This window comes from Diaphorina citri, unplaced genomic scaffold (assembly GCF_000475195.1).
Source record: "Diaphorina citri unplaced genomic scaffold, Diaci psyllid genome assembly version 1.1 scaffold142, whole genome shotgun sequence".
NCBI classification, from domain to species: Eukaryota; Metazoa; Arthropoda; class Insecta; order Hemiptera; family Psyllidae; genus Diaphorina; species Diaphorina citri.
In genome coordinates this window covers 225,380-297,468 of record NW_007377579.1, presented here as the reverse complement: position 1 = coordinate 297,468, position 72,089 = coordinate 225,380, and the positions used below count along the sequence as shown (strand labels likewise).

The following is a 72,089-nucleotide window of genomic DNA, read 5'->3' as shown; positions in this document are numbered from 1 at the left end:
ATAAATCAGTGTCTTTATAATCTGCTTTCTCTCGTGATCAGTGACGAAGCCAACATTTTGCAAAAGGTGGCTCTATTACTTTCTATTTTTTCCTGCTCTTTTCCTTTTGAAAAAAATATTCGAACTTTTCAAAAAATATTTCAACGCATCTAAGTTATTATTTTAATTTAGGAGGTTGTCAGAAATAACAGCTAACATACTAGGTGTCTGTGACAAGAACATGAAATTTTGAAAGAACGTTTAGCCAACACCTTAGAACAGTCTAGAAAGCGTTTCGCTCTTATTTAAAGTCATCAGCTAGACATAGTTATCAGGTGATTCAGGTGCTGGCCAACGACGTACGAGTTTTGTACTTCCATGATTGAAAATTTTAGAAAAAGTTGGGGCGCTACAATATAGGTATCTCATAATATTTTAGTGGATATTTATAAATTTATTGCATACCTACTTTTTTCATTTTATTATTATTATTATTATTATTATTATTATTATTATTATTATTATTATTATTATTATTATTATTATTATTATTATTATTATTATTATTATTATTATTATTATTATTATTATTATTATTATTATTATTATTATTATTATTATTATTATTATTATTATTATTATTATTATTATTATTATTATTATTATTATTATTATTATTATTATTATTATTATTATTATTATTATTATTATTATTATTATTATTATTATTATTATTATTATTATTATTATTATTATTGCGTGGGACACAGGCCTCTATGAGAGCTACTCCCCTTTATTATTATTATTATTATTATTATTATTATTATTATTATTATTATTGCGTGGGACACAGACCTCTATGAGAGCTACTCCCCTGATTAGAATAAACATTAGTACGAGAACTGTGATTGTATTCATTGTAAGTTTACAACCAAGAAAATGTATAATATACTTCTGCTGACAATGCTAGGTGAAAAGACTGCGATCAGAAATTAGACAATGCTCGAAATATTTCAGGAAACAAAGAGGATAGTTTTTTATTTATTTATTTATTTAGAAACCGAAGGAAGAGAAAGAGAGAGAGAAAGGTAATATCTACATATATACTGTGTTGAACTGACTAAATCCTCAATTTCAGGATGAGGGATTACCAAGGAGACAGAATTTGAGACATTTTGCATTTTTATTAGTGGATGTGCCAAATTGACCAAATTTCCATTACAACTTGAGAATACGTATCTCATTGAAATATTGTAGCTACTGATATTGTAGAGACATATTCTATATGCTTAGTAGTGTTGATAAGGGTTACTATTTAGGAGGAAAAATAAATAAACACCAGTAATCTGATATGCAGCCTACATGAAATATGCATTGATAATATGCAGGTTACGCGGGGTTACAGAATGCAGTTGCTACTAGGGATAACAGAGAAAGGACAAAATCAGCTAAAATCTAAAACCTGCTTATGTAACAGGTATCACATTGCTGTCTGCTGAAACTGACTGTTATTTATAAATTATAATCGTTTTGAATATTATAAAATCGAGAAATCTATTCTTAGTCACAAATCAACTGCAATTCTAGAATTGGTAATTAGTCATTGAATATTATAATGTAAAATATGCATTTTTACTTTTTTCATTTCTCTTTACTTACCAATGTTATGTACAAATAAATCAATAAATTCAAGAGATTTAGTATTCAGTAAGGTGTGGCGTCCATTTCAAAGGCACCAAAAAGGTGACTTTTACTATTAGGTATTATTTTTTTCTTTTAATATTTATTAGTTTCTATTATTACTTTATTTTTTATTTCCTTGGCTTTTAATTCATAATTACATACATACATGCATAGTGTTGAACCAGAGTCTAATTTGGTAAATTGTATATATATTTTTTTTTTTTTTTTGCCCTCCTGACGTGGGACATACTATGGGATTTGGGGCTACTACAAAATAGGTATCGTCTGACAAAAGAGACTGATATAGGAAATGTGGACAGAAGAAGAATTATTAGCTATTAAAATGTGCACCATACCCCGTATGCCCGTATCAGAAAGGGAAACCTTAATAAAATCTGTGTTCTTCCCTCATATAAATTTTATTAGAAGTGATTTCTTTTTCTTTTGATTTGTGATATAACCTGAACCAGAAAGATCCAGAACAGATCACTCTGAGAGAGGAAGATGCTGAGAACACATTGGAGTTGACGCGCCAAAAATCCTTCTAGGCTTCAAATGGCCCTGGGAGTAAGTAAGTAAGTTGTGATATAACCCCAATATTCACCTTATCCAAATAAAAGGCATCAGTTAGTAGTCAGAGTGCCAAGCAACTTTTGGTAGCCCCTCTAGTAAGTCAAACATCTAGTGGACAACTCAAACATCTAGTGGACAACTCAAACATCTAGTGGACAACTCAAACATCTAGTGGACAACTCAAACATCTAGTGGACAACTCAAACATCTAGTGTACAACTCAAACATCTAGTGGACAGCTCAAACATCTAGTGGACAGCTCAAACATCTAGTGGACAGCTCAAACATCGTGGGAATGGCTAAAACTGATTCTGAACTCTGAGTCTGAGGGTAATGGTAATGGTTTGAAAGGGAAGATATGGAGAAGAGGCTGGAGATAATGTAAACAGAGAATTAGAGGTCCTAAACATGACATTCTACCGAAATAAAACAACCTTACCAAGCAACTTTTGGTAGCCCCTCTAGTAAGTCAAACATCTAGTGGACAGCTCAAACATCTAGTGGACAGCTCAAACATCTAGTGGACAGCTTAAATATCTAGTGGACAGCTCAAACATCTAGTGGACAGCTCAAACATCTAGTGGACAGCTCAAATACCTAGTGGACAGAAATCCAATTTTATCTAGTGTAAGAGGCCCTGATAACTTTGGGGGGGCTTAAGCCCCCCAAGCCCCCCCCTATCGCCGCCTATGTCATAGGCGGTTCTTGCCTAAATTTTTGGGGGGGCTTGATTTTGAAGGTACACCTTCAAAATTTTGATTTAGCTTTAAGTAAAAAAATCTGGTGTGAACATCACACGACTTTCCTTATCCTATATGATGCTTGTTTGAGTATTATTTTACCCTAACTTTTACCATATCTCTAAATGTTTAGTCGGTATGGCTGAAAACCGCCAAAAAACGGTCGAAATCTGTCCAAAAGCGGTCAAAATACCAAGCGCAGCAACCATCTCAACCAAACGTTTTTTGTTGCATTTTTGTTGACAACCTTACCTAACACTACCAGCTATAACGTCTACCTGGCGAGATTTGTATGTACGTATAAACTACCTACCTAATTTATAACGTATACTTTTTCCCGAAACTGTAGATGTCGATTTTTAGGTGTGAATTTCGATTTCTGAGCTCTCTTTACGTAGAATGTCATAGAGATAAATGAAGAATTGTATCAAACGGCCATTCGAATTTTCTACTATTCTATTCAAATAAAAGAAGGAAAAATTGCCAAGTTCATCTATCTCTTTTACCAATGTGCTAAGTTTAAATTTCGTTCACACATAATTTTTGTGCACTCAGAAATTCTATGGAAAACTAGCTAAACGTTTTCCGCAAACTGCCGATTGCTAGGTGATGTGCAGAAAGATTTCAAGAAGCAGTAGCAGAAATTTAGGTAGGTATGAAGCAGAAATTCAGCTACTCGTGCTCACAAAGTCTGCTTTCTACATAATACATATTATCATTTTTTCCAAGCTTTATTTATAGTTTTATCGTGGCAGTCTTTTCCACCCAACCACTCGTGTGACGTTTTCGTTCGTAAAACCCCATCACCTGTGCATGACAATCAATATCGATCTATCAGTAGGTCTTACAAGTTCTGACAATCTATCTCTACTCAATATCAAGATACCTCTCCCTACTCCAACCAATTCCATTTGAATTGACTTGGCACAATGTCACGCTAGCTTACAAGATTTTTTGATGAAACCTTCACTGCGCGTTCGTTGACTCTAACATAGGTTATTATGAGTCTTCGAGGCAATCAGCTAATTTTAAGTTTTGTTTTTATACATTGGGTCTCTGAGTAACGTTTCTCTGAGAAGAGAGAAACTACTGAGTCATGGTTCAGGCTGAATACCTAGTCCGATTCCGCAGAACTCAGAGGTTAAGGGCTGTCGAAAGAGGCTAACTCAATTGAGCGACCGCAGTTATCTCATTGGTTGTCGCTTTCTGCCGTCGACCGCCAAAACAGAACAAGGAAACAAGGACCACAGAGGATGATGGTTCATAAGGCAAGGCTCGCCCTCTCTCTCAAAAAAAAGAAAAAAAAAATCTGCCCATTTTACTTCTGTTAAGAATCTTCACTCGACCACTAATCTAAGTTCTCGTCTAATCCACCAAAACATACACATTAAAGGAAGGAAAAGTATTTTTCATCACAATAACAATATTTTGTGAAAGGAATGATGGAATTCAATATTTCATTTATTTTCCACCGACCGGCAAAGAAAATGTCAGGCGGCCGGTGGCCGATATAACCTGAACCAGAAAGATCCAGAACAGATCACTCTGAGAGAGGAAGATGCTGAGAACACATTGGAGTTGACGCGGCAAAAATCCTTCTAGGCTTCAAATAATGGCCCTGGGGCCTGGGAGTAAGTAAGTAAGTAAGTAAGTTGTGATATAACCCCAATATTCACCTTATCCAAATAAAAGGCGTCAGTTAGTAGTCAGAGTGCCAAGCAACTTTTGGTAGCCCCTCTAGTAAGTCAAACATCTAGTGGACAGCTCAAACATCTAGTGGACAGCTCAAACATCTAGTGGACAACTCAAACACGCCGGTGGCCCTAAAAAATGGATTTATCTTATCACCGGGGTCCGAAAATGGTAAAATGTTAAACTACTGATCGGTATTCGAACCAGCACCTCTAGTAACTCAAACATCTAGTGGACAACTCAAACATCTAGTGGACAACTCAAACATCTAGGGATTCTAATGGACCAGTCAAACCGATCTCTCCACTCAAGAACTCATCTGGTTGCATATGAAAGGCCCGTGATCTTTTGATATAATACGAACAAGAAATTCTTCTTTGTGATAGTGAGAGGTTGTGCAATAAACCAAAGAAAAGAAACTTCCGCGTGATGAACACAATTCTTTAAGTCAAGTCGTGTCTATACGGAGCGGATAAACGTCGAAAATCCGATGGATTTCATCTCGTTTTTTCCTTATCCGTGAACTCCAGTGCAAACAGTTACCGCCGAGTCTATGGTCTCATGTTGACATTGATGTTGACTTCAGCGTATCCGTAGATGCCTGTCCCGAAAGCGGGGAGCCTAAAAAAACGTCAAATGTCCATTTCAGCAAGAGACAGTAGACCTGGCGAAAATCGACTTTATTAGGAATTATTAGTGTTAACGATTAGCTAGTGTCACCGGAGCTACCCAGTAACTTGCAAATTAAACAATAGAGAGACTTGACTTCAGCGTATCCGTAGATGCCTGTCCCGAAAGCGGGGAGCCTAAAAAACGCCAAATGTCCATTTCAGCAAGAGACAGTAGACCTGGCGAAAATCGACTTTATTAAAAATTATTATTGTTAACGATTAGCTTGTAAACGAATCGATTGGCCGAAACACACATCATTTCATTCCGAAAATTATTGCTCTTGGCGAACCTACAGAATAACGGATATTGCCCGTAGTAAGATTTTCTTCCATGACAAAAACTTTGAAATTAGATTAAAAGCTGAATTCAAAAAATAATAAAAACGAGCTGTATTTCTAGTGGCCCACAAAACTCCCCAAAGTACTATGTGTGGTTCTGTTCATCCCTAAAGAAAATTCAGCAAAAATATGAGGAACAAAGAACAAGGAAAATCCAACGGAGTCTGCCACAGCCACAAGTCTCCAAGCCACCACACCGTCTCACCTCAGCCTGCCTGAGTACACTAAGACCCGTTCTATGCAGAAAGTGAAACTAAGGTTTAGTGCGGTCATTCAACTTCCAAGTCCTGCTATTAAACCATGGTTTGCCTTTAAACAAAATGGGTTTAGTGCAGAAGGTGAGGGTATACTACATTTACCTCTGTATTATTCAGTATGCTTGTCAGTGACGGAGGGGAGGTGGGGAGTTCGGGATCTTCCATGGATATTTTTTAAATGAGCTAAAATGTACTTGCGTGATAAGGACCAACTTTTTTAACGCCTAGAATACCGTGATAATATTGTTAATCAGACTAATTAAAGTAAAAACTATAGTTTCTTATGCTGAATACCTGCGGCCCGCCAATGTTCAACAAATATCAAAAATGGCCCTCTATACATTTTGAGTTTGACATGCCTGGATATATGCTAGTTGCTAAAATGCTAGATCCTTTTCAATTCAATTTATTTGTACATTTGTACCTATATGACATGTTGGATGTTACACAGCCCACCGTGTCTGCCACAATATATGTAAATAGTGTGAGACGAAGTGAGAGGTAGGAGGCGAAGTGTGAGGTGGGAAATGTGATGTAGGAGACGAAGTGTGAGGTCTGAAATGTATATGACATGTTGGATGTTACACAGCCCACCGTGTCTGCCACAATATATGTAAATAGTGTGAGACGAAGTGAGAGGTAGGAGGCGAAGCCGAAGTGTGAGGTGGGAAATGTGATGTAGGAGACGAAGTGTGAGGTCTGAAATGCGGTGTAGGAGGCGAAGTGTGAGGTGTGAAATATGAGGTAGGAGACGAAGTGAGAGGTGGGAAATATGAGATAGGAGACGAAGTGAGAGGTGGGAAATATGAGATAGGAGACGAAGTGAGAGGTGTGAAATATGAGGTAGGAGACGAAGTTGGAGGTGAGAAATATGAGGTAGGAGACGAAGTGAGAGGTGAGAAATATGAGGTTGGAGACGAGGTGGGAGGTGAGAAATATGAGGTAGGAGATGAAGTGAGAGGTGTGAAATATGAGGTAGGAGACGAAGTGAGAGGTGAGAAATATGAGGTAGAAGACGATATGAGAGGTGTCAAATGTGAGGTAGGAGACGTATAGAATGGTAAAAGACGAGAACAAAGATGTGAGATAATATATGAGGGGTTATGGAGGCCGCAGGACAGATCCATCCAGAATCTCCTGAAAAGAATATGGAGCAGCAACAAGTAGAGCATCCTTCAAAGTCTCCCGGAATGTACTCAATGGAAGAGATTTCAGATCATCAGACAACTTATTGAACAAGCTAATACCTTGTAAGAGAAAAGATCTATTAAACAAGCGGTTGTTACTGATGATGATTTTGTTTCTGATGCGCGTATTGTAGTGATGAACGTCGCAATGTCTTCTCAACTTGGATGACGATTTGTACAAGATAACACAGGAGTCAAGCATGACTTGTGCAAAGAAAGTGAGTATCTTATGCTGTTGAAAGATAGGTTTACAGGATATTCTGCTTCCTAGGTTGAATACAGACCTGACAGCCTTTTTCTGAAGGATGAAGATCTCGTCGCAGCCCGCAGCAAATCCCCAGTACACACAGCCATAACTCAGAATGCTGTGGAAGTATCCGTGATACGACACCAGGGCGGCGCTGGAGCCCACATTTCTTTGTACAGAGCGTATGGCATAGATGGCGGAGCCTAATCTAGGTTTAAGATAATCAATGTGGGATTTCCAGCGCAGCCCAGTATCGATCACAACTCCAAGGAATTTCACTTCCTCAGCACTGGAGATTGATTGGGAGGAGTAGGAAATGTTCTGGATGGAGCCGGCATGCGGTCCAAAGGTGAGAAAGGAGGTCTTTGCCACATTCAAGGTGAGTCCATTAGAGACAAGCCAAGATGTGACAGCAGACATGACTCTCCCCACTCGCTCCGTCACATCCTCAACACCCCTTCCACCAACCAGAATCGTGGTGTCATCAGGATAAAGACCCATTTCTGGACCCAGGACAAGGAACAGCTTATTCAAAATAGATCTAATCAAGCTTTCCTTTTTGTCTTTCTATTGTAAGTTATAAGAATTTTTAATTGTGTTAAGCATACTTAAATGCTTTTCACAAATATCGTTCCCCAACTATTATACCTAGACAAATTTTAAGACTTGACTTGGACTAGAACCACCAATCTCCAGATCCAAAGTCCAACGCGTTAACCACTGCACCACTGAGGTTGGTTTTGTAAGTTACAGCTTTGTAAGTCAAGATTTTTGTTTGAAATAAAATACATCTTCAGATATGATACGACATAATATAATTATATTGTTAAATAGGATATATAACAAAATACTTATGTCATATTCTTTAGAATATTTAACACCGTAATTATTGAATTTAACGAGGTGTATTAAGGGGAACGATATTAGTGACAAGCATTTAACTATGTTTAGCATAATTAAAATTCCTTATTAGATTTAACGACGTATGAAGATGTCTAATTAGATTTCATAGTTCTAAAATACCGATATTCAACATTAATATGTGTACATGATTATAAATTTACTCTCTTTAACTAACTACTTTAAATTGAATGTTTAACAACGTAGGAGTACGAAGGAATTATATGGAAACAGTGCTGGATGGTATAGATATTGCCCTAGGCATTAATTTTCCTCTTTGTTTGTAATTTCTTGTATTTGTGTACCTACAATAAATTGTGGACTGTAAAAAGAGTAGTTCAAATACCCAAATAAAATAAATGTTCGAAAGTGTAATTGTGTAAAAGGTGATGGTTTTAATTTTGGTTTGTTTTAGGTAAGTATCCAATTAACCATTAGATGTAACAGGTATAGTTGCGAGATGAGGGTAAGTGAGTTAGTAGAAGATCATAATCATTTTTTCAATTCAAATACTTATCCGGACGGGGAAAAATTTGGTCAGAATTAGAATAGCGGACAATATCCCTGACAAAAGTAATAAGCTTTTAGGCAATAATATCTAAAAAAATAAGGAAATAGATTCAAAGGAACTTTAACTACCTATGTCTTTTTTATAATGTACAATGACTCGGGGGTAGATAAAAATAAAATAAAAAGTAGTATGTAATAGTAATAAATTGATAAGTACCTATTTTTATTCCTGAATGAAGTGAACAGACGATCTATGATGGTAAATTTGTATTGCAATGTAGCGCCTATGTTTATACACTATGCCAGTAACGTGTACTGCGGAGTAGTATTCAACCAGGCGTTTCATACTCATTCAATTCACGTGTCAGATAAATTGCAAATTGAGAACTTTTGTTTTACAACTTTAGATTGGTTAACTTTTAAATTACCACACTCAACAATTTACTTTCTTAGTGGAGATGTCAACCGCACCAACTCTATTCTGGTTTTGGTGAAATTGCACATCCACCAATATCACCAAATGATTTACTGGTGGAGATGTCATTTGTACCAAAATATTTTTCCGTTGCTGAAGTTAACACATCCACCAATTATTTTACTTATATGTTTATTATTGAACAAATCTACAATTTTATTTATATAGATATGATAAATTATAGGCAAATTCCTCAAAATTTTCCTCGTGTTATCTAATAAGAGACATTGACCTCGGGTAAAATTGAAATATTGCCTAATGAATTTTACCTTTTGACGAATTTTCTTCATGTGTCGGTTTAAGAGCAGTTGTGCCTTTGAAGAAGGTCCTTCCACTTACCAAATCCTGTAACAGAAAGAAACAAAGAGAAATGAAAATTATTGAAGGTCCGCCACTCGCGATCAGACGGTCTGACAGACATAGATCTATGAGACCGCGGTCTGTCAGATGGTCTGACAGACATAGATCTATGAGACTGCGATCTGTCAGACCGTCTGACAGACATAGATCTATGAGACTGCGATCTGTCAGACGGTCTGACAGACATAGATCTATGAGACTGCGGTCTGACAGACATAGATCTACGAGACTGCGATCTGTCAGACCGTCTGACAGACATAGATCTATGAGACTGCGGTCTGTCAGACGGTCTGACAGACATAGATTTATGAGACCGCGGTCTGTCAGATGGTCTGACAGACATAGATCTATGAGACTGCGGTCTGTCAGACGGTCTGACAGACATAGATCTATGAGACTGCGGTCTGTCAGACGGTCTGACAGACATAGATCTATGAGACTGCGGTCTGACAGACATAGAGCGGTCTGTCAGACGGTCTGACAGACATAGATCTATGAGACTGCGGTCTGTCAGACGGTCTGACAGACATAGATCTATGAGACCGCGGTCTGTCAGACGGTCTGACAGACATATATCTATGAGACCGCGGTCTATCAGGCGGTCTGACAGACATATATCTATGAGACCGCGGTCTGTCAGGCGGTCTGAGAGTGAGTGACGGGCGTCACGGGTAGGGTTGCCAACTTTTTTTTCGGCATATACGGTACAAACTAGCAAAGTACCTACATTTCAGCTAATAAATAATAATAAAAAAAAAAATCGGGTTTTCCCCTAATTACCTATCTACTATTCCTATAGGATTATGAATGAGTAGATGTACTACTACCTGATCTCATTGCCCTGCATTTTAGGAGGGTAGGATAACGAAAAAAAAAAACTTATAAATTAACTCAGATTTTATTTTTAAGACAATAATATGTACATTAATAAGCTATACTATCTTAATTAGTTCTATACTGATACCTTAGATATATCTTCCCACATATGTGTTTCCTTTATTTTCCTTCAAAACTATTCATATGAACCAATGAAACTCATCACCTAAAAGCTAAAGATTTTGAATAGCACGGGCATAAGGTGATTAATGTATCCATAGGCTAAGCCTATTTATTATGATACATTACAGGAGATCGAAAGATATACCGGTAGGTTTCGTAAAAGGCATGTAAAGATTTAATTAAGGTGACACTTCTTTTACTCGTTTGCATTCTATGGGTTCAACACACTTGGAGGACCAGTTTTTGTTGTAGACTAATATCAATAGGAAATTGGTTCACTTCTGATACTATAATATGAGCGGGTATTTATACCGTTTAGCCGACGATTTATATCCCACAAATGAATAAGAAAATACTTTGTTTCTGGGTAAGTATAATACGATATATGTCGTAAGCCACTTACATACTATCATTCATACTCAGAATACATAAATTATTATGGATTTATCACATTCCAAACAAAAATGACCAATTGTTGAAATACAATATTATGATAAACAAAATTCAAAAATTACTGCATGATGATTTTTTTTTTTTTTTTCAATTTCAACCTGTTTTAAATTAATTAGATATTATTTAATAATAAATTGAAAACATTTGACCTACTAAGTAATAATATTTTATAAAAATATAAAATAACCCAAAAATTTCATAACAGTCGAAAACGATAACAACAAAAAAGTAAAATAATAGATAATTATTAAAAAAGAACAATTAAAAAAAAAAAAAAAAAAAAACATGTTTAAGGTTAAAATAAAATGGATACAAAAACAGAAAGGTCAATCAATATTATTGGACGTCAACTAATGAATAAACGTATAGGTAATACACATGTTATTTTGATGTGGGTGTAGAATAGAAGATTTATTTAGGGTAGTTTACCTTATAGTATTAATAAAATTCACATGTTGTACAAAGTACGTACCTAGTTCGTATTCCATAAGAGTTTACCTATTCAAATTCAAAGCACATTTTATCGACCATTAATGCATTCATTTTAATTTAATCTCAAAATTAAATTATTATTTTATTTTATATTGTATGTATAACTACACTATACATAACAGTTAAAACACACGTTACTTTGAATGTTTCATAAGTTACATAATACATATGTGCACATAATTATATTTATAGGGTAAGTGTACCATTTATTCGCCCACCTAAAAAACGTACCATTTATTGGCCCACCTGCCCACATTTATTTTTCTAATTTTTGTTTTTATGACTACAATTTTTGAATAGCACTGGTTCGCTAGCAGTTTTTAAGCCCTTTCTTTTGATGAAATTGGATCTTAAAAAAGTTCGTCCAGTTCAGACTTATGTGGCGTATGGTACAGGTGGGCCAATAAATGGTACATTTTTTAGGTGGGCAAATAAATGGTACACTTACCCTATCTTGAAAAATATTTTCGTCGTTTGTTGTATTTTTTCTCTCTTTTACTTTTTTTACGTCTTCTCTGTATAACAAAGTCTCGTAGGGATTCTGAGAAATTTTCGTTCATACAGCTGCCTGAAATATTTGGAGATGAGCGTATTTTACAAATTTTCTGCCAAAAAAAACTTCAACGTTTATTCATTCTACTTTAGAGTGCGTATCACGGTATCACACTAGGAATGTACGCTGGAAATTCCGGGTTCGATCCCCGTGGTAGGTTCAAAGGAATTTAGGGTGTCTCGTAAGATAGTTCTGTCAACGAGATGCGTACCTGTAAACCAGTAGGTAGTGACCAGTTTCGGAAAAGCTAGTAAAAGAGAATTAAAAAATTATAAAATATCGATAACATAAATAGGAGTACCTATCTTGAGGTATGAAATATTAGGAACTTTGTTCAAGGGTTTTCTTCTAAGGTTCTTCAACGTTCCTCTTGGGTTTTCAGCAAAGGTTTTACAACCTTGTCAAAGGTTATTTTTTTCTAAGGTTTTAGACTACGAGTATTTTCGCCCAAGCCTAAAGTGTTTCATTCAAAGGTTCTACAACCTTGTTAAGAAGCCGGTGGCCCTAAAAAATGGATTTATCTTATCACCGGGGTCCGAAAATGGTAAAATGTTAAACTACTGATCGGTATTCGAACCAGCATCTCCTCAGCTACAAGCCGCGAGTCTGTCGTCCTGAAAACTTCCTTATTCGCAACCCCCCTGTTCTAACAGCCTTGAAGCATAATAGTATTCCTATCGCTACAAAGCCAGTAACATTACGAGGACCTAGGTATATTCATACTGACCTAGTCAGAGTTTGTTCACTTGACATTCATATAGGTACAGAATATTCATACATATATACAGAATATATTCATATAGGCACAGAATATTGACTGGATTGGATAATTCTACACGCAGAGTGCGCGATGACACTCTTCTGATGAAATGAAGATATTAGATTTCACATATTATGCTAGTTCAAGGAATTTTAATTGTGTTAATCACAAATGCTTGTCACAAATCTCATTCCCCGCTTAATATACTACACTAAATTTTATGACTTTATTCGGACTCAATCCACCAACCTCCAGATTCAAAGTCTACCGTCATAACCACTGCACCACTGAGTTGGGTTGTATTATATTATGCTAGTTGCTAAAATGCTAGATCCTTTACAATTCAATTTATTTGTACATATTATATACAATTGTATATGACATGTTGGATGTTACACAGCCCACCGTGTCTGCCACAATATATGTAAATAGTGTGAGACGAAGTGAGAGGTGTGAGGTAGGAGACAAAGAGAGGTAGGAGGCGAAGAGAGAGGTGAGAAATATGAGGTAGGAGACGAGGTGGGAGGTGGGAAATATGAGGTAGGAGACGAAGTGAGAGGTGGGAAATATGAGATAGGAGACGAAGTGAGAGGTGAGAAATATGAGGTAGGAGACGAAGTGAGAGGTGGGAAATATGAGGTAGGAGATGAAGTTAGAGGTGAGAAATATGAGGTAGGAGACGAAGTGAGAGGTGGGAAATATGAGGTAGGAGACGAAGTTAGAGGTGAGAAATATGAGGTAGGAGACGAAGTGAGAGGTGAGAAATATGAGGTAGAAGACGATGTACTTTGTTCAAGGGTTTTCTTCTAAGGTTCTTCAACGTTCCTCTTGGGTTTTCAGCAAAGGTTTTACAACCTTGTCAAAGGATATTTTCTAAGGTTTTAGACTACGAGTATTTTCGCCCAAGCCTAAAGTGTTTCATTCAAAGGTTCTACAACCTTGTTAAGAACTTGTCTAAGGGTTTCCCTCTCATATTCTCAATTGAAGACATAGAATGTTAATCTCCTGAGCGTCTAAGGTTGTTAAGAACTTGTCTAAGGGTTTCCCTCTCATATTCTCAATTGAAGACATAGAATGTTAATCTCCTGAGCGTCTAAGGAAAAAAAAACTAAGGTAATTGTACTAGTGAAATAAAATTAAAAGAAAAATTTACTCAAGATGGAAGAAGAGAGAAGAAACGCGGAGGTCATTGGCATCAAATATTCGAGGCGTAGGCTTTCGGAGTAAATATTTCCGTAGATAATTTCTTTATTTTTACTTTCGTCGTAAAAATTGAGCTGGAAGACATTAAGTTCGTCGAATTGTATGACAGGTCTTTGACTGATTTTCAAATATTTCGACAGTAATTTTGTCTGAAGATAATGACCTGATGCTAGTGCGTTAGATAATATCTTATTTAGAATGCTGGGATTATCGTCAAATCCCTATCGACTTGAAATGCTACGATATGATGTAGTTTTTAGTTATTTATATCTGATTTAGAATGCTGGGATTATCGTCAAATCCCTATCGACTTGAAATGCTACGATATGATGTAGTTTTTAGTTATTTATATCTGTGATAATGATAAGTGCCAATACAAAAGTAAATTTCCTAGGCTAAATCATCAAAATTATCAGTGGATTTTGGATCTGGTGATTGGTGGTGCGAGTCCTATCAAGATATAAAATTTTAGCGAGGTGTAATCATTCCCTCTTGAAATAATCTCGAAAGCTTAGAAAAAACATGGAAAATGCTGTTGCTGTGGTCAAATTTTCAAATAATATTTAGTAGGATAAAATTCCATGGATAATCTGAGGTTGAACCCACGCCCTCCTGTTTACGAGGCGACTTGACCACTACACCACCGAGGTGAATCGGTACTTCTCGCCTATAGGGGAAGATTAGTGTCTCTTCTCTCTTCTCATCAATCTAATACATAATTCTACAGGATTTACCAATATACAGCCATGTTATAAGGGTGTAATCATAATAATAACGCAGCTGTTTTTCTGCTAGGAAAAAAACAGGCAATGAAACAGTTACAAGAAATGAAACACTTTGTTTCTTTATGTACATTCTACACCCAGTACACATTACAATGTAATGCAAAACACAGTTCGTGTACAAAGTGAACGCCAATGAAATGAATGAAACAATCATCTCTAAAACTCCAACAAGGAATACTCTAGGGGGAAAAAAACTGTCGTAGGAAATAACATCGATTCGTTAAAATTGTCCTGTAGAAATTTCTGTATAGGTAGGTATGTAATATTCATATTTTCATAATTTAGGCATTTTTAAGTTGAAATTTTGAGTCATTCTGCATTTAGTTAAAGAGATCAATTGTTTTGTTATCACACCCTCCTGTTTACGAGGCGACTTGACCACTACACCACCGAGGTGAATCGGTACTTCTCGCCTATAGGGGAAGATTAGTGTCTCTTCTCTCTTCTCATCAATCTAATACATAATTCTACAGGATTTACCAATATACAGCCATGTTATAAGGGTGTAATCATAATAATAACGCAGCTGTTTTTCTGCTAGGAAAAAAACAGGCAATGAAACAGTTACAAGAAATGAAACACTTTGTTTCTTTATGTACATTCTACACCCAGTACACATTACAATGTAATGCAAAACACAGTTCGTGTACAAAGTGAACGCCAAAAACTGGGATGAAACAATCATCTCTAAAACTCCAACAAGAGGAACGAGTGTGTTAATGTGGAGTTTGTTTTAGTTTTAGTTTAGGTACATTGTTTTAGTTAGCTGTTGAGATGAGTGTTTCTTTTTTTGGGAGTTTTAGAGATGTTTCATCGTTTGTTGGAGCTTGAATGATCAGATTTTTTTATTCCACTTTGTTCGTATGAAAATGCGTTAGGAATATAGTCGAAGGTGTTGGCCATATTTCGATTTGCCAAATTCTAATCTAGTGTGTTCACCATATTTTGATTTGCCAAATTCTGATCACCCACACTTGGAGATAGCAATTTCTATTGAAATTTTCGGACACGTTTGTGAACGAAGCAGATAAATGAACAATAGTGGTCATATCCCAAAATTGGAAATGTGAGATCGATCCAAGGCTGATATGTTAAGCAACCAGGGGTGTGGTGAGTACCGAAATGTGACATGCCCAACGATTTCATATTGATCTAAGCATGTTATTGTTTCCGTCCATGGATAGTTTGTACAATGCCTCATGTTTAGGCATATATTTTTTTTTTTTAAGAAATAAAAAAAAAAGACCAATGTCATTCAATTGTCTAATTTTTTTAAAGATGGTCTATTTTTTTATCCGTTTTGTCCTCATCAGTGGCTCCTCAAAAGTTCCACGAAAATTAACTCTTTGGAAAAGTAGCTAATATTCTTTCCTATTTTTGATTTAGATAGAGTTTGGGCGTTATAAGTGTTATCTATACATAATTATAAATTACAAAAAAGTAAATACCAGAACAAAGTAAATAGGTATTAGAAAGAGAAAAAAATAAAGGGACTTTTTAGTCTCATTCGAGCAGGGTAAAGAAGGTATATTCTAATCTATTCTACTAAGTACGAAATTTTATCACCCTCCTCAAATATGAATTATCGCGACGGGGAAAAAATTCCAATTGAAAGAAGTTCGGAAATATTAAGACTATTAAGAGTACCGAGTACGTGTATGATTTGGGCACTGATAGTAATGAACACTCCCTAGGCCGGGGTCAACGACCTGTAGTGTAAACACAAGTAGATGTTTCAAGGTCAATGACCTCCGGGGTGATTATAATTTGTAGTACATTAAGGACAAGGTTATATTATGATAATTATTATGTGGTGACAAGGCTGAGTTTATTTTCTATGTTTAGTTTAACAGTAGTTGTCAAAATTGACTAGCCATCAGCTTGATCAGATGATCAGTAGTCACAATGGGGCTAAGAAGACATCTACCAACCTAGGGACATACTATGACACAGACAAGATAGTCCGAATAGCTGTTTCATTGCCCTGTTCGGGGGTAATGGACTCGGTTCTATTTCAACACATTTATCAGTGTTGTTCACCCCAAAATTTCATGTGCAGAAGACAAGTTAGAATTTCGATATCACCAAACCACATTCGTATTGTACGATAAGATAATGGAGGAAAACAACCTACACGTTATAATAATCGTTATATTTGTTATAATGAGAATGCTGAATGGATAATCAAATACCTACTTGGAATAATTGAGATCATTTCTTCAGTCGAAAATAGTCTATTTATCTGAAGAAGTTGAATGCTAGCCTATCAAAATGTCTCTTTTAGGACAACATGGAAAAAATGTCTGACATTACAATTTGGAATTTGTAATACTGTACACGTTTACAGATATGAGCTACCAAACAGTATGGATAAGGATATGTAGGTAAATACCTATACCTCATGGAAATTGTTAGTCAAGTAAGTAATCCATTTGGTAGTTGCAAACCGAATTAGGTACCTGTTTGGTAGTATGCACCTGTAAACGTTTTTCGGCATCAGAGTTATATTGCCATTCAAAATTTGCTTTTAGCAGTGTTGTCAAAAGGTGTTGAACTCAATGTGGTAAATGAGAAGAAATCGACAAATAAATGAACTTACATTTTGAATATTTTATTTTCCTCACTCTCCTCAGTTAAAAGTTGCATTGGTAAAAGCCACAGTAGCTATGGAATCCTGGGCACACACACCTTTAACACTGAAATAGGTTGGTATACACACTAATGGCTAATATTTATCATTTTCTTATGGGTCAAGTTATAATAAAATAATTTTCACTAATTAAAATCAACTAATAGGAACAATCTGAATTTTTCATTTTAGTGACAAGTCTACTTTGAACTAATTAAACTAAATACCAATGAATATCTAGGTATTAAGTAAAAAAACTATAGTTATAAAATTAATTAAATAGAAAACGTAAACAATAAAAGAACTATAGTGGTTGTTTAACTATTATAGAAATTAGTCAAATAAATTAGCTAGGAATTTATTCAATGAATTAACCATTGATAACTTGGAGAAAAACGACGTTACAAGGATTGAATTAATTTTAAATTTTATTATACAGTTAGAACTACGAAAACATTTCCCGGTCGTGTTTATATTTATCCGCGAGTGCAATGAACCCGTAGGAAATATTCACGCAACTTTACGAGATTTTTTATTTTATTTTTTCGGCGGATGAAAGTTGATTTTTCCTCGCGAAATTGACACTACATCTTCGGGAAAACTGTCGGAAAATATTTTATTATTTAAAATAAATGATAATTCTAGTTAAAACGGATAATAATAGTGATGATAATGTACAAAAACGCTGTGAGCGGTTCGCTACATCTGATAGATTCAGGGACAGAATTTGGTTTCTAGCACTTTTAACCAATCTCTCCTCTTTCTTCGTATCAGTACCGCTGATGCTCATTTCTCTCGAAATCTTCGAGGAACTCAATGGCCTCAATTTCAGCATCAAAGTTTTCAGCCATTGTAGGTAGGTATATAAACAGTATTAAAAATCAGCTTAGATCAAAGTCTTCAAGTTAAAAAACAGCAAAACGCTTTCTTTCAGAAAATAGAAAAAGAAACTATTTTAAAAAAAAAGCAAAACACAAAACACTTTCTTCCAGAAAATAGAAAATCTGGAGATAGATTCAGGGACAGAATTTGGTTTCTAGCACTTTTAACCAATCTCTCCTCTTTCTTCGTATCAGTACCGCTGATGCTCATTTCTCGCGAAATCTTCGAGGAACTCAATGGCCTCAATAATTTCAGCATCAAAGTTTTCAGCCATTGTAGGTAGGTAATTAAACAGTATTAAAAATCAGCTTAGATCAAAGTCTTCAAATTAAAAAACAGCAAAACGCTTTCTTTCAGAAAATAGAAAAAGAAACTATTTAAAAAAAGCAATAAGCAAAACACTTTCTTTCAGAAAATAGAAAATCTGGAAATTTTGAAAAACTGAACTGAAAAAAAAGATCAAAGTCTTCAAATTAAAAAACAGCAAAACGCTTTCTTTCAGAAAATAGAAAAAGAAACTATTAAAAAAAAAAACAAAACACTTTCTTCCAGAAAATTGAAATTCTGAAATCTGAATATCTGAAAAACTAAAAAAAAAAAAAATCCCAAAAAAAGTAAACAAACACAAAAAATCATGCGTTAGGACATCTTATGAGAGAATTTCCTATCATTAAATTAGTAGGGTGAATTGATGGGAGAAATGTCTTAACGGAGGTTGGTGAAATGCAATTTTCAACTTTAATTCCCCATCAGTGCTTAATGATTCAATTAAGGCTTGATTGAAGTTTGGTGAAATCGGCTATTAAAGTTGGGAATCCATCGATTTCCATCACTCAAAATAATAATAAATCCCAACGGTTTCTGGTTTGATGTCGCGCTGCACCGTTTGCATGCTATCCATTTGGATTGTTGGAACGATCGTCAATGGCTGGTCACAGTCACAAAACAAACTTAAATAGTGTTAAGTCACAAAACAATGTTCCCGTTATCACTCCACTGCTTGACGTCCGCACAACGACCGTCGCGCTTGATACTATTAGAGGAATTAAACTGAATGTAACGTTTCCTCTATCTATCTCTCTACTCACAAGTTCATCAACCGTCCTTTGCTTATTTACACGAATGAGCGAGGTCAATGACCCAAGTAGTTCCGTGGTGAGAGATTCTGTTACATTGGGATGCTGCGAGGATGAACTCTCTGTTGCCTAGTGGAACCGCGCGAACGTACGAGAGCTCAGGTGTTTCTTTATCAGCTGTTGAGATGGGGGTTTCTTTTTAGGATATTGGGAAAATCCTACAATGCTGCAGTGAGCACCAAAGTTGTGACATAATAACACAAAGAAACTGCATTTACATTTACAGTGGAACCGCGCGAACGTACGAGAGCTCAGGTGTTTCTTTATCAGCTGTTGAGATGGGGGTTTCTTTTTAGATAGATTATAGACATGAGTGTTTCTTTTTTTGGGAGTTGTAGAGGTGTTTCATCGTCTATTGGAGCCAGGGCGACGAGGTATTCTCATTAAACGTATAAGAATAAGTAGTTTTTTTTTCTTTTTACTTTCCTTAATCCTATAGGAAGGAAAGTAATGTAGGTATATTTTGGGAGTTTGGGAGTTTACACTTGATTATCTTGAACTTGGTACACTTGATTATCTTGAACTTGGTACACTTGACGTTAAATTGAACACAAATATGACGTTAAATTAGCCGAATTCCTTGTCTGAAAGTCTTTGATGGATAAGAAACTACCGTGAAACTTTTTTGGGAGTTGTAGAGGTGTTTCATCGTCTATTGGAGCCAGGGCGACGAGGTATTCTCATTAAACGTATAAGAATAAGTAGTTTTACCACCGTGAAACCTCCCTTAGAGGACATCTCTGAATAGTGGACCCCCAGCGAACAAAACCTCTGAAGCCGAGAGTGTCAGCTTTTTGGAGGTTTCACTATCCTAGAATATGGTGTCCCATCTTGACCTTTTCCGTAGGGATAACTTAAAATAGGTACTATGTACGTATATAAAGATTCAGTTGACTAAGCTAAGGACATGTTATAAGGATACACTTAACCAACCTAGGGACATACTATGACACAGCAGAGTCTATTGGGACTTTGGGAACGAGTGTTTTACTGTTAATGTGGAGTTTGTTTTAGTTTAGGTACATTGTTTTAGTTAGCTGTTGAGATGAGTGTTTCTTTTTTTGGGAGTTTTAGAGATGTTTCATCGTTTGTTGGAGCTTGAATGATCAGATTTTTTTATTCCACTTTGTTCGTATGAAAATGCGTTAGGAATATAGTCGAAGGTGTTGGCCATATTTCGATTTGCCAAATTCTAATCTAGTGTGTTCACCATATTTTGATTTGCCAAATTCTGATCACCCACACTTGGAGATAGCAATTTCTATTGAAATTTTCGGACACGTTTGTGAACGAAGCAGATAAATGAACAATAGTGGTCATATCCCAAAATTGGAAATGTGAGATCGATCCAAGGCTGATATGTTAAGCAACCAGGGGTGTGGTGAGTACCGAAATGTGACATGCCCAACGATTTCATATTGATCTAAGCATGTTATTGTTTCCGTCCATGGATAGTTTGTACAATGCCTCATGTTTAGGCATATATTTTTTTTTTTTAAGAAATAAAAAAAAAAGACCAATGTCATTCAATTGTCTAATTTTTTTAAAGATGGTCTATTTTTTTATCCGTTTTGTCCTCATCAGTGGCTCCTCAAAAGTTCCACGAAAATTAACTCTTTGGAAAAGTAGCTAATATTCTTTCCTATTTTTGATTTAGATAGAGTTTGGGCGTTATAAGTGTTATCTATACATAATTATAAATTACAAAAAAGTAAATACCAGAACAAAGTAAATAGGTATTAGAAAGAGAAAAAAATAAAGGGACTTTTTAGTCTCATTCGAGCAGGGTAAAGAAGGTATATTCTAATCTATTCTACTAAGTACGAAATTTTATCACCCTCCTCAAATATGAATTATCGCAACGGGGAAAAAATTCCAATTGAAAGAAATTCGGAAATATTAAGAGTACTGAGTACGTGTATGATTTGGGCACTGATAGTAATGAACACTCCCTAGGCTGGGGTCAACGACCTGTAGTGTAAACACAAGTAGATGTTTCAAGGTCAATGACCTCCGCAGTGATTATAATTTGTAGTACATTAAGGACAAGGTTATATTATGATAATTATTATGTGGTGACAAGGCTGAGTCTATGTTCTATGTTTAGTTTAACAGTAGTTGTCAAAATTGACTAGCCATCAGCTTGATCAGATGATCAGTAGTCACAGTGGGGCTTAGAAGACATCTACAAACTTATTTGTAAAATGTTCTCCCCATAATATATAACAAAATATATAAGGCCTTGGTTAGACTGCGGGGGCAAATGGACTTTTCAGTCCTATCCCAGCAGGATAAACAAGGTATATTCTAAGCATTCTGCAAGACATTTATGGGAAAACACCTAACGAAAAAGCTATTGAAGACCGCCCGGATCTTCGAGTTTAGGAACCAGCCTAACTCCTTACACAAAAAGCGTCCTATCCCAGCAGGATAAACAAGGTATATTCTAAGCATTCTGCAAGACATTTATGGGAAAACACCTAACGAAAAAGCTATTGAAGATCGCCCGGATCTTCGAGTTTAGGAACCAGCCTAACTCCATACAGAAAAAGTCCACAATTGCAAAATTCCAAAGCAGTAGGTACAAAATTTCAGAATTGCTGAAATGCTGACCATATTACCATGAAATGCTGACCATATTAGAAAGTAACGAGCAATGTTCTCCATTTGATTTCTTTCAAACCATCTGGCTGATGGCTTCATTTGATGGTTTGACAACCTCTGTGCTGTACCAGGTAATCTGGTTCCCAGGTTACCGCAATTTGCTGGTTCTACTTTTACGGAAGTTATTAGGGAGCTACACTTAAACTGCAAACAGGTATGTGGACTTTGTTTCCTTTTTTTTGTCTGCATTTGTTTACATTGGTTACCTTGACAACCTCCTCTCGGTAGCCAAGCGGCCGGAGCTTTTTTCTGGAGAACTTGGCTTTTTTTATATAATTTAGCGACCTAGTGCCAAATGCTGCCACTATACCTAGTGGCAGCATTATAAGGGAAAAAAATTGTATTAGAAAACAGGACAGGTAAGTATACCGAGGAAAGTATTGTAATGATGTAAGGGGAGCTACACTTAAACTGCAAACAGGTATGTGGACTTTGTTTCCTTTTTTTTTTTTTTTGTCTGCATTTGTTTACATTGGTTACCTTGACAACCTCCTCTCGGTAGCCAAGCGGCCGGAGCTTTTTTTCTGGAGAACTTGGCTTTTTTTTATATAATTTAGCGACCTAGTGCCAAATGCTGCCACTATATCTAGTGACAGCATTATAAGGGAAAAAAATGGTATTAGAAAACAGGACAGGTAGGTATACCGAGGAAAGTATTGTAATGATGTAACGACGTCAAAAATTGTATCTAAGTTCAAATTCTCTTTGATTTGTACAGTACCAAATCGTTGTTTTTGTGATATCAAGAATTTTTGGTGAGCGCATACCTGATCTTTGTATTTCCAATGTAAAAGTTGAAATAATTCCCCTTGGACATACCTACATAGACATACCTGGTAAGTATGTAGGCAAAACATACATTTCATGACAGAAGCCCGTAGACACCCTACTTTAGCCGAAAAACTACCGTTATCCACTTATCCCTCTCCCTGTTTACATATTCTCTCTACTAAAATAAGGTATCTACAATACCTACATAATTGTTAATTTTCTAGTCGTGTATGTAAATTGGGAAACAGTGGAAACCCCTAGCTAGTGATTGTTTAATTATCGCCAAAAGTAACAGTACCTATGCTCAAATTACACCGTAAAATATGTACGTAACCTGCATAACAAATTACCTATGTAAAAAAAAAAACATTAGATAGGTAGGTAGGTAGGTAGGTAGGTACCTATTATGTATGACATGAAATATCCATTTTCCGGACAAAGGGGTGATTCCATCATCCGGTGTAAATTTCGAATTTCGTGAACACAACATTTCAGACATGTTTGTTAAATCAGTTTTAATTGGTTTCTATATCAAAACAGTCCCTAGACGTTATGGTAAATCTAATAGATACCAGGGCAATAACCCAGTGAAGAGAATTAGTTATTCCTTTTACATTTATTGCTATGGAACTTCACAAAGTTACTGAGTCTTCCACCAAGATGCTAATAGATACCTCTTTTCTGTGGCGTCAAAATTTTAAGAAATGTATGTGAAGTGCAAGCTTACTTTCAGGAATGTAAAGTTGCTTTCCGGAAGGCAAAGCTGCTTTCAGGAATGCAAAATTGCTCTCAGCCCTGAAGCAAATATATTGATCAATATGACATCCATTTGTTAGAAGCTCTCCTAAACGATGAATATTTGGCGGAATGACATATTGCCCTAGGCAATAATTTCTCTTATTTATGTACAATGTACGTACTTGATTGATTATCTTGAACATGGTACTTACACTTGATTATCTTGAACTTGGTACACTTGATTGTCTTGAACTTGGTACATTTCATCAACTTGGTATAGGTACTTGATTGATTATCTTGAACTTGGTACACTTGATTATCTTGAACTTGGTACACTTGATTGTCTTGAACTTGGTACATTTCATCAACTTGGTATAGGTACTTGATTGATTATCTTGAACATGGTACTTACACTTGATTATCTTGAACTTGGTACACTTGATTGTCTTGAACTTGGTACATTTCATCAACTTGGTATAGGTACTTGATTGATTATCTTGAACATGGTACTTACACTTGATTATCTTGAACTTGGTACACTTGATTGTCTTGAACTTGGTACATTTCATCAACTTGGTATAGGTACTTGATTGATTATCTTGAACATGGTACTTACACTTGATTATCTTGAACTTGGTACACTTGATTGTCTTGAACTTGGTACATTTCATCAACTTGGTATAGGTACTTGATTGATTATCTTGAACTTGGTACACTTGATTATCTTGAACTTGGTACACTTGATTGTCTTGAACTTGGTACATTTCATCAACTTGGTATAGGTACTTGATTGATTATCTTGAACATGGTACTTACACTTGATTATCTTGAACTTGGTACACTTGATTGTCTTGAACTTGGTACATTTCATCAACTTGGTATAGGTACTTGATTGATTATCTTGAACATGGTACTTACACTTGATTATCTTGAACTTGGTACACTTGATTGTCTTGAACTTGGTACATTTCATCAACTTGGTATAGGTACTTGATTGATTATCTTGAACATGGTACTTACACTTGATTATCTTGAACTTGGTACACTTGATTGTCTTGAACTTGGTACATTTCATCAACTTGGTATAGGTACTTGATTGATTATCTTGAACTTGGTACACTTGATTATCTTGAACTTGGTACACTTGATTGTCTTGAACTTGGTACATTTCATCAACTTGGTATAGGTACTTGATTGATTATCTTGAACATGGTACTTACACTTGATTATCTTGAACTTGGTACACTTGATTGTCTTGAACTTGGTACATTTCATCAACTTGGTATAGGTACTTGATTGATTATCTTGAACATGGTACTTACACTTGATTATCTTGAACTTGGTACACTTGATTGTCTTGAACTTGGTACATTTCATCAACTTGGTATAGGTACTTGATTGATTATCTTGAACATGGTACTTACACTTGATTATCTTGAACTTGGTACACTTGATTGTCTTGAACTTGGTACATTTCATCAACTTGGTATAGGTACTTGATTGATTATCTTGAACTTGGTACACTTGATTATCTTGAACATGGTACACTTGATTATCTTGAACTTGGTACACTTGATTGTCTTGAACTTGGTACATTTCATCAACTTGGTATAGGTACTTGATTGATTATCTTGAACTTGGTACACTTGATTATCTTGAACATGGTACACTTGATTATCTTGAACTTGGTACACTTGATTGTCTTGAACTTGGTACATTTCATCAACTTGGTATAGGTACTTGATTGATTATCTTGAACATGGTACTGAACCGCGCGAACGTACGAGAGCTCAGGTGTTTCTTTATCAGCTGTTGAGATGGGGGTTTCTTTTTAGATAGATTATAGACATGAGTGGTTTTTTTTGGGAGTTGTAGAGGTGTTTCATCGTCTATTGGAGCCAGGGCGACAAGGTATTCTCATTAAACGTATAAGTATAAGTAGTTTTATTTCTTTTTACTTTCCTTATCCTATAGGAAGGAAAGTAATGTAGGTATATTTTGGGAGTTTGGGAGTTGTAGAGATGTTTCATCGTCTATTTCTATTGGGACTTTAGGGATTAGTGTTTTACTGTTAGTGGGAGTGTTTCTTTGTTGGAGTTGTATAGCGTGTTTGCGTTGGTACACTTGACGTTAAATTGAACACAAATATGACGTTAAATTAGCCGAATTCCTTGTCTGAAAGTCTTTGATGGATAAGAAACTACATACCGTGAAACCTCCCTTGGAGGACATCTCTGAATAGTGGACCCCCAGCGAACAAAACCTCTGAAGCCGAGAGTGTCAGCTTTTTGGAGGTTTCACTGTGTTTCATTACACTATCCTAGAATATGGTGTCCCATCTTGACCTTTTCCGTAGGGATAACTTAACACCGTGAAACCTCCCTTAGAGGACATCTCTGAATAGTGGACCCCCAGCGAACAAAACCTCTGAAGCCGAGAGTGTCAGCTTTTTGGAGTTTTCACTGTGTTTCATTACACTATCCTAGAATATGGTGTCCCATCTTGACCTTTTCCGTAGGGATAACTTAACATAGGTACTATGTATAAGGATTCAGTTGACTAAGCTAAGAACATGTTATAAGGATACACTTGGAAATACTCTAGGGGGAAAAAAACTGTCGTAGGAAATAACATCGATTCGTTAAAATTGTCCTGTAGAAATTTCTGTATAGGTAGGTATCTAATATTCATATTTTCATAATTTAGGTATCCTTAAGTTGAAATTTTGAGTCATTCTGCATTTAGTTAAAGAGATCAATTGTTTTGGGAAAATGAGTTTCCATAGAAACAACGCAGGGAAATTTTCAATTCCTGGATTTTTCTTTGAACGTGATGGTTTTTCTTTCTATTACATACCAAGCTTGTTTAAAAGTCGAGTCGGTTGATTTATAGAATTTATACCAAATAGGCATTTATTGATCAGCCAATTCCTTTAGCAACATTCCCCAAAACTAATATTACCGACGGATATATACCTTCCTGCCAAAAAATTTTCGTAAGGCATCTTAGGATTCTTCAAGAAAAATAGCCCTGCATTTTAGGAGGGTAGGATAACGGAAAAAAAACTTATAAATTAACTCAGATTTTATTTACAAGAACATAATAAGCTAGGTTTATTTATAAAAACATCATTCTCATTCTGTGCAATACCTGGCACTGCAATATTTTCCTCAACAATAATTGTGTCAACCACTTCGTCTCCTTCAAGAACCTGCCCAAGTCATTAAACCAAGCAAACTCATCCACCCAACCCTCGTCACGAAACAAAAGGAATACACGGCACAAGCCCATTCATTCTATCCACTAGGCTGAGGCCTCTACCTCTATTCAGACAATCTTACAAAAACAAAAGGGGTAGGTCGTAAAAGGCACGGAAAAGCGGCGCGTTCTAATTAGACTAACACTTCTTTTGCCCAGAAGTTCATCAACCTGGGGATCAACGTACTTGGAGGACCAGGAAAAATCTTTTCCTGGTAATAATGATAGGAAATAGGATCCCCGACCAGCCTCAACGAGCGGTATACACGTTCAGCACGCCGTTTCTCAACCCACAAATCAATAGAAAACCCCTTCTCGGGAGCAATGACCTTACTACATTCATAATAATGCTGTGCTTATACTATGTAATGTTGTACAAAGTCGTCGCATACGATTCAGGACCCTAATGATTCAGCTGTAAATGAGTTTTGTCTTCTTCGTATTTGGCCAGCAAAATTCAATACTATTTCAACATATTGGTCAATAATTTCTAAATTAACAGGACTGTATTTGAGGGCCCTATATTTGAGATCCTTGGACAGAAACCATGGACTCTTTTGGACAAATCAGGCCCCAGGCCTTTATTCCTGGCTTATAGGAGTCAGTTTTTTTCGATCGTAAAATGATTAACGTAGGTAAATTGACTTATTATTTATATTTGAACTCTCCTCTGTCGCTATAATCATCCCAAAAATAAATCCTTAGCCAATCGTCGTCCACTTTAAATTTAAGATTGCACTCGCAAGAAATCTCTACTCCTAAAGCTCAAGAGTCAAGACTCAAGTACGAGTCCTCGAACTTGAAAGTTCATGACTCATAGGTTCAGTCGTCCACTTTAAATTTAAGATTGCACTCGCAAGAAATCTCTACTCCTAAAGCTCAAGAGTCAAGACTCAAGTACGAGTCCTCGAACATGAAAGTTCATGACTCATAGGCTCCAGCGATCCGAATGGGCTGAGAAAGTCGTGTGATGTTCACAACACCAGATTGGTTTTTATGGCGGTAATGACCTATATTACGGGAGAACCAGTGTCATTGACCTACCCAGTACCATGTGCTTCAAGTCTGTACGTTCATGTCCTAATAATAGAACTGAGTGCGAGTCGCACCGTGCACCTTACTGATTCAACCAGCTATGAATCGGAAACAGTTACTTGCGGGAAACTCTCAGGGTCGGGGAAATGAATGAAGAAAATAAATCGGGAAATCGGATTGTTCTTTTTTTTACATGCTTTTACAATTTAACTTGACATTTTTGTACGTTTGAATTGTACGAGTATGTAACGTACCTACCTATGGGCTAAGGGTGGATTTTACCAATATTTTTTCAGCCCTTAGATGGCGCGTTAAGCTGATGGTCTATTAGGTAAGTTCCATTTGATTTGGCTGTTCGGGGATTAAAAGAAGGTTGGTGAAATTCACCATAAATCTTTTAACTAACTTTTGAGTCATTTTTACTCGGCCGATTGACTTGAAACTTGGTATTACAATGTACAATGATTTATAAATATCTCGTTTTGATACGTATTGATTCAATATTATTGAACGTCTAAGGACAGATAGAGGTGGCGTAACCTCGACATATTAGAGGTCTAGGCAGACCACGTGGTTTAAGGATTCGATCTAAGGTCTGATTCATAGAATTCCATTGAACTTGGACTTGGTAGTCAACATTGCGTAATTCGAGGACGTTGACCTTCTAAAAAGAAATTGTGCACAAGAAAATCGCGTTAGCCGGGTCTACAGGCTCATATTGAATAATTCTCGTGATCGGGGTTTGAGCATGGTCGGAGAATGCTCAAACACACTCAAAAGCATGCTTAGAGGTTAAGAATTATTTCGACATGAACTTGTAGACCAGGACCCTAAGAAAATCGCGTTAGCCGGGTCTACAGGCTCATATTGAATAATTCTCGTGATCGGGGTTTGAGCATGGTCGGAGAATGCTCAAACACAGTCAAAAGCATGCATAGAGGTTAAGAATTATTTCGACATGAACTTGTAGACCAGGACCTTGCACGATTTTTTTTTTTTTTTTTTTTTTCACTCTCGGCTTTTAAAGCAAGTGTTTCATCCCACACAAAAATAATCATTATGAATTTATTTGTGTTAAAGCAAAGCCTAACTCAAAGCACAGCCGAGAGCCGAAAAACTTCGACCCCGCTGGGAATCGAACCCCGAACCTCCGGAGAGCAAGCCTTGTGTCATACCCACTCAGCCACGGAGGCTACCATGAAATGAAAAATGATTAGGGGAACATGGAAATCGGGCCGTCTGAGGTCCACTTAACCCAGCAATCTAAACATGGTGTTATTTTTGGTTAGGTGTTAAATAGATGACATTAACCGTCCCAGTCAAGTGACTGAAATGTAACAACAATGTAGGGATGGCAACTATCTATTCATGATATGAAAATAATGTAACAGTAACTTAAAACACCTGCTAGAGGTTAGAAAAGTTTGCGGGAAAACGTGCAACATACTACTGGTGCTCTCTGGTGGCGTTGTCACACAACATTTCAAAACAAGAGTCGTGACATAGACCAGCACTGTGTAAACTAGGAACCTCACATGGAACAGGACTGACCAAAGTAGCCCGCGTGCCCGTGACTATATTTTTAGTGGAGACGCTAAATCCCCCAGCTCAGAAAATCAAATTTCTCTCTCTAAACGTAGGTATACTCGTACCTAGGTACCTCGCTAATGGATTTATTTAAATTCGCAGAATTTTTTCTAATTTATTAGATATTAAATAAATAAATTAATAAAAAACATACTCAGGTAGGTACCTAATAAAAATAAATGAGAATTTTATGAAATAAAAATTGGAAACCCATTTTTCATTTCCTGGAAAAAGAAATTCCAATCAAACGATGTAAAGTAAAAAAAAAAAATGGAAATGGAAATCGCAAGCGCTTCTTAAAAAAGGTCCTAGGAAAAGTTCATTCTATTTTCGGTATTAATATTTTCTAATTTTCTAATAATTTTCCATCAAAAGGAAAACTCCCCTACTCAATTGATCATGAGGGGCGCATGCGCAAATTGCTTCACCTATAGATTTTCTCCGCTGGCATTTTCATTTATTCGAAAAATAAAAAGTTTTCAGCCTTTGCTTTCCCCAGTGAACGAAAAATACGCTACAAAACTAATAAATATTTCCAGCTTATGGGTGAGTATATTTTGTTTTTATTATTTCTTGAATTTGTGTTTAAAAATAAATTTATTTACTTATGTCAGTAATGGTTAAGAGTTAAAAAGTTGGTCAAATAAAGAATTTGTTTTTGAGAAAACTTTGAAACTTTTGTTCAGTTTGTGAATGGTGTTTTTCGATTTATAAAACGTTCTATTAATTTACAATTTATGAATTATAGTTGGTTGCTAAGGCGTTATCTTTTGATGATAGAGAAAACAGACGAAATTCCATTAGCAAATGTCACTCTTTTACCTTTTAATAATTTAAACATGGACTTTTTTCAAAGGAACTAAGTTTATTTAAAGCTTTCCAGGATCGAGATAACAGTTGATAATTTGCCGGGAAAAGATTATAGTTTTTTCCTTCCAAAAATTGAAAGTAATAAATATTGAAGTCATAAATAGGTAATATTTTTTATGAATTTGATGACCACATTTCAACTTTCCATTCCTTATTAACTAGCTACCTTTTGTGGGTTCCTAAATTCCTAAAGGTAGGTACTAAATTAAAGCGAAACAAGGTAATGTAGGGATTTCTAGTTTTAGGAACTATGTATTGGTTTTGAAGCAAAGTGTTTACTTACAGTTTTTTCTCATTACATATTTGATAAGGAGGTACTTAGTATTGTTTTTGATATAATTTTCTTAAGGGCAATATCGTGACTTTGCAAGCATATTTAATTGGGTCAGCCTTGAAAATCGTGTTTTAAATTGAATAGCAGGCTTAATATATAAAACATACATTTCATGACAGAAGCCCGTAGACACCCTACTTTAGCCGAAAAACTACCGTTATCCACTTATCCCTCTCCCTGTTTACAGATTCTATCTACTAAAATAAGGTATCTACAATACCTACATAATTGTTAATTTGCTAGTCGTGTATGTAAATTGGGAAACAGTGGAAACCCCTAGCTAGTGATTGTTTAATTATCGCCAAAAGTAACGGTACCTACCTATGCTCAAATTACACCGTAAAATATGTACGTAACCTGCATAACAAATTACCTATGTAAAAAAAAAACATTAGATAGGTAGGTAGGTAGGTACCTATTATGTATGACATGAAATATCCATTTTCCGGACAAAGGGGTGATTCCATCATCCGGTGTAAATTTCGAATTTCGTGAACACAATATTTCAGACATGTTTGTTAAATCAGTTTTAATTGGTTTCTATATCAAAGCAGTCCCTAGACGTTATGGTAAATCTAATAGATACCAGGGCAATAACCCAGTTAAGAGTAAGTATTAGTTATTTCTTTTACATTTATTTCTATGGAACTTCACAAAGTTACTGAGTCTTACACCAAGATGCTAATAGATACCTCTTTGTTGTTTTTGTGATATCAAGAATTTTTGGTGAGCGCATACCTGATCTTTGTATTTCCAATGTAAAAGTTGAAATAATTCCCCTTGGACACACCTACATAGTAAAATATACCTGGTAAGTATGTGGGTAAAACATACAAAAAAACGGCGGAAAATTTTTTTTTTTTTTTTTTTTTTTTTTTTGAGGCGCAAAATAAAGAAATAAAGATTCCGTCGCATATTTCTCATCTTCTACTTCTAGTATTGAACTAAGATCAAGTTGGGAAAATAGCTAACGGTGTGGCGCATGGCGGCACCAACTCCCAATAGACCACTGGAGTACATATTGTGCTGAGCCTGGTGCTTCTCTGGATGGGTGACCAAGTTGGAAATACGCTGCCCCTAAATGCCCGGTGGTGTAAGCCAGTTCTTAATACGATTAAAATCTGTATTTTTCAGGTTATCTCCAGTTGGTTTACCTACCCGGAGATCGGGAATCGATTCCAGAGAAATCGAGTGTATACGTCGTGTCAACTTTTATATCAATTTGATCGGCTCCATAAAGTCGACCATGAGGACAAGTGACACTTAAGTGGGTACTTAAAACACTTGAGAGAATTGAGCAATAATGACAGTAAGTAATAAAGTAATAATAAATAAACTGAACATAGGTACCTACGAGATTAGGTACTTATTAAATAATAATGAACTCTTGAATGGAAGGGAACCACTATTAGGTGAGGTTAACGCCGGAGGCGTTCTCTACCACCTAACCCTTGGAGTTCCATTATTATGTGGTCAAATTCTCAAATAAATGAGGATAAAATTCCATGGGATCGAACCCATGCCCTATTGTTTACCAGGCGAGCGTCTTGACAACTACACCACCAAAAGGCAGGTTAAAATGTAGGTATGTTTCCCTGAATCCACGAAATTTGTTTCGACGTCCTACAAATCATGTGTTCAGCATTTTTGAGTATTTTTTTTCCAAGTATTTTCAACCAAATGAACCTAGATAGGTGTTTAGGAACGTAATTAGACTTCAGATTTGGATTTTTCACAACTTTTTACGTAGGAATCGACCTTTTATTCATAATTTTTACCCAACTGCAACTGCTCCATTCGGTACTGACGGTCTTGAACTCGACAATATTTTGGTAGAATTGTCGAATACACTAGCTCAAGGGACTTAATCATAAGCACAAGAAATCTGAAGATCCTTCGTTTAAATTAGGTTATTTTGGCATCTCCACTAGGACTTATAAACTACAAAATTTATTTGGAAGAATTGACGCATCCACCATTAATGAAAGTTGGTTACTTTGACATCTCCACTAATTCGGTACTGACGGTCTTGAACTGGACAATATTTTGGTAGAATTGTCGAATACACTAGCTCAAGGGACTTAGTCATAAGCACAAGAAATCTAAAGATCCTTCGTTTACAATTTCACAGGAAATCAATCAGAAACGTGGCGAATACCTGCGGAACAGCAAACTGGAAGATCCAGAATATTCCGAGGGCGACGATAGCTACGTAGAAACTGACTTCTCGTTCGAAGAAAAATACTGGTTCATGAAAAACGGTACTAGAAAGCCTACACCTGCTCAAATCAATCCGCGGACAAATAGAAGAGACTCGAAACTTTGGCCTAAAGAAGATCCTGGGCAGGATAGAATAGTGAATCAACTTATGTACGTCCCTAATAACTACGACAGTAAGAATGTCAAGAAGATCTTGCTGTTCAATGCACTGACTAGTTGGAATGTAAAGTTGGGATCGAGTATGTTTAGTAATTGTCCGGTGAATGCTTGTGCTTTGACGACAAACAAGGCGGAGTCCCCATTCGTAGACCTTATCCTGTACAGAGATTATTTTACACATCCGGGCCATTCCAGATGAAAAAATTCTAAACAGGTAAGGAAGGATTTTTTCTGTAGGTTAGACTTTCTATTTCAAACACAAACTTATCCGACTTTCTTAACCTTGGGTATTATCAGTTTTTAGTTGGTCAGTCGTTGCTTCTTTCGTTAAATAAATCAATATATATTCCGCATCAACATTCCTCCTCACTTTGCCATTGCTGGGACCAAGTGCCATTTCATAGAATTCCACATTCCATGTTCCAGGTATGGGCATTATATTTCCTGGAGTGTCCATATCACACGCAACACGTAGCTCACAACGACGTCTTCAACTGGACGGCCACTTACCGTTCCGACAGCGATATTGTGACGCCCTACGAGAAGTGGGTCTACTACGACGACCGTCACAAGCAAATGCCACTCGACAAGATGAAAAACTACGCGGCTAACAAAACGCACAAGGTGGCCTGGTTCGTTTCCAATTGTGGTGCTAAAAACAACCGCCTTCAATACGCGCATGAGTTGGGGAAATATATTGAGGTGGATATCTATGGTTCCTGTGGAAGTAAAAAGTGTCCGAGAATTTCCAAGTGCTTCAGACTGCTGGATACCAAGTACAAGTTCTATTTGGCCTTTGAGAATTCGAACTGTGTGGATTATATCACGGAGAAGTTGTATATCAATGGCTTATCGTAAGTATTGAGTTTTATGTCTGGGGCACATTTTCAACAAAGTTAAACAGCTAAATCTAAACCATCTGATTTGGATCACTAAAGTTTCAGTAAAGGTATAATAAAAGTCCGATATTACTTTTAGCAGTTTTGGGCTAGTTCTCAGAAAAAATAAAATAAATAAAAACCCCATTCCTATTATTTTCCAGGCACAACGTCCTGCCTATAGTGATGGGGGCTCGTCCAGAAGATTACAAGAAAGCCGCTCCCATGAATTCCTACATACACGTCGACGACTTTCCATCCGCCAAACATCTGGCGGAATATCTGAACAAACTGGACGCCAATGACACCCTATATAACTCCTACTTCCGATGGAAAGGCACAGGGGAGTTTGTCAATACGTTCTTCTGGTGCCGACTCTGTGCTATGCTTCATGATAGCTTTCCTATAAAGTCGTATAGTGATATCAATGAATGGTGGAGGGGAGGAACTTGTACTACGGGATCTTGGAGGAAGAAGCCTTGACGGTTCGACCTGGGGGGACTTTTGAAGACTGTGAGTTGAGTTGTGTTTCTTTTGTTGAATATTATGTATTCGTGTATTGTGTTTGATTTGTCGAGTTATACCGCCCGCACACTATCAATATTTTCCACAATACTGTCAGTTGACGGTTCGACCTGGGGGGACTTTTGAAGACTGTGAGTTGAGTTGTGTTTCTTTTGTTGAATATTATGTATTCGTGTATTGTGTTTAATTTGTTGAGTTATACCGCCCGCACACTATCAATATTTTCCACAATACTGTCAGTAATATTAGTGAAGACAGGCTTTGTAAGTTGTAACACGCTCCGCAGCAGACCAATATCAATATTTTTACATAATATTAACCGCGATCTCAGAAGGTCATTTTATAAGATTTTTTTAGGACTTTATTTTAGGTGGCAGGATTTTCACATAGGTGAGCTCTTCCAACCAACCACTATTATTCTTATTTGGGCTGTAATAATTTTTTAGTTTTAATAATACATCAAATAACACCTACTTACCCAAGTGAATTACATTAGGAGCAAGTTCCCCATCTGATTTTGAAGTGAAGTTACTGATGTTTACCTCTGAGCTATGAGGTCCAAAAATGTATAGTGGAATCACACCTGTAAATACACACAACAATAAATTTTATTAAAAGGTTATAAATTTTAATTTAGAGTGTAAGTATTATGAGGAAATATTATTTTATCTATTCATCTAAGTATGTATGTTGAAAGGAAGAAAAAAATCTTCATAATATTATAGGTACATATTAAAATAAAAAATATTCTATTGGTTGATGGATTTTTTCCTTCAAAAATTGTACCTAGATGTATAAAATTATTCATCAATTTACACAAACTTACAGCCAGCCAATTTAACTTTATCCCACTGAGCTTCACACCCTTTTACAAAGAAGTCTCCCACACAATAAGCTGCAGAAAATGGTCCAGACTTCTTGTTTACTTTCTTGATCTTGTCAAATAGTTCTGTAAACTGCCCATTGATAGAACCACATACCAAACTGAAAAAGTAAAAAAAAAAAGATATTTATTTGTAATGTTTTAATTAAAAAGTCACACTTTGAGATTAAATTTAGTCTTTATGTGTAGTTTTGGACTTCCAATTAAATGACTTGGTGAATCAATAGGTAGCTGGATTCCTTTGGTTTATTGACTTCAAGTTAACCGCGATTCAAAATACGTATCTTTACTACGAAAAAGTATTGTCATTAATATTGACCGTGTGCGGGCAGTATCAAGGTCTGATTTTGCCTTCACTTTTGGTTGGTTTGAATTATGTTCTTCGCAAATCCAGAGGAATTGGCTACCAGGCCATTTTCCTACGCGGCGCGCGGGTACCACTATTTTCCTAAAATATCACTGCTAAGGCAATTTATAGCTTCCACTGCAAGGCAATATTTTATAATCTAGAGGTTTAAATAATTCTAATGCTTTAAATAAAGGAACCGATTGGTGGAATAAAAATTGTTTTCTGTACTTTAATTAATATTGTTGTATTTTTACTGATCCTGTTTGTTTGTTTATCTGACTTGTTAACAACCTTTTGTTTTAAAAAGCACCAAATAAATAATTTCAATTCAATCAAATATGTACAAGATTTTTTTTTTTCTTCTTAATAAAAGTGACGGTGGATTTGGACCTTAGCTAATGAAAATTACCGTTGAAGATTCGGTTACTAAAATTTGCATCCGTTTTTTTTGGTTAAGTATCTAACCTTTGTTAGACACTTATTTCGGTAATTTTTCTTTACTGTTCTTTTTCTCCAATAATATAATTCAGCTGTGAATCTATTTTTTTTTTATTTTAAGCATTTAAAAACTCGAAGGTTAAAGCCTTCAATACTAAGTCCTGTGGATCGAAATTTTAGAAAAACATACTCAAAAGCATATGAATACCTAGTATTTTATTATATTGCAATAAATGTACTTTCAATATTAGTAAATAAATATTTTTAATTAACATTTATTGTTAAAGCATGTTGATTTCATAGGATGTGTATTTTGTGAGGTTTGGTATTGATCACTGGAGGGTCCTAGATTTTGAATAGTTTAATTTACGATGCAATCTCAATGACCATGTTTATGTTATTATGATTTGTTGTTCTAATAAATAAAATTTTGGTTATGATTATTATTGCTTTTCTAAAGTACTTTAAAAAATTCTAAATAATAATAATAAAAAAAAAAATGCCCTTGTTTTTTTTTTGTAAATTCGTATGTGCATAACTTTGAGTATTTATTTCATTTTAAAATACAAGGTTAAAACATAAACACTTTGCACCTTTTACAGAAGCCCTAGGAACAAAGTCTTCCTTGGCCTGGAATTCAATCACTATCATCGTCATCATCTTTGACAAAGTTGAAAGGTTTGAAAGCGTTTCTGAATTTGACCGTCTGTGCCGTTTCTTCTTCCTTACTCACAACGCAGGATTTCCAGGAATCCCGATCAGGCAGATTCAAGATGTCTTCAGACGCTAGTACTTGCCTGAAAAAGATTGAGGGCGGTAAGTATTATGATAGATTGTTTCGTTTAGAATAAAACTATTCTGAAAAGAAAACTTTCTCAGAGGAAAAGCAAAAGTTCAATACCTATGACTTTAGCAGTTGCCAAGGGGTTAGTCTTCTCACAAAAAAAAGGGATTTGTGTAAAACATGCACTCGACGTGCATGTTTTACACAAATATCATTGCCGGTTAATATACATTGCTAAATTCTATGATATGACTTCGACTTGAACCGCCAACCCCCAGACACGAATTCTACGGAGCGGCGCTAACCACAACTCTGAAGTTAGTAAGAAAAACTCACCTTCCAAAATCAAGTGGAAATTTGTTCTGTATAATGATGACCATTCTGCATTCCTCTGACATCTCCAGGAAGAAGAAGGGCGGATTCACTTCTCGATTACCAGAAGGCGTTTCTATCAATTTCTTCTTGAGGACATCCTTCAATGGAACTCCGGGCGGTAAGTCGAGAAACTCTAGGCCTTCAGCCTCACCTGCGTCCTTTAACCAGGAAGAAGAAGGGCGGATTCACTTCTCGATTACCAGAAGGCGTTTCTATCAATTTCTTCTTGAGGACATCCTTCAATGGAACTCCAGGCGGTAAGTCGAGAAACTCTAGGCCTTCAGCCTCACCTGCGTCCTTTACAGAGGGAAAAGGAAATTTAATTGTGTCAAGTCTTCCTTAAATGCTTACCAAAAATGGCGGGCCTTACCCTCTTTGCTTACTCCTTGAGGGTAAGACTCTACAAGCCGTTTAGCACTACGTTCAGCTTCAGCTCAAGAATTGTTGGTTTTATTTTTAGGAAAATGGCCTAATGGTCAATATTCCGGACATTTGTAAACAATCATTCCAGGAAATAAAACTGTTATTTCCTGGAATGCTTGTCTTGCCTTTGACTTATGTCTTCAAAACAAAGCCAATTCCGAAATACTAGGGCTCTAACACATCCTAAACTATCACCATTTTTACTCCCAATATTAAAATGCACAATTCTACACAAAATAAATCATACCTGAAAAACAGGTTTAACGCCCTGGACATCATCAGGTATCGGAATCACATGGATTTGACAGTGGAAGTTTTTAAAACTCCGCTCGAAAAATATCGGGATTTTGTTGATACTCTTGAAATAAGCTCGCAGGGACTTTTTGAACTTCTCAAGCTCAATTTCAGCAGACGGTGGAAGATCTAGAGAGGAGTGATGATGACCTACAGGCAGTATTATCAGGTGGCCTTCTGTTAAACAACCTGGAAAGTAAAATTGAAAAGAATGTTTTGATGGACATAGGAAGTATGGGAACTGTGTTTTTGTCAAAGTATTTATGAAATAAAATTATTTAAGTATTTTAAATGTGGTGTCTTTATTGCTCGGATTTCTGTGTTGGTCTTTTAAAAGGTTCATGGTTAATATACTGTCAGCATTTTTCAAAAGATGATGAGATGGCACCTCAAAATGTTCTTAGAGCGCTTTCCCTTCTATGTAAGTATTTTATCAAATAAAATGTACAGATTTCGGTGAAAGAAGAGCACCACGGATAGGTATGTTTAAATTAAACGGCAGGACTCTTCACCAATAAAAAAATAAACCTAACCACCGAAGTATTTTATCAAATAAAATGTACAAATTTCGGTGAAAGAAGAGCACCACGGATAGGTATGTTTAAATTAAACGGCAGGACTCTTCAACAATAAAAAAATAAACCTAACCACCAAAATTCTTACCTTTAGCAAGCACCACATACATTTCTTCTCCTATGGTCACAACCAGATGTTTCTCAACATTTGTACTTGACAGACAAAACCAACAATCATTCACATCAAACGCTGGTCCTCTCTTCTTTTTCTCATCGAAATTCTTCTTCCTCTTTTGTCCTCTCTGGGGATTTGTATCGTAGAAGAATTGCTGAGCTTTTGACTCCTTCAATGAGGGGACTAGATCGAATTCTAGCAGCTGTCTATTGAATGGACAGTCGAACATGTTAGGTATGATTTGACCATGGTCAATATCGTCTAAGGGGGTAATGTTGTAAGCTGAGATCCATTTGGTCCCGGTAATGCCGGAGAGAGATACAAATCTTGAAACATGTTCTTTGGTACCACCAAAGTAATTTCTGAAACAAAAGTTTTATTTATGTATTAAAAATAATGGATTGACTGAGAATGGTTCACTTTGTAAGTGAGTGCTTTAATTTTACTTAGAGAGTCTCATCAAGACAGGGAAGCTTTCTTTTAGTAGGAAACATTACTATTGGTTTTAATACAAATAGGTAAGTAAATAATTTTGGTTTTACCTGTAAGGACGTCTAGCATAGAAGATATTTTCTTTGCCAGAGAAAATATACTGAGGTCTAATGTGAAGGGATAACCAGGATATTTTGTCTGATCCAGGAGGTAGGTCACCTTTAGGCTGTAACACAAGAAAAGGGATGGATATCTTTTATTTATTTTTCTGACTTTAAATGACAAAGTTCCTTTGAAGGAGCACTACTAACCCACTTCAAAACTACCTCCCAATGATTAAGGTAAAATAGAGTTTTTAAGAAAGAAGAAAATTTTAAAATTAAAGTGTCTTCCTCTGGAAGGAGTTCTAGGGTGAGAGCATCTCTTGTATTTTGGAAACAATCTTGGCTCTAATTGCAAAATTAAAAAAAAAAAGTTGAAACCACAGATTACCTACAAGAAGAGTGTTTTAGCCACTTTGTTACAAAGGCACCTTGACTCAAAAGTAAACACAACTTACCACATTCTCTCTTGTCTCATGATTGACAACCTCAGAAGGCCACTCATACGTCAGCAGCAGATCTACACCTTTGAAGTCAGCATTTTTGACACAAGAGTCTCGAATGAACTGTACATCATCTGGAGTGAACTGTACATGGGAATCACTTTGGTTGGTTTCACCATCAACACCACTGAGGTAGGCAATTTTGAGACCATTGGATTTGAGTATACCACGATTACCTTTGGAATCAAAATCAATTTTATGGGTGTTTTCAAAATATAATCTAATATATAAAAATGAATGTGTGTTTGTTTGTTCGAACTTCATGCCTGGCCATTGAGTATACCACGATTACCTTTGGAATCAAAATCAATTTTATGGGTGTTTTCAAAATATAATCTAATATATAAAAATGAATGTGTGTGTGTGTTTGTTTGAACTTCATGCCTGGCCAAACCGCTCATCCAATTGCTATGAAACTTTGTCAACTTATTGCTTGCACTCCCGTGAAGGTTATAGGCTATTTTCCGGTTCATTTTTGTTAAGCTACGCCGAGCAAGACCACTAAATGGATGAGTGACATGAACAGCCATGCCTACTAGCAGAAATCCGGAGCGAAGTGACGGATTTCCTATAGTATAATATAATTTTGTTGAATAAATAAATAAATAATAATCTTATATTATAAGATAATAATATAAAATCACCTGGCAAGGTCTCAAGAGCATTTAATGTCCTCTCTTTTTTTTTTTTTTTTTTTTTTTTTTTTTTGGCGAATTTCACAAACTCTCCTCTGGTTAGTGTCTCGTCAAGAAGGTTCATTTTATAAGGTATTTTTTTAGGACCTTTATTTTAGGTGGCAGGATTTTCATCACATAGTGAGCTCTTCCCAACCAACCACTATGTTAAATTTTTCTGTAATTTGGGCTGTAATAATTTTTTTAGTTTTAAATTAATACAATCTACAATTATACCATCCCTACTTACCCCATATTGTTGTAATCTCACACTTAGGAGCAAGTTCCCCATCCTCTGACTTCTGTGATGTGGATATGTACTGAGTGTTTTACCTGCTATTTATGAGAGTCACAAAAAATGTATAAGTGGAATCAACACCTGTATATAAATCACACACCATCAATACATATTTTATTAATAAGGTTATAAATTTTAACTGCTAGCAGTGTAAAGTACTTATGCAGGCACCATCCTCATTATGTGTTTGTTGTATGTGCTTCATTCATGCTAAGTAATTTTATTAAAAGGTTATAAATTTTAATTTAGAGTGTAAGTATTATGAGGAAATATTATTTTATCTATTCATCTAAGTATGTATGTTGAAAGGAAGAAAAAAATCTTCATAATATTATAGGTACATATTAAAATAAAAAATATTCTATTGGTTGATGGATTTTTTCCTTCAAAAATTGTACCTAGATGTATAAAATTATTCATCAATTTACACAAACTTACAGCCAGCCAATTTAACTTTATCCCACTGAGCTTCACACCCTTTTACAAAGAAGTCTCCCACACAATAAGCTGCAGAAAATGGTCCAGACTTCTTGTTTACTTTCTTGATCTTGTCAAATAGTTCTGTAAACTGCCCATTGATAGAACCACATACCAAACTGAAAAAGTAAAAAAAAAAAGATATTTATTTGTAATGTTTTAATTAAAAAGTCACACTTTGAGATTAAATTTAGTCTTTATGTGTAGTTTTGGACTTCCAATTAAATGACTTGGTGAATCAATAGGTAGCTGGATTAACCTACCTAGGTGAAAAGTTCAGTTTTGTGCATAAGTAGTAAACCTATGTTCTTGAAATAGAGAAAGATTCAGATACCTAATATAAGAAATAGAGAGAGATTTTCCAAACATCCAATTTATAACTGGTTAAGTGTTAATTCTAGAATTAAACTGAATCCAAGACTAAGCTCATGTGGTAAGCATCTACCCTCAAACTTGGTCTGGTTCTCAGCTAGGCTTACCAGACGTCCGCTTTTCGGTGGACATGTCCTCCTTTTTATACATTTGTCCTCAGTCCACCCGCCTTTTTAAAATATAGCAAAATGTCTGCCTTTTTGAAGTTTCGGCCTCAAAACCCTAATTTAAGTAATGTATCATTTTCCGATGAGAAGAGGACGTCAGGACTCAAACATTTTAAAAGCATAAATTTAATTTTTGTGCAATTAAGTCCATGTAAAGTGTATGTACATTCAGTAGGTATATACATAGGTGGTAGGTATATACCTAGGTACACTGTACATAGATTTGGTGGTTTTTGTGTTGATTATTTTCTGTGTCCTTTTTTTGGTTGAAATATCCGCCTTTTTTAGCCAAAATGTCCTCCTTTTGAAATTTGTCTGGTAACCCTATTCTCAGCTATCTTTGTTTAGTAGGTACAAAGCTCATGTTTTACCTAAAGTCCAAAGTGGTTGACAGCCCACTTGGAATGTTATGCTATGGCTGTTTTCTGAGTTTGTGCAGAGAAGAATTAAATATGTAGGTAGGTACTTACATTTGTTTCTTTGAAGTCATGATAATCACATCAATGTAGATTCAATTCCTCAAAGCTCATGTTTTACCTAAAGTCCAAAGTGGTTGACAGCCCACTTGGAATGTTATGCTATGGCTGTTTTCTGAGTTTGTGCAGAGAAGAATTAAATATGTAGGTAGGTACTTACATTTGTTTCTTTGAAGTCATGATAATCACATCAATGTAGATTCAATTCCTTCTTCTTACTTGAATGAAAAAATATGCTTTACAATGGATGGTGGTCGTTGTAATCATAAACATACAAAGAATGTATATTCAGTATATTAAACTTGAATTTGAACTTAAATCTCAATTAACAAGCACAAAAATTTGACTTCTTCTTTCAACTTTCAAAAACGTTCAAAATCAAAAATTACAAATTTGAAGAATTCAAAATTTCGCGGTTACTTCATTCAAAATACAGGAAGACAAATATATAGGTATAGGTATAGGTAGTAAATATTACGCATTCTTTGGCGTTACTCTTCCACACTAAAGGAATGTGTACTTCATTTGCTTTTGTGGATAGCAGTCTGTATGACATTGACTGGTTGACATTGGCAAGCTTCAGGCTGTGTTTATGTACAGGGCTGAGATAGGCCATCGTCGGCCTTTTTGTGTGTAAAGTTGGCGGGAAATTCGAATTTTTGTTTTTTTTTCCGCAACTTGTACAATCTGAATTCATTTTTTACTTTTTATCTTTAGTTTGCACGTTTATATTATACTTTTCATTTATATTAGCTATTAAAAACAAGCAAATTACAAAGCAAACAAAAATAAATATAAAATGAATTTTAAAAATTGCCGCCGGGACAGCTATCTCACGTCGTCCGAGCTCATCTCAGCCCTGTTCATAAACACACCCTCAGGAACCAATCAGAACACTGTTCGTTGGAAGCTCTCTCATTGGTTCTTTTTTTACCGCCAAAATTTGTTGTGTTTGAATTTGAACATTGTCGTTGGTTCGGTTGACTCAGTTGATTTCTGTTGATTGTCGATTTTAAAAAAAATCACATTTTGACAATGCTTTTGAGTTTTTGAGGAGAGTATTGTTTGTTGTTACTTTTGTAGCCGTACATGTAGGAAGGTATTTTATGTGTAGCTGTAGGACTGTAGGTACATACCTAGTAGGTACCTACACTAAAGTTCCCGCACAGAATAGATAGGTACTGAAGTTGAGCAGAATCGAGCGTGGTGTTTATAGCTGGCTTGGTGACAGTTCAGGTAAGTATCACGTGCTTATTTTGGAGACCCTACGTGCCCCATTTGCTCTTAGATCGTCATTCGTTTCGGAAATGGTTCAATTTTTACCCAATACTTCAATTCCCGAAATAACGATTTCGTACCTGCCTTCCATGTTGTCGAATGCGGTACAAAAATCTAAGAAAATAAATAGTCTTTTAACTTTCTATTTTTTCTAAAAACTGTAAGACAGTCATAAACTTATATTTTCTTTGTTATTTTATTCGAAATGTTAAAAACAAATACCTATGTATAACAAACAATAAAATAATACCCTTATGATGAATTTCACCATGACTTTAATAGAAGATTTCAGGGAGATTTTTTTTTTTTTTTTTTTTTTTAATAATCCAAAAAGAGTCAACAGATAGGTAATTCCAGATTTAAAGAGGTTTGTAGTTGATTTAAAACACATTCAGCAATTCCTTGAAATCTAGAATCATATTTTTTAAGTGACTCCTATTTGGACAGTCAAAAAATTACCCATTAAGTAGGTAGTGGAATCTTTGATTCTTTGATCAAGTTATTGGCGAAATATTTCTTCAGACATTCAGACATCCTAGGTAAGGATCACTAGGTCCTCCAAAGCTCATGCTTACAAATTTAAGTAGGAAAATAAAATCAAAGTTAATAGTTATCTCTAGTATGTGCCTACCTATTTAATTAATAAACCTAATTAATTATTTATAAAAATAAAATAAAGTCAGATAGGTAAATGCATAGATTGCTAACAACTCTTACCTACATCACAACATTAACCTATGTCATGAAGATTTAATTAATTTTATTCAAACGAAAATTTTATCCGTGAAAATTCAGGAGGAATAAATAAATGTGACCTATTATTTAAGTAGTAATTATCATCATAACGAAGACAGCAATTACCCATAATAACAACCTTTTCGGGGAAACCGGAAATGGGAACCCTCGATGGCTCTCTCTCTCTCTCTCTCTCTCTCTCTCTCTCTCTCTCTCTCTCTCTCTCTCTCTCTCTCATTCTCTCTCTCTCTCTCTCTCTCTCTGCACGAAAAGGGCAGAGTGTGGAATGTGACGTCAGAATTGCTTCATGGAACAGGCCCCTGGACTACAGATTTTTGACTGCGTAGGATCTACATAGGATCTAAATCATTAATAAATTGGCAAATGTTATGAGCCAAACATTTCCAAAAACAAAATCCGGGCAGTAAATTCTATACATCTATCAACAAACACAGGGGAAACATTCCCTTTAAGGGTGGGTTTATATTTCCCCTTTTTTACTAAAGGCCTCGAACTATCACGTATACTTTTTCATACTTTTTGTTCAGCCCCTTAATTTTCTTCTGCGGCTTTGGCGGCGGCAGCTTCTTGCTGTCTCTTCTGTTGTTTCAAAGCTCTTGCTCGGATGCCTTCCATTGAGTTGATAACGAAGTAGGAGGCCAACTTGGGAGAGATAGCTGCCAAAGAGTTGATAGCTGCGACCTGGTGGAGGAAGGAAAAAGAAGAAATTGAGAATCACTTTTTTTGCTCCTCTAAATGGAACCCGAATGATTACAGTTGATTTACTCGCTTGATTGTTGATAACGAAGTAGGAGGCCAACTTGGGAGAGATAGCTGCCAAAGAGTTGATAGCTGCGACCTGGTGGAGGAAGGAAAAAGAAGAAGTTGAGAATCACTTTTTTTGCTCCTCTAAATGGAACCCGAATGATTACACTTGATTGGTGATTCTACACAAAATAAATTCGTTCCAATGTTCTATTTTCAAAGTGATCTTTTCTTACTACATTAGAACTCCAACTCAACACTACTCGCTTGAGATTACACTTGATTTACTTTACCAACTCCGTGTTTGATGGACCGGTTTCGCCTCACAGCATCCTCAGCGACTTTTATGCTGTTATACGAGACAGCTAACATTATACTCAACTAACGAAGCCGAGTGAACTTCAAAATCTACCATTAGCGAAGCAAAATTTATTTAGGTATATTCCATTTCTTCCTATAAGGATAAAAATGCAATTTGTAACTTTTATCCACACTTACCAAGAAGCAATGAGGATAGTAACCGGTGGTCTGGTTCTGGATGCCGATGGTTTTCAGTGCAGAATCTACGAAAGTGGCGGGGGAAGGCACCATCCAGGAAGATTTCTTGATCTTGCTCATGTTAGTGGCTACATAGCCTGGCATAACACACTGGACGATGATTCCGTGCTTCTTGTATTCGGATTGTAAATCAGTGCTGAATTTGGACACGAAAAGCTGAAACAAGAGAGTATTATTTTTATTTCCTGAAATAGTTTTTCAGATTTATTAGGATAATCCCCCTGAAGTTGATTGCCTTCAAGTTTAATTCGGAGCAAACTTGACACGTCCAGATAAGTTAGTTATGCAATGTGCCTGACAACAATGATACCTAAAGGTATCTTTATAATTATTTTATTTGATAAGGAATCATGTTGAGATCTTGTTGGGATAAATTCATACATCATAAATAGACAAATTATTTCGAACTCTGTTGATTTCGGCTTTGGCTCTTCTCAGTAGTCTCTATTCTATTGAGAAGTTTGCGGAGCCTGAAATCTCACCTTGGAGGCGCCATACACGGACAGCATGGGACTCGGAATCAGAGCGGCTGTCGAGGAAATGTTCACCACAACTCCCTTCCTCTGCTCCACCATATGGGGCATCACAATTTGACACATAGACAGCAGTGTGATGACGTTACAATGCATGATGTTATGGTAGACGGTCTCCTTCTCGGGGACGGCCAGGAATCTCTCCGGGTAAGGGTAACTGTAGCCGACGTTGTTGACGAGGATTCCTGCTTCGATTCCCGTCAGTTCTTTCTCGACGTGGGCGAAGATTTTCGGGTCTGTGAAGTCCGCAACGATGACTTTGGTGTCAACCTTGTATTTGTCTCCTGGAATGAGAAAGAGAAGTGGGAATGAGAATGCCGTTATGAAAAGTTCAGAGAGAAACAATCCTGGATACGCCCCTGACATATACCTACTTTAGGTACCTAGTCAGTAAATTTGGGTGGACGCGCTTTCTCTGGACAATCCCACCAATTACAATTATTAGTTAATGGAAAAGAGCAAAAAGTGCTACGTATTCCCGGTCGGCCAGAGTCGGCGGAATGTTAAATGTGTCAGAATGAAAGCTTGTCACGAAATTTCGTTCTTCGATTAATTAAACTCTGACCATTATTCTAAATTTAATAACATGACTCGGACTCATACCACCAAACTCCGGATCCCAAGTTCACCGCATTAACCACTGTACTGAGGTTGGTTGATTGGAATCACCTAGGTAACGAGGTGATGGGTGATAACTTACTGATTTCAGCAGCAACATTGTCCAACTTCTCCTTGGTTCTGCTGATCAGGACAACATCAATTCCAAGCTTGGCCAACTGAAAAAAATAGAAAAAGTCAGTTTTCACAACAAGAGGAATTGAAAAATTAAGAACAGCACTTTGAAATTTTGTGTGCCCAGCCAAAAAAGTCATCATTCCCAGGGACCAAGATACAAAGGATAATAATAATTACAAAGGATTGTATTCCTAATATGTGCATTATCCTGCCCGAACATGACTGAAAAGTCCCTTTGCCCCAGAAGTCTAAAAATCCTGCCCGAATAGGAGTAATGGGACTGAAAAGTCCTTTACCCCAGAAGTCTAAACAAGGTCTCGTATATTCAACGGAATACATACGTACAAATTGGAGGTAACATTTCAATACAAAAGACCTTGCCTTGCATAGAAAAAGGTATTTTCGGTCATATTATTGAGGAAAAAAAAGTGTCGCTTAGATGGGATACCTAGCCCAACATGACTTTGGTGTCAACCTTGTATTTGTCTCCTGGAATGAGAAAGAGAAGTGGGAATGAGAATGCCGTTATGAAAAGTTCAGAGAGAAATAATCCTGGATACGGCCCTGACATATACCTACTTTAGGTAGTCAGTAAATTTGGTTGGACGCGCTTTCTCTGGACAATCCCACCAATTACAATTATTAGTTAATGGAAAAGAGCAAAAAGTGCTACGTATTCCCGGTCGGCCAGAGTCGGCGGAATGTTAAATGTGTCAGAATGAAAGCTTGTCACGAAATTTCGTTCTTCGATTAATTAAACTCTGACCATTATTCTAAATTTAATAACATGACTCGGACTCATACCACCAAACTCCGGATCCCAAGTTCACCGCATTAACCACTGTACTGAGGTTGGTTGATTGGAATCACCTAGGTAACGAGGTGATGGGTGATAACTTACTGATTTCAGCAGCAACATTGTCCAACTTCTCCTTGGTTCTGCTGATCAGGACGACATCAATTCCAAGCTTGGCCAACTGGAAATATAGAAAAAGTCAGTTTTCACAAGAGGAATTGAAAAATTAAGAACAGCACTTTGAAATTTTGTGTGCTCAGCCAAAAAAGTCATCATCCCCAGGGACCAAGATACAAATAATAATAATAATAATAATAATAATAATAATAATAATAATAATAATAATAATAATAATAATAATAATTACAAAGGATTGTCTTTCTAATATGTGCATTATCCTGCCCGAATATGACTGAAAAGTCCCTTTGCCCCAGAAGTCTAAAAATCCTGCCCGAACAGGAGTAATAGGACTGAAAAGTCCTTTACCCCAGAAGTCTAAACAAGGTCTCGTATATTCAACGGAATACATACGTACAAATTGGAGATAACATTTCAATACAAGAGACCTTGCCTTGCATAGAAAAAGGAATTTTCGGTCATATTATTGAGGAAAAAAAAAGTGCCGCTTAGATGGGATACCTAGCCCAACGAACGGAATACATACGTACAAATTGGAGATAACATTTCAATACAAAAGACCTTGCCTTGCCTTGCATAGAAAAAGGTATTTTTGGTCATATTATTGAGGAAAAAAAAGTGTCGCTTAGATGGGATACCTAGCCCAACGGTAATGTGGCTGTCTCTCAATATAAACAATTAGATATATTATGCTGATTGATGATAAATTGACCGTCCCGTCCGTCACCCGGTCAGAGAAACGACATGCTTGACATTGCTTAACTTCAGAGTTCTATCGGGAACTGGTATTTCAATATCACAAAGTCGTGTTTCTCACCGTTTACTTCCTAATTCCTATGTCATTAAATTTGCAAGTGAATATTAGGTACATTCCTATGTACTTAGGATATTTATAGATACTTACTCAAGTCGTAAATTCACCAACCTAAGTGCTTTTACTACATGGTCATTCGCGATTTCGAGTTGACTTCTCGTTTAGTGAGGGCCTAAGTGCTTTTACTACATGGTCATTCGCGATTTCGAGTTGACTTCTCGTTTAGTGAGGGAGTCTTGTAGAAGGCTGGTATGGATGGATTAAGAGCTTTTTAGATATATAACTACCATAATTCCTTTGAGTATTTAAGCTGTGTTTGTGTATTTAAGCACGTTCAAATTTAAGCTTTGAGTATTTAAGCTATGTTTGATGCCTAAGTGCTTTTACTACATGGTCATTCGCGATTTCGAGTTGACTTCTCGTTTAGTGAGGGAGTCTTGTAGAAGGCTGGTATGGATGGGTTAAGAGCTTTTTAGATATAACTACCATAATACCTTTGAGTATTTAAGCTGTGTTTATGTATTTAAGCACGTTCAAATTTAAGCTTTGAGTATTTAAGCTGTGACACAGTCGACGTCCGTCGATCGACGAGGTGAATCTATGTTGTAGAGGCAGTGTACGGTTTCAGTGGACATCTAAATTAACCTTTCTCCATAAATCTTTGTCCTACAGTCTAGGCCTAGCCAAAGTAGATCAAACATTATGATTGCGATCTACAAGCGTACATCACTTAGCGATCTGGCCTACCAAGGTCAAACTGACCACAGAAGTGTCTCACCTCAGATAGACTTTATAAATCTAGTTAGTAATATCTTGACGAACCTGTTCTTATTCCGGGAGTGACAATCCTATAGCGTGTGACGTATAGGTTTACGAGGTCTTTCAGGTACCAGTTTTTCACGTTCAAGGGTAATTTCGAGTAACTAGTTTCTGTCTGAAATTTGCATGTGCTGTAGTCACGTAGGTAAGTGGTGATTAGCTGTCAATTACCACATAATGGTCTAGGATCTTGGTTTAAACGCTATCATTTAGTTCTCTGCCTTCGTATAGTTTTCCGTGTAACTACTCATTTAGATTTTTTATTTATTTTTGTAATTCCCGAGACGGAATGTAGCTCTATAATGTACGAGTTTCCCAAACTCAGCAGAAGCCAAAACAAGGCGTTTGGCTTCTGCTCCTGAGCACACCTCATCGGTAGGGCGCCAGTCCAAGTTCTAGTATCTTAACATTCCTAACTTATAGGTATCTAACGTCACAAAGATGCTGATTTGCTACTTACGCCCTCAGCATATGCTTTTCCCAGTCCATCGGTCGCACCAGTGATCACTGTAACAGAAGAGAAGAACATCGATACAGTTTCATTTAATGACATCATTATTTTGTATTAGGAGTTAGTACCTATCTAGTTTTATTTTCCAATGACTGAATGACAAAGTCTCACAAAGATGCTGATTTGCTACTTACGCCCTCAGCATATGCTTTTCCCAGTCCATCGGTCGCACCAGTGATCACTGTAACAGAAGAGATGAACATCGATACAGTTTCATTTAATGGCATCATTATTTTGTATTAGGAGTTAGTAGGTACCTATCTAGATTTATTTTCCAATGACTGAATGACAAAGTCTTGATCAATTTATTCATGAGAGGGATTTCCCATTTGAAATTTTCACACATTAAAAAGTTTCCCGGAGCCAAAGCCTAAGATTGCACGTGAAATAGTTCATATCAAAAACCAACGAGGATGATCTTGAGACATATATGTAGAAGTATAACACGTTTTCAAATGTACAACACATGGCGGCGTCGCGGCGCCAAATATTATTTTCGTAGATTTAGAAATACAAATTAACGTCCAAATATCTTGAAGTCCTGAGGAAGAAGTTTTCAGTAATTTCCAACAAAACCGAACCCCACCTAATCTGAAAGTAATAGAAATAGCTATGCAACCAGAACCTAGTAAGTAGATAATATATACCTATAGCCCGAAGCTTATAATAAATAGGTAGAGGTACCCAATCATAATCATAGTTAATTGAGACTAGAAAACCGCAGGAAATTGCAAAATTTCTAATAATATACCTACAGGAATGTAGATTGACTTTGCAGTGAATACCTATGTAAAGTAAAATAGATCAAGTTGTACTGAGTACATCAATCTGAATTTATTCCAAGGTGAATCCTTTGTAACAGGGGCCTTTGAAAGGTAGAAATTATGTAAACATCTTGAGTTTATTGCCTATGCATTTTATTGATCTCTAATACAACATGCAATCTATACGCTGAAGTCTCATTAGATCCGTGAACCGCAGACTTACGCGTTATAGCCAATCAAATATCCTCACAGCTCATGGAACGTCACCTTTATGGCGCGACCAGGCAGCTCGGCAGCGCGACCGGGTCGCGCGACCCGGCAGCTAGGATCGGAACGCCACCTTAAGACAGTAAAATAGTTTGCCTAGCCATGTCAGTAACCCTTGATGCATACTGCATGCTAGAGGCTATCATAAGCTTACTAGTATGTATCAGCAGATAGACAAATGACTAATTACTATGCTATGAGAGTATAAGCAAGCCACATGGCAGCTAAATGGTCAGGTTCAAGGAATTTAATTGAATGAATAATAAATGTAAATGATGTGCTTGTCTTCTTTGAGAATTTCATACTAGGGTAATTGCTACAGGGTCTCGTTGTTGTAACGGCATAGATAAAATGGGCACACTTAAGGGTACACTGAGAAACGCAAACCCTATCGAGTGACTAATACCGGAACTCTAATATTGAAATCTATATCGGGAAAATCGACACTGTAATATAGCATTCCAATAACCTAAATCAGGGTAAGTAACCCAATAATAGAGTTCTTCCACCCTAACTTGTGGCACCCTATTACTATTTTTTTTTTTCTCTCAGTGTATTGGTCTTTGGTTGAGTTTGACAGATAATAATAGCATAAAAAACGCCACCGGGAGATTTTTTCTTCCTCTTTGTTTACTACCTTTTTGTTTGATTTCAGAAAAAAAAAGTGAATTGGGTACCTTAGGTACCTATCTACTAAATTTTCTACAGTGATGATGATAGACCCTGTTTAAAATAGTTTTCATATTTCTCACGTATGTTTTGCCATTACTCGTGGTAAATAATTTCTATCTTCCTTCTGTTTCGAGTTTCTAACTATATCCATATTCATTGACCTAATTATTACAATTATTACGGTTATAGTAAGTACCTAATACCTACTGTTGAGACTCGGGCTAATAACAGAGCATAGAGCTTTTTCCTCTCAGTTCTACGCGGTTTGAACGCGTCGCTTCCCTCTATCGTTGCTTTCCTCTACCTGCTTGATGCTCTATGCACGATGCTCTCCACTTCACTCTGTTTTTAGCCTTAAGTTTGGGCTAGAAAGTTCATTTGGGGGAAAAAAGCATTTTATATTGTTTGCCTGCTCTAATTCCCAAGTTTGTAACAAAACATGATCCACTAATCAACAAAATACAATGATCATTGAAACAATAATCGGGTGTGCCAAATATTGCTAATGTAATAAACTTCCGTCTAACATAATACCCACCAAAACTGTAACAAGGCTCTTATTAGCTTTTTTTTTTACCTTCTTCTTCCAAACTTCATGGTCTTCCAGTTCCGATGAAGATTTTTTTTTTTGCTCAATTCTTTCACCTAATGTTGTTACGAATATTACGACAGTACGTAACATTAAGTCAACTATTTGCTGAATGTTTTTTTTCACCTTTTATGTTTAGATAGGTATTAGGTATATTTTTACTTCTAAGTTCTGTATTTATTTATTCTGTCTCAAAAAAAAAAAGAGTTGGTACAAATGAACCAATAACGGTATCTAATGCTATGATGAGTTTTTGTCTATTTTTGCAGAAAACTTTTGGCCAAATCAAACGCAAATTGTAAAGAGCCTCTTATACCTAGTATCAACTATTTTTTTGTCTCCTTGTTTTACCTTCATTATTAATTTTTTTTTTCCAAACTTCACGGCCATCAAGTGTCTTTCTACGGATGATTTTTTCACCTAATATATTGTTCCGATGTTATGTAACATAATAGTGCCAATTTTTTGTCCACTTTTTCATATTTATCATTATGTATGATTACCATTATGTAAAAGAAGCTATTTTTTTTCTTTCTCACAAAAAAAAGCTAAATATGACCCAATAACTGTTCTTAATGCTAAATAGGTAATACATAATATGTTTTTGTTTATTTGGATATTGGATTGCAGAAAACTTATGGCCAAATCAAATGCAAGGGCAGCAAGTGGATATGACGAGATAGGTAGTTGTGCTAACGTCAAGAAAGAGATCACATTTTTCTTGCTTTTTTTTGAAATAGGTAAGTATCTAAGTGTTGGAACGACCATGCTTATAAACCTTTGTGGCCCTTCCTTGTGAGTACTTGTGACCCGAAACCGATTTCAAATAACTCCAAGACATGTCCTTTACATCGACTCTTGCTTGGAAAATTCCCAACATTTAGAATTTTCCTTGAGTTGAGATGATTCGAAGCAAAATGTTGTTAAAAACCAGACATGGTTAAGATGGGTTGATTAAATTTAAAAATAATATTCACAACTTCATTGTTAACTTCTTGGCTTACTAACCCACCTCTTGGCGTTTATTTTTGTATTACTCATACTTTCGATTATTTTTTATAATCGATTACGATTACGATTATCAATAATAATCGATTATCATAATCGATTATTCCCAACACTAGCTGTAAGTCACACTGGACTAGCATGGTTCCCTAAATTTTCTGAATTTAAGTACATTTGGACTAGACTTAGCTCCTTTTGTAGGATTTCTGTTAAACGAACGGGCGAAGAAAATTATTCTTAGAAAATGTATGAAAATCAAAATTTGCTAGAATGTTAGAACGCACCCAACTCATAGACTGGGATGCCAAGTCTTAATCCATCTCAGAGGAAAAATCTCTTAATTTATAGGTTCTCGGACCAGTTTTCATTGGCGCTTTCCCAACGATAATACTGATTCACAATCTAAATTAGTCTTATGTGTATTAATCTACTTAGGTGTATAATCTACTTAGTAGGTAGGTAGGTAGATTTTTAATTTGTAGGTGTACGTAGGTAGTTTTTCTTGAATATACAGAAATCATTGTAATATGTAGGTACATAGGTATTTATTACAAGTAAAATAATGTTATACTTACCTAATATCTATTAGATAGATAGGTAGGTAACTACGGATGTAAATTATTTCTAACTTTCTGTACCTATTAGGTATATCTAATCTAAATCACTTTATTTGTGAATATCATAGCATTAATAAGAGCCTTACTAATTATTTATATCGACTTTGATTTTTTTTTTCTTTCACTCTACTAATGCCGCCACGCCAGCGGTCGCTACTTGTTAAACATATAGATACTCAATTGAGGAGCTGGGTGCAAAAAGGGAAATATGGATTTTTTGCCCTTTTTGCGTGAAACGGTCTTTTGAATAGAACGTGGTGCGCTCTATCTTCCAGCGTTTGAACTGCAGTGATGACTTTTTTTTCGGAGAGTTACAGCGTTTTTTGTAAACATACTTTTCAAGGATTTTGATGAAAAATTGAAAACTTTAAAGTTAAATATCTCAGTTTGATGATTTTCATTTATTGCCCTTTTTGCACCCAGCTCCTCAATTGTCCTCATGAGGCTCAGAGCACCCCATATTCCAACCACAGACCCGAAATTTTTTTGTCTCTGCCGAGAACCAAATCGGGGACCTCCGATGTGCAAACCTAATGTGTTACCTACTCGGCCATGGAGGCTTAACTACTTGATGCACGTCTGAATGCAATTTCTACCACCATTAGGAGCATACAGTATATTATACCTACTTATTATAATGTAGATACCTATACTTACTTAATGTACCCATCATAACAGTAATAGTTACGAGAAATAATAAGAGTTTCTTTACGGTGAGCATTAGAACAGTTAAATTGAATTCCTTGGGAGGAAGCAATTCCATGTTAATTCACTCCTGAAGATATTGAAACTCAAGATGAGGATTTCGTTTGTTCGACAGAATTTTTAATAAATCTTAATTACTTTTTTATCATCCCCTTCCTCTCCATATAATATATGTACATAGAAGTGTAAACTGTAGATATACATAATTATAGTCCGATGGGTTAATGTGACCTCTAGAATATATATGACTTTTGCGTTTTCGCGATTTCATAAAAAGCTCTTGGAAAAGAATAGACACGGAAACTAATTATAGTCCGATGGGTTAATGTGACCTCTAGAATATATATGACTTTTGCGTTTTCGCGATTTCATAAAAAGCTCTTGGAAAAGAAGCTATATGGTAGTGGTTCAGCGAACTGTAGACACCGAAATTTGATAGACACGGAAATCTAATGAGGAAAAAAGTACTTTTTCACGTGTTTAACATGTCTGCCAAATTTCATTGAAAATCGGACAAACCATTCAAGAGATAAGATGATATCATCGAAATTTAAACAATTTTTATAAAACACGGAACTACATCACCTTAGAGCGAAACTTCAAACGTTTCCGAATTTATAGGAATGCGTAGGCTGAATTTTACATGGAATAAAAATAATACTTCCTATTATTTCGAGAAGGGGGTAGATGCTACAGAATTAGTTTTCCGTCAACCTTAAGGGCCGTATTCAGGGGGTGAGGGCGTTCTCCCCCTCGAGCTTCAAGCAGTCTAAGAAGGCGTTATAAAGGTGGCGTTCCGATCCTAGCTGCCGGGTCGCGCGACCCGGTCGCGCTGCCGAGCTGTGCGACCGCTGCCTACTGCTTCCTATGTATTCTTATGAAGTACTTTCCGAACCAAGCTGCCGGGTCGCGCTGCCCAGTCGCTCTGTGAGCAGTGTGGTCGCGCTGCCCGTGATAATATGTAATAGGGAAAACCTGATGTGTAATATCAGCATCAGAGCCCTTTATTTGCTATATTGCCCAGTGAAGAGCCCTAAAATGCCTCAAAACTGTCATTTTCCCATAGTTTTTGCCTAAATTTGCTAAAGTCTGAAGTTGTAAAAAATTCAAGGGTAATGTTAAACACTGAGCCATGTGGGATGCGAGAATCATTCTATTTGGAATGTTATTGAACCAGCGAATGTTCAGGGTTCGACTCATTTTCAACAAAGCTCAGTGTAAACAGCTAGTGTGTCATAAAAAGAATGTCCATTTGCCATAAATTTTCTTATGGCTTATTCTTCGCGTGTGAGTACGTGCTCAATGTCTCGCAAGAAACAGAAAAAAACGAGACAACTATTTCCAATCATAATACGGTGATATTCAAATTACTCCGATTTTTGGCCAACCTCAGTAGTGCAGTGGTTAGCGTGGTGAACTCGGGATCTAGAGGTTGGTGGTTCGAGTCCAAGTCAAGTCATGAAGTTTAGCGTAGTACATTAAGCGGGGAACGACATTTGTGACAAGCATTTATGCTAAACACAATTAAAATTCCTTTACTCCAATTTTTAGGGTGTAAATTCATCCGGCCATAAAGGGAACCCAAAAATCTGGTGTGATCATCATACAACTTTAGTTTCCTGTTGGAAAGCGGTCGAAATAGCGCTCATCGTCCAAAATCGGTCAAAATACCGCTAACCCCTGCACCGATCTGAACCAAAACTTTCGTGGTGTATCCTTGTCATATTTGAGAGCTGCACATCATTGCCCTTAAGCGGGGAACGACATTTGTGACAAGCATTTATGCTAAACACAATTAAAATTCCTTTACTCCAATTTTTAGGGTGTAAATTCATCCGCCCATGAAGGGAATACAAAAATCTGGTGTGATCATCATACAACTTTAGTTACCTGTTGGAAAGCGGTCGAAATAGCGCTCATCGTCAAAAATCGGTCAAAATACCGCTAACCCCTGCACCGATCCGAACCAAAACTTTCGTGGTGCATCCTTGTCATATTTGAGAGCTGCATATCATTGTCCTCACAAGGCACCCCGAACTCCAAGGACGGAGTAATTCATTTCAAATCAATTTACAAAGAGCCATCAAAATCGACGACAATCCCATAATTTTATCATCTCTTTGCTTCCAATCTAAGGATTTTGATTTAAAAAAAAAAGTGTCAATCGACTTTGTCAACTTTGTGCCATGGCCGCACCTAAATTAATTACCTGGTTATTATTTATTATTATTATTATTATTTGTTTTTACTATCGGGGGAATTTGATTCTGCTCTAATAAACTACCCAACACCTACCCCCCTCACATCTTCAACCTGATCCAATATAAAGTGGCTCATGCAAAGCATTTTCTTCAATCTACTGTCCTTCGCCACCCTTTCTCTCTTACTGTGGCCCCAGTTGAATAGGTACTCTCTCTGTAAAAAAAATCACAGTTTCCTGGTACCTGTTTCCATGGTAACGTCAGGGTCAAAAATAGATGAAAAGTTTCACAGTCATAAAAAAACAATAAATAGTTTCATCTACTTTTTTTTTCGATCTCTGGCAAGACAAGTTTACGGAGTCCATAAGTCTGTAGATTTCTGCTCTAGGAACTAGGTATGAGTGTAATACCTGCCTCTGTGTAAGGTTAATATTTGGCCAGTGTCATTTTTGTGAAGTATTATAGTCTCAGTTGAAAATGTTGAAATCCAGTAGCCGTGCCATGATGGTTCTTTTTTAATGCAGTCGTTTGGTAAACAGGAAGACGTAGGTTCAACTCCAGTCGAGGCATGGAAAATTATGGGAACGAGGCATAGAATTTGAGAAGAAAAAGGATAAGGATTAATGCCAATACCTGCCGTGTGAGCCCAGTCATTAGTTGTGATTTTTTTTTTTCTTTAGAAGTAATAAATAGTGCAAGGGATAATACCAATAATATCTACCAATATCTGATCCAGTAAGTACACCCGATGACCTATGGGTTCAGGAATTGAGGATATTCACTCCTCAGTTGGAAAATCCCAGGCCACAAAACGGAAGGTGTGTTAGCTTCTGGCCGCGATGGAATTTTACTCCAATTTCTCGGAAAATGAATCATCCAGATTTCTTGTCATTGTAAACATTGTCCTTATCTTTAGAAATGGGATTTTTTTTTTCAGGAGTGCCTATACAAAATAGTTTAGTTCTTGCAATAAAATGTACCTTTTACTCCAATTTCTCGGAAAATGAATCATCCAGATTTCTTGTCATTGTAAACATTGTCCTTATCTTTAGAAATGGGATTTTTTTTTCAGGAGTGCCTATACAAAATAGTTTAGTTCTTGCAATAAAATGTAATTGCATTTATGTATTTTTATTGTTCAATAAATAGGTATTTTGCACATTTATATGCGAGTAATGACAAGGGCCTGAGTAGCTTCTAAGAAATGGAGGGAATAAAAATTTCGAGTAAAACTGCGTAAAAAAAGTTCATCAGAACGTTTTGCCCAATGTTAAAGCACATTTATATGCGAGTAATGACAAGGGCCTGAGTAGCTTCTAAGAAATGGAGGGAATAAAAATTTCGAGTAAAACTGCGTAAAAAAGTTCATCAGAACGTTTTGCCCAATGTTAACAAATTGGATTAAGGTCGAGTACCCCATTTTTGGTCTCCCAACTTTCGACTGTAGGGATTTTTTCAATCACTTTTGGGATTTTTGGTCCTCGTGAGATGGTCGCAGCACTTGATAGATACCTACGCGTCGTAAAAAAACCAATGTTTATTTTGTAATTATTTTAATATCCTTAGGTATCTATTGGCCTCATGACTTCTAGCCATCCTAAGCATCAGCAGGTTTCCTGTGATGATTCAACATTGAATATTAGTGAGGACAATGTTATTTTAGTGAAGTGTTGTTCAAATTTATTTAGGGCCCAGGAACCAGGAACTAAAATTAAACATGCCTCCTGGAACTGGGATCAATTTTACTTTCTATTACCTACTTCCAAAAAGGAATTCGTACCAGTTAATGAATGTACCTATCAATTATTATTTATTTCAAATCCAGTAAGTAAGTAGGTAGGTCAGCCCACTCCGAGGCTTAGGGGCTGGACAGCCTCAAAGGATGGGTTAGGCTTCTACGAATCTACGAAGTAGGTAGGTATAAAAAATACCTATAAAAGCTCAGATTGAATTCACAATATTTATTTCTATTAGTTACTATGATTTAATATTTATTACTGGTGTTTTAAAGGGTACCTACCTACAGACCAAATTAAATCTACCTGTAAATAGTCGGCATAGAAAGCCGGTAAAAGCTACACTTTCGGCTTTCTAAAGAATCTGTACATATACTCTAACATCTAACTTAAATAAATAATTGATAACTACAAGCAAAATCTCAAGGTGTCACTTACCAGCCCATTTTCCCATAGATTTTCTTCTAGCCATTGCTGTTTTTTCTCTTTACTTTCCATATCCTATAGTAAAGAATGTAATTTATTTTCTTTTTCAAGTGAAAAAAAAAAACTATAAATAGAGGTGGAAGTGTTAAACAGGAAAAAGAACCTGGCTCAATGTTAAATATTTTCTTTGTTTTAAACCGAAATCTTGATGTCACACGTACTGTCTGTCGGAATTTCCAGCAACCTTGCTGAACTTATATTAGGAAATATATTATGCTGAGGTATTCGACTTGATTTTCCGCCCCTGATGGCTACTCATTGACCACTGCTACTCAATTCTTCTAAAAATGTGTGAGGCCCATCTCACATTGGTCGCGTATTAGACGCGTGACTTTGAGTAGCGCGTAGTCGGTTGCAAAACTGCAAAACAAATCCTATGAATATGATAGAGATCCTCTATAGACTGTGTATCATTTTCATAAGTTTGGTTTTCCAGGCGACTACGCGCTACTCAAAGTCACGCGTCTACGCTTCCAATTTGAGACAGGCCTTATTCAAAACCAACGGGCGTCGAACTCAGGACCTTCTGCGTGCCAAGCGAGTGCTTTGTGCTACGGAGGCTGCACATGAACTGAGGTTTCCTAAGTGCAACAATGAGAAATCATTACAACTGTTGTAAGCTCTTAATGAATATTATTAATTAACTTGAAGTACACAATATTATTTGTCAGATACATACTCGTACGTATCCCGAGTGGTAGGATACAACAAGTTTATGTACTAAAGCACTTTATATCACCTCTTCAGTTCTTAACTCGAAATCAATTTCGTAAAGTTAATAAATAATAATATCCCTACTAAACTGGTTTTTATGATTAGACTAGACGTAATTATTTCAGAGTTAATGGCAAGGTTTTGGTTTGCTCAGGGATCGCTTATATGTTTGTCAGGAAGTTTTCCTGTTTCAAACAAAATTCTTAATTTTGTTATCAAGCTCCTTTCATTTTGACACCCTCACAGGAAAGTTATATGAATTCTGTACCTAATATCTCTTTGACCTTCTGTTTGTCCTTATATTTAATGGAAGTTTTTATGCATACTCAATATTACTCATTCATAGTTTTCATAGAATTTCTTACATTGCCCCACGGAGGGATACTAGAGAATTGAAGATGGTGTACTTTCTCTAGTATTATTTCAAGGATAATATTGACTACTTTGATTTTGTAGCTTTACTTGTGGAGTTCTTAAGATCAGTTCTTTTTTTATGTTTTATATAAAATCTTTTCCAACAATAATAAATAAATTTCGACACCTCAATTTTTTATTATTTATGTTGGATTTCACCAATATTTATTCAGTCATTAGAACTCCTGTTAAGCTAACAACCAGTTAAGTTCCATTTAATTTGTATTGGCTGTTAAGCTAACGGACTGTTTGAGGCTGGAAAGAAGGTTGGTGAAATCCACCATTAATCTTCTTTTTATTTGTATTTATCAAAGTACATTGATTTACGGTCAATTTTTACAGTACCTAATCATTCGTGGCGAACTACAAACCAATCCTAGGATTGATAAACATGATGATGTTAATCATGCTTGGGCCGCGCGCCGCGGTCGTTGGAGGGTTTAGCCTGCACGACCGTAACGTGTGTAACGGGCCTTAGATATTACGGCCTTGTTAGTGTGCGGGACTGCGGGATCCCTTGAGAAGTTCGGAAAAAAAGTTACTAAGTAAGTCCTCATATTTGTTTTTGTTCCATGATAATTGATAACTCTCAAATGGTTTTTCCGATTTCGGCACAATTTGGCAAAAATGTTCAACATATGAAGAAAATTTTCTCATGAGATTTTAAGCGTGATGGGCCTCTCGGGGCTCGGTGTTCCTTTCCTGAGTAAGTTCTACAGTTCAGCCACTAGGAAATTAAATGGCTAGATTTCATGAAATTGGCAACATTGTTCGTCTTAAGTTAAACTTAAGTTTATCTTTAGATTTCATACATACGACGGTGAGTCTTAAAGAGATTATAAAAAGTTTGGTGGTTAAAATCCGTTGAATCATAGACAACAATTTTATCTCCTCATGAGAAAGTATTGCAATCGGTCCAAATTTTCAAATTTTCCGTGTTCAAAATCGGGAAATGGGTGGAAATACCTATCTGTTTAAGGCTCGTCAACACAAAAGGTGAAAATGAGACAAGAGCTACTCAAATTTCAACTCTTTATTTCCTTCAAAGCCTCTTGATCCATAAAATCAGCACTGTGATCTGTAATGGACTTCACTTCTGCTAATTAGATACCACACAGTCACACCACCTATTAGCGAAGTTTTTAGTGAATCTGTTGACATACGGGTATCCTTCCTTAAGTTTTTATTGTTTACTCAATTTGTACGACCTTCAGGTAAACGCAATGTCAATTAGGATTGTTTTATGACACAAAACTCACAAAACTGCCTCTCGTATGGAGATTTTATGAGTATTTGCGCCTTTTAACGCTAATGCTAAACTTGTAATTTGTTGTAGAATTGAAAATTACCTTATTGGTAATTTGCCCATTTTCTGTGGGCTGTAGGATTGGAAATTACCCTAAACTTGTGATTTGAAAATCCATCACAGCCAACCTCTCCTCTGTCGGGTAGTGGTTAGCGCGGTGGACTTCGAATCCAGAGGTTGGTGGTTCGAGTCCAAATCAAGTCATGAAGTGATTCGAGAAACGTTAGTTATTTTTCGAGAAACGACATTTTTTACAAGGTTTCATGCTCAGCACAAACCCTTACTCATTTTGTGCTGAAAATCCCAGTTTTGTACCACCTCCTATACTCGTAAGTGTGCAAATCAAGTCATGAAGTGATTCGAGAAACGTTAGTTATTTTTCGAGAAACGACATTTTTTACAAGGTTTCATGCTCAGCACAAACCCATACTCATTTTGTGCTGAAAATCTCAGTTTTGTACCACCTCCTATACTCGTAAGTGTGTTTTTACTCCACTTTTTGAATAAATTCATTTCGCCGACTTAATTAAGTCTCGATTGCCTAGAAACTAGAACATCGGGATTTTCCTTAAAAAATTTCCAAGTCCAGCTGCGTTTTACATATTCCCAGCCTATAATAAGTTTGATTCAAGGAAAATCTAAAAATTACACTTCTTTGAGTACTCTTCATGTGGTTAGCTTTATTGCTGAAACACTAGCTAGTCTCATAATGGAATTGAATGTAATATACCTTGATGGATACCTAGCTGTAAATGAAAGGTAGATCACTTACTCATTGCAATAGCACCTACATCGTGAATCTTTCAACTTCTGGCCTGGTTAGAAAGTGTTACAGTCAGTTAGAAAGCTGAAACTTGGCATAGTGTAAGTTCTATTTATGATTTTATGATACCTACCTATTATTGTAGGGTACCTACTCGTATTGTGTTATTGGTCCTATTTAATAATATGATAATTTGATAAAATATGTAGATATACCTATGATCTATGAATTTGTACCTATTGCTTGTTTAATTTTATTTTTGTATGATACCTACCTATTATTGTAGGGTACCTACTCGTATTGTGTTATTGGTCCTATTTAATAATATGATAATTTGATAAAATATGTAGGTAGGTATACCTATGATCTATGAATTTGTATTGTTTGTTTAATTTTATTCTACTTTAAAATTGGCTGTATGGCTGTACAGGAATTTCAGTTTTAAAAACCATTAGAACTTCTGGTATGCCACTCACCCTCAGATCGTCGAAAGGTCTGTGGCCGGCTTTAGGTTCTCAATATTTGTATCAAACCAGCTTCGACCATAAGATGAGAAAAGTGCCTACCCAATATTAGTGACCTACTAAAAAAAAATCTTTTTGAGACTGGTGAGTCACTTATTGGGAGCAATATTCAATGAGATTTTCTGATATTGATGTGTTCATCATCGTCAAATCATCATAAAACCCAAAAAATATGATATCGATGCTAAAAATATAATTTCAAAGTCAGACATAAGCCAGACACAGAAAAGTACAAGAAGATCCAGTGTCCATTTATACCAAGATCATTGATATGAAGATGTATTATACATTACAATGTTACCTATTAGAAGAAAAAAAAACATGAGCCTAGCCAACTACTAGATAGGTACAGACATGCACACTGAATATTGAAAAAAAAAACAGATCAAATTTACCCAAGAACATAATTTTATGTGTATCTGGAATTCCAGGTGGGTATTTTTATTATTTATATGAGTGTGATGTGGGTATTTTAATTCTTCTTCCTTTTTGCATGTAGATATGTAGGTAGTTGATACAATTTTCCAAGGAATGTGATTCCCTATCTACTGATTTCATTCAGTACCGTGCGGCATAAGGTTCGAATTTCATCCATGCCTAGCCAACTATTAAAAAGGTATTAAAAAAAAAAAAAAAAAAAAAAACAGATCAAATTTACCCAAGAACATAATTTTATGTGTATCTGGAATTCCAGGTGGGTATTTTTATTCTTCTTCTTTTTTGCATGTAGATAGGTATGTATGTAGTTGATACAATTTTCCAAGGAATGTGATTCCCTATCTACTGATTTCATTCAGTGTATACCGTGCGTCATAAGGTTCGAATTTCATCCACTCCAACATTCAGATATTATGCTGATTAGAGAATAGGCAATTCTCTCACTAGTAGGTACCTGATAGTCTGACTGTATTAGCTTGAGCATTTTGGCACGGCATTTTGAGGACATTTTTTATGAATTATGACATTTTAGATCAAAAATGAAACTGGGTTTTAACGAAATTGATAAATGAGACACAACACAGAAACCTAAAGTCGCTAAAACGACGACGACAACAACAACAACATTAAGAATAGGCAATTCTCTCACTAGTAGGTACCTGATAGTCTGACTGTATTAGCTTGAGCATTTTGGCACGGCATTTTGAGGACATTTTTTTATGAATTATGACATTTTAGATCAAAAATGAAACTGGGTTTTAACGAAATTGATAAATGAGACACAACACCAGAAACCTAAAGTCGCTAAAACGACGACAACAACAACAGCGTTCATAAAACGTCTTCCTCCAGTGTGTATTCCGCCTAACGCCCAAGCTGAATGGGATAGACTATTTCTATTTCTCAAGCTAAGTCGGATAGATTATTTCTAATGCTCAAGCTATGTCGGTTAGACTATATTGTTGACAGGAACCTAAGGTCTCGCGGTCACTTGAGACTACTTACGACTATTATAGGCAGTGTACCTACTGTGTAGGTAGTTAGGTATTTGTCACATGATTTCACTGGCACATTTACATGGCTAGGGTCGGGTACCTACAATTAGCAAGCTAGGTAGAAGTAGTAAGAATTGTTTAATTGTTAGAAATAGACTTGAAAGTGAAGGCTGAATCAGCGGTTCTCAAACAGCTCAGTGCGGACTGATCTAATTTTCATATCGGAATCCAAACTCAAACCAAAAACCGACTTATTTAAAACCCGTGCATAACCGTCCTACTAATCAATATTTTTTACCTATCAATATCTGTTTCCTTTTGAAAAGGACATTTCTTCTTTCAAATAACTCCAAGACATGTCCTTTACATCGACTCTTGCTTGGAAAATTCCCAACATTTAGAATTTTCCTTGAGTTGAGATGATTCAAAGCAAAATGTTGTTAAAAACCAGACATGGTTAAGATGGGTTGATTAAATTTAAAAATAATATTCACAACTTTATTGCTAACTTCTTGGCTTACTAGCCCACCTCTTGGCGTTTATTTTTGTATTACTCTAACGGCTAATTTTGTAGGTATTATTGACTTAAACGAAATTTCTTAAGTGTAATTTTGCCTTGAAGTTCAAGAGTCTTGGTTTAAGATCAAAATTTACGAAACAAATTAAACTTAGTTGTAAAAAATTCAAGGGTAATGTTAAACACTGAGCCATGTGGGATGCGAGAATCATTCTATTTGGAATGTTATTGAAGTATTCCCTGTATTCCCCACATTCAAATTTGATTTTAAACATTGAAATTGAAATTTAAACTTAATTGAATATTGCGGAAAAATCGAAATAGCTCAGACTTGAGGGTTTCCTAGCAGATTTGCATAGCCTGAAAAGCCCTTTTGGCCCTTTTCTTGCTGAATTGTCTCATAATATGACGACTTTTTCGGCTTTCTTCTATTTAAATGAAATTAGTCCCAAAAACTGGCTGGGGACTGTAAACATGGAAGGATACCAGCCTGAACTTCCCTTGCTAAAGAAATAGCAAAGGAAGGGCATCAACTCGTAAAATTTTGTAGCCAAAACCAAGTGTCAGCCCAAAAACGATCACCCTAGGGCTGATTAAGGGCTGACGAAAAACGCCGACCCCGTCTGAAAAGGATTCTTCTCCTTTTTCGAGTCGCAAGAAAAAGTGACAGAATAAGTTCTTAATAGGTCCGGTCTTCTTAGGTCCGGCTCGTATTCTAATCTATTCTATTGAACAACTGCATGAAGTACCTATATACGAAGTAGGTTGTTCAGCAGAACTAATAGGACAATATAATCCTAATATTGATATTCAAGTAACAGTTCTTTCACCGTATATGAAAGTGTTGCATTGAATATTACGGCTCGAGTTCCCTATTGTTACCATGACTAACGGATAAGTGTTTGTTCTGGTAGGTGAGACCTCAATCCAAACACTTCCCGGTCTTCAATTCTTCATGCTGTTTGGAGAAATATAGTGCTGTCGAAATTATTCATAATTCATCAAATGGGCATTCACAATTGATTTGAAAAATGCTGAAATCGGAGCCCCTGCTTAGGCCCATATTAAAAATGAGGAAATTTTCTCCGACACCTGTAAGTGTTTTACGGTAAAGAAATCTGGTAAACATATTTAATAATAATCTGGTTGGTATCAAATGCTGGGAATTGCCTATCAGGCAAAAAAACTAGTCTAGTGGCACATTTTTTTTTAAATGTGGAATGCAAACTGGACGAAAATTTACCGAGCTTTAGAATTGTTGATTTCTTTGTCTAAAACAAAAAGGGATAAATTTCCTGCCTCGGTTTGGATTCAAACCTGCGGCTTCTCGATTACCCACCGAATGTTAAATCGGCGAATGTTCCAACTGAATACAGGACCTACGTGCTGTTACAGATGCGTTTCAATTATTTATAGTTTTAATTTTATTGATTCCATTTTTTCACTTTGATTTCGACATATTTGGCAGTAAAACTGCAGTATACATAATTTCCATGACACAATTGCTAAATTTGATGACGGTACAAGAGTAAGTATTTGTTATAGTTCATTCGCAATTAAAATTCCCAGTTTTATTTTAGGCAACCTCTTGTGAATAGAACCTTAAATCTAGACCAGACCTTTTGCTTGGAAGTCATCATTACTATTAAGTATCCTTATATCGAATTTTAAGTTTCAAAATCAATGTTTTTTGAGTTTTGACTGGAGGCCAGTTTTTTGTGTACTTACTTATTTTTCATGTTTTACAAACACAATAGGCTTGAACATGAATTTTCAATTTTTTCCTCTTATTTTGGCAATGGAGAATGTAATTACCTACTTTAAATTAAATTTTGTAAACAAACTCGCCTTGCATACGATGAATTGTGACAGAATCAGGGGCAGGACTGGCTAATATTACATGTGGGACCGCCAGCGCGGAGCAGCAAATTTTTTCACACATAAAAAGAAAGAAATTCGCCTGCGGCGCAATATCTTTTTTACTTTCTATTTTTCTATGTGATTTCCACGCACACACTGCCAAGAAGCAGAAGTGTGTCTGCATGCAGTTACCTACTAGAATTAATAGATAGAATCTTATGAGAAAAACTTGCCGAATCGGTTCTTGTAAAAATACATATGCGTCCTAACTGGAACTGCCGTGCGTTAAGATACAAAATGACTATCAAGTGGCAGAAATTTTCCGCCGGGTGCGTCGAAAACCGGACCTGATGAGGGGATTGAAGAAAAAACTCTGCGGTTTATAACACTCCTAGTCGCATGTAAACAAAATAATTAGTAAGTAGGTAATAAGTAATTTAGTTTATCCACTGAGTGAGTACTCATACTTACCTTTATTGACCTCGCTTTTATGATTACTTAGTGGTGGTATGGAAATGTATTTCTTCTTTGTTTCATGCCTAATGTCTTAACTTTGGTGGGTATCAAAATACCGCAGGATTGCAATTAATGCCGGGCCAGGTCTACAGTCTCATGTTGACATTATGTTGTTGCATGAAACACCACTGTAGACCACATGTTGCGCCAAAAATAATAACATCAAGAATAGTCCAAAGAAATCCCAGCAGTAGGGTATTACTATTCTTAAACAGTATAGCGTTATAGAGGATGAATATTATTGCTTTGGTGGAGATTGTACCCACACCCTCCTGATTACCAGGAAGGAACCGTACACAAAAGGCCAACTCCGAGGCTTAGGTGTAGGGGCAAACAGCCCTTAAGGATGGGTTAAGCCTCTACGAATCTACTAGGAAGGAACACAATACCACCCACAAAAAGGACTTTAAACAATCAACTAATTCAATATGGATTTAAAGTTGTTGATGTAGCGGTGTAGCTCTATCCAAGATTATTTGACCCGTCCCGAACCGCAGTCAGTCATCATGAGGACCTGTGCTTTTCTTTTGAAACATGAGGAACACAATACCACCCACAAAAAGGACTTTAAACAATCAACTAATTCAATATGGATTTAAAGTTGTTGATGTAGCGGTGTAGCTCTAGCCAAGATTATTTGACCCGTCCCGAACCGCAGTCAGCCATCATGAGGACCTGTGCTTTTCTCTTGAAACATGGTAAACCCTTTGTAGACAGACAGAAAGCCACTGGTCTGCTCCCTGTTTAAAGTCCCCCAGCCAAACCTGGATTTAAAATTCGGCACTGATGCCTACTCAAGAGTCAAGAATGTATAAGAGATTTAAGTAAGAGCTTCTTAGATTGACGAAGAATAGACGTTTTATGAGTACCGAGAAGTAAAAAGACAAACATAAAAAGTTCTTATGAATACACCAGGAACTCTTTCTTTTCTTGCAAATCACGATCTTAATATATGAAAGGAAGTTGGTGAGCTTTAATGATTGTATCCTGGAAAGTAAAAGAGAGAGGCTATCATGATTATATGATTGGATACAATGAAGATTCAGTTGATGCAGGTAAGTAATATTATTAACATAATCATTAGTACCTACCCACGTCAAAATGCAATGAGTAATGTAAATTTTCTAAAAGGACTAAAAAAAACCTCAATGAGAGAGGCTATCATGATTATATGATTGGATACAATGAAGATTCAGTTGATGCAGGTAAGTAATATTATTAACATAATCATTAGTACCCACGTCAAAATGCAATGAGTAATGTAAATTTTCTAAACTTTCGAAAAGGACTAAAAAAAACTCAACGTCCTCAATTGAAAAGAGATATCTTGAAATTTCTTGAATAACCTATTTTTTGTCCTGAAAGTTGGGAATGTATCTCAAAATAAACCAGCTTATTAAAAAAAACTGATTAAATTTCAATGGATTAAGGCAGGCAATTTTTTTCTCATCGCGTTTAATCACGTATCACGTGAATTTGGTATTCCCTCTGAATGTGTTTCACGCGTGATTCAATGTGTATGAATTATGAAATATTCTTGATTTTTTTTTTCCTAAGTAAGAAGTTACCTCTTTGAGAATTTGCTCTTTCGGAAAAAATAAAATGAAATAAATAAATAAATAAATAAAATAAATCTTTTTTCACCTCGATGAAAACCAACAAATTCCCAGTCGTACGTCAGAGATATCTACGTCATTGTAAAAGAATCTCCATGGCTAATGGCTGGGAAAACTAGTTTGTAAACTTTTACCGGCTTAGAGAAAGAAACCTGATTTTTTTTTATAATATAATATGTTATAATTGGATGTGTCCGTGTTTTCCGTGTTAATTATTACCTAGGTAGGTATATTATAAGCAACCAAAAAAAAAGGACCCCGAAAAAAAAAAAAATTGAAAAAAAAAAAAAAAAAAAAAACAGATCAAATTTACCCAAGAACATAATTTTATGTGTATCTGGAATTCCAGGTGGGTATTTTTATTCTTCTTCTTTTTTGCATGTAGATAGGTATGTATGTAGTTGATACAATTTTCCAAGGAATGTGATTCCCTATCTACTGATTTCATTCAGTGTATACCGTGCGTCATAAGGTTCGAATTTCATCCACTCCAACATTCAGATATTATGCTGATTAGAGAATAGGCAATTCTCTGATTCTCTCACTAGTAGGTACCTGATAGTCTGACTGTATTAGCTTGAGAATTTTGGCACGGCATTTTGAGGACATTTTTTATGAATTATGACATTTTAGATCAAAAATGAAACTGGGTTTTAACGAAATTGATAAATGAGACACAACACCAGAAACCTAAAGTCGCTAAAACGACGACAACAACAACAGCGTTCATAAAACGTCTTCCTCCAGTGTGTATTCCGCCTAACGCCCAAGCTGAATGGGATAGACTATTTCTATTTCTCAAGCTAAGTCGGATAGATTATTTCTAATGCTCAAGCTATGTCGGTTAGACTATATTGTTGACAGGAACCTAAGGTCTCGCGGTCACTTGAGACTACTTACGACTATTATAGGCAGTGTACCTACTGTGTAGGTAGTTAGGTATTTGTCACATGATTTCACTGGCACATTTACATGGCTAGGGTCGGGTACTTACAATTAGCAAGCTAGGTAGAAGTAGTAAGAATTGTTATTTAATTGTTAGAAATAGACTTGAAAGTGAAGGCTGAATCAGCGGTTTTCAAATAAGAGGAGCTCCGCCAGACGATCTGGGTTGGAAACCGATATGAAATTATTTGTTATGTACTTTTCTCTGCACACGAAAATGAGGGTATTTCTATTTATAGATTATTTGTAGGCAGATATTTTTAGTATATTAATAAATTTGGGGGCCCCAAAATATCCTTGTGGGACCCTAAAACCCCGGGGACCCGAGCGGAGCGGAAGTTACGGGGTGGGACATACAATAGTAGCCAGTAGCATTATTATTATTATTTCCTCAAAACTTTATTACGGGTTGACTACTATACTGCTCCTCTTTACATGTAGAAAATTGTCAACAGCTCAGTGCGGACTGATCTAATTTTCATATCGGAATCCAAACTCAAACCAAAAACCGACTTACTTAAAACCACCCGTACATAACTTTCCTACTAATCAATATTATTTACCTATCAATATCTGTTTCCTTTTGAAAAGGACATTTCTTCCGAAGGATGTTTGACTTTGGATTGGACACTATCTAAACGAAATTTAGCACTATTGCACTACCTACTCTAAGGTATTTCTGTTTTCTAATCTATCTATGGCTAATTATGTGCATACATTTGAAGGTGAGGTGTTGAGCAAGAATGGAAAAATTCCATTGTTTACTTTACCTCAGGATATATGGGTCTAATATCAGTATTGTACTGCCTAAAACTAGGTTGGTATCCAATATCCATGTTAACAAATTTCTTTCTATTTATAATACCGTCCATAGATTTTAAGTTCACATTGAGACCTAGTGAAGGTGCTACGAAATAGTCAAAGGCCCATGAGAACAATTTCCGCAGCAGAAGTAAAATGACCACAAAGAACGACACTATGCACACCGATTCCAAAATTGAATTTCCCGGGAACATTTTAGAAAATTATTTAACACGGTTATGTTTTTTTTACTTTCCTTATTTATTTTTGGAGAAAAAAATATCGGTGTTGAAAAATTATTTAGAAGGTTCCCTATTTGAAATCAGAGGTCTATTGGAGCTGAACACATGTGCTTATCACTGAGTGAACTCAGTTCACAGTGCCGATAACGAATGCTAAACGTCTGTCGGGTTAATAACATAAAATTACTTTGATATCACATTATTCACATTCGTCTTATTACAATCAATAATGCCCGTTCGTTTTTTCGCGCACGCGCAGGAGTGTTTGAAATGACCGTTAACTTTTCCGGTGTCTACCGAGTTGTTTTGTCATTTGAATTGTAACGACGTTTTTTCGCGCACGCGCAGGAGTGTTTGAAATGACCGTTAACTTTTCCGGTGTCTACCGAGTTGTTTTGTCATTTGAATTGTAACGAGTTAAATTGTCCGTTGTCCGTCCAATCTATGAATGATATGAATCTATGAATGAATCCTGTTGAAAAATGAAAATACAACGATGTATTCTTACAAGGGAATTTAAATGAGAGAGAGGGAGAGAGAGTGAAATGCCGGTCGACACTCGACATTGAAGGGGGGAGAGAGAGAGAAGAACTACTAATATGTAATAGGGAAAACCTGATGTGTAATATCAGCATCAGAGCCCTTTATTTGCTATATTGCCCAGTGAAGAGCCCTAAAATGCCCCAAAACTGTCATTTTCCCATAGTTTTTGCCTAAATTTGCTAAAGTCTGGTCATTTGCTTAAAATTGAGACTGTAATCCCGGGGGTAATTGATCTGAGTTGTCGGGCAGTTTATTTTACTCTTATGTTGGATTTCACCAATATTTATTCAGTCATTAGAACTCCTGTTAAGCTAACAGTTTGCCCATGTGAAAGAGACTCAAGTCCTAGTTCCTAGAACATTAGTCAAAACTTGCATGCAAGTTACTCGAACGTCACTGGACTGTGAATCAGACAGAAAGCCACTGGTCTGCTCCCTGTTTAAAGTCCCCCAGCCAAACCTGGATTTAAAATTCGGCACTGATGCCTACTCAAGAGTACCTAAAGAATGTATAAGAGATTTAAGTAAGAGCTTCTTAGATTGACGAAGAATAGACGTTTTATGAGTACCAAGAAGTAAAAAGACAAACATAAAAAGTTCTTATGAATACACCAGGAACTCTTTCTTTTCTTGCAAATCACGATCTGAGTACCAAGAAGTAAAAAGACAAACATAAAAAGTTCTTATGAATACACCAGGAACTCTTTCTTTTCTTGCAAATCACGATCTTTATGAAGATGAACTTGAACAAACTACAAAACCAGAAATTTTGACCAAAAATTTTCGCGCCAAGGTTAATATATCGCAGAAATTCGACAACTAGGCATAGATATGAAGATGAACTTGAACAAACTACAAAACCAGAAATTTTGACCAAAAATTTTCGCGCCAA

General features: G+C 36.1%; 3 protein-coding genes across 4 annotated transcripts; 1 reads left to right on the top strand and 2 right to left on the bottom strand.

Annotated features, from left to right (window-relative positions):
* Positions 1 to 32,812: 32,812 nt before the first annotated feature.
* Positions 32,813 to 34,755, top strand: LOC103504944 (glycoprotein 3-alpha-L-fucosyltransferase A). The gene is given in 4 exon segments (XM_008469248.3): positions 32,813 to 33,355; positions 33,568 to 33,995; positions 34,184 to 34,498; positions 34,642 to 34,755. Coding segments are annotated over 4 exon segments (1,089 nt in total). The 5' UTR covers positions 32,813 to 33,013; the 3' UTR covers positions 34,646 to 34,755.
* Positions 34,756 to 36,719: 1,964 nt separating this feature from the next.
* LOC103504955 (CWF19-like protein 1) lies at positions 36,720 to 42,671 on the bottom strand. The gene is made up of 8 exons (XM_026820381.1): positions 42,441 to 42,671; positions 41,227 to 41,384; positions 39,772 to 40,001; positions 39,323 to 39,438; positions 38,754 to 39,142; positions 38,044 to 38,279; positions 37,335 to 37,531; positions 36,720 to 37,011 (listed from the first exon to the last, which is right to left on the bottom strand). The coding sequence occupies exons 1-8, from the start codon at positions 42,458 to 42,460 to the stop codon at positions 36,852 to 36,854; spliced, it is 1,506 nt and encodes a 501-aa protein (XP_026676182.1). The 5' UTR covers positions 42,461 to 42,671; the 3' UTR covers positions 36,720 to 36,851.
* Positions 42,672 to 43,703: 1,032 nt separating this feature from the next.
* On the bottom strand, positions 43,704 to 70,830 carry LOC103504954 (very-long-chain 3-oxoacyl-CoA reductase-B). Of its 2 annotated transcripts, none has more exons than XM_017449915.2 (7): positions 70,489 to 70,830; positions 58,957 to 58,976; positions 50,097 to 50,143; positions 47,786 to 47,861; positions 46,099 to 46,433; positions 45,557 to 45,772; positions 43,704 to 44,995 (listed from the first exon to the last, which is right to left on the bottom strand). In XM_017449915.2, the coding sequence occupies exons 1-7, from the start codon at positions 70,626 to 70,628 to the stop codon at positions 44,846 to 44,848; spliced, it is 984 nt and encodes a 327-aa protein (XP_017305404.1). In that variant the 5' UTR covers positions 70,629 to 70,830; the 3' UTR covers positions 43,704 to 44,845. The 2 variants fall into 2 exon arrangements, with proteins under 2 accessions (XP_017305404.1, XP_017305405.1); XM_017449916.2 differs by lacking the exon at positions 47,786 to 47,861 and adding an exon at positions 46,850 to 46,925.
* Between the last annotated feature and the right edge of the window lie 1,259 nt (positions 70,831 to 72,089).

Bases quoted from the DNA above. Each gene is read 5' to 3' on its own strand.
- LOC103504955 (XM_026820381.1), bottom strand. From the start codon at position 42,460: ATGACTTCAAAGAAACAAAT. The intron at 38,280-38,753 runs GTAAGAATTTTG...TTTACTTTCCAG, and splicing joins GTATGTGGTGCTTGCTAAAG to GTTGTTTAACAGAAGGCCAC. The intron at 37,532-38,043 runs GTATGATTTATT...TCCTGGTTAAAG, and splicing joins GCGTTAAACCTGTTTTTCAG to GACGCAGGTGAGGCTGAAGG.
- LOC103504954 (XM_017449915.2), bottom strand. From the start codon at position 70,628: ATGTTCCCGGGAAATTCAATTTTGGAATCGGTGTGCATAGTGTCGTTC. The intron at 50,144-58,956 runs GTAAGTGACACC...CTTCTGTTACAG, and splicing joins ATCTATGGGAAAATGGGCTG to TGATCACTGGTGCGACCGAT. The intron at 47,862-50,096 runs GTAAGTAGCAAA...CTATATTTCCAG, and splicing joins GAAAAGCATATGCTGAGGGC to TTGGCCAAGCTTGGAATTGA.